General features: G+C 46.9%; 1 protein-coding gene across 1 annotated transcript; it reads right to left on the bottom strand.

The window, feature by feature from the left end:
• Positions 1-40,003: 40,003 nt before the first annotated feature.
• Positions 40,004-71,158, bottom strand: DYTN (dystrotelin). The gene is made up of 10 exons (XM_060257030.1): positions 71,104-71,158; positions 70,542-70,743; positions 68,735-68,857; positions 66,972-67,089; positions 61,889-62,052; positions 59,250-59,361; positions 57,682-57,827; positions 48,158-48,317; positions 42,652-43,084; positions 40,004-40,137 (listed from the first exon to the last, which is right to left on the bottom strand). The coding sequence occupies exons 1-10, from the start codon at positions 71,156-71,158 to the stop codon at positions 40,004-40,006; spliced, it is 1,647 nt and encodes a 548-aa protein (XP_060113013.1).
• Positions 71,159-71,776: the final 618 nt, after the last annotated feature.

Genomic DNA, 71,776 nt, shown 5'->3' with positions numbered 1-71,776 from the left:
TCTAGACAGCCAGGATTAGCTAACACTCACAGACATGAGGGACAAATCCTATTAAAGATAGCAGTAAAGATGTCATTTACCAGCACAAGGGCGGGAAACAGTCTTACTAGTTTGAGCCACTGTCCAGAAAATGTGTATACAGTTGAACACAAGAGATTGGATGCTATGAACAGCAAGTAAAAGGTGCTCACTGTTACAGGCTCTTCTAGTCTTAGTCTCCCTGATGGCCAGCTGTTCTCCACTATTCCGCTGACCGATTCCTCACTAGCCTTGTACTGGTCTCATGCTCCTCTTCTCCATGGGGCTTCTGTACAATTTTGCACAAGCTGCCGCGAGGCTGCAACTCACTCAGCCTCTTTCCTGCAGCAAGCAAGATCCTCTAAAAACTGGTTTCTGCTTGCTGCAGGAAAGAGGCAGTGAGTTGCAGCTTTGAAGCAACTTGTGCAAAATCAGACGGAAACACCACAGAGAAGAGGAGCTTGAGACTGGGACAAGGCTAGTGGGGAATCAGTCATTGTCTCAGCTAAGTTCACCGAGTTGTTCAAACACCAAGGAGGTTAAACATTTTAAAAAATCCTTTCCCTACGTATTCTGTCATGTAGCTTACCAGTAGTGGAGAGGGGAGTTTGTGGACAAGTACCTATGAACTGCCCTCCCCCCCTTTCTGGCTGCTGCTGAAATGCACATGGAAGCAAAAAGGGGTCAGCTTCAGAGCTCCCTCTTGGGCAGAACTGTCCTTTCAGCACTATTTGGTAATTCTGTTGTGAAGGAGATCTTTCCAAGGAACCAGTCCCAATAAATCTAATTAAAGTTTTAAAATATGTTAACAAATATGCATTCTTGATCATAGATACATAGGAGTAATCTATAAGCGGGTAGAACTGAGGCAGCATAACTACTCAAACTTAAAAGATAGTTGTCCACTAATATTTACTTCCAAAAGCTCACATGTCCTTCTCCCTGGAGATGGGTCAAAGATTGGTTTGTTAAAAACCAGACATCCAGCGCTTTCCATCTGCCTGAAAGGAACTGTAGAGGCATCTGGCTTCCACTACCAGAACCTTGACACAGAGCACCCTAGTTTGGGAATTCCCTTTCTGGACCAATCAGAACTTGGGTTAAAGGTTCAAGTTTTCCCTCCAAGAGAGGTCTTCACCTGTTGCTTCAAAAGTATAACTTAAAGGCATTTTATGCAGAGCACCAAAATTCTCCTGTTTGCACCCAACTGGACACAAAAGTAGGAGAGGCTAGTAACAGCTTAAGGCAATTGACAGCCTGGCCCAAAGGGTGGAATTTGACGTGGTGATTTGTGGGTTTTACCAGTTCAACTGAACCTGTAAAATAATAAAATTATAATAATAAAATTTTATTTATATCCCGCCCTCCCTGCCAAGGTGGGCTCAGGGCGGCTATAATTCATAAAATTATACAGAGTTTAAAATCACATTAACTTTAAAACATTCAAGTTAACCAAGTATTATACAGATCTTCTTCGTGGTCTCTGTGCAGTCCCACACATGGGTCTTGCCGCAGGCAACGGATCCATACCTCGGAGCTCCAATAGCTCGTTTATAACGTCTTTTGGCGCGCTTTCCTCCCGCCCTGGGGAGCAGGCAGCGACTGCGCATGCCTGGAGCAGGGGGAGAGCGCCCATTCCACTCAGTTTCTTCCCTTCCGCCGCCCGGACAACACCTACCTCGTTGCGTTCCTCCTCTGGCTCGTCTCTTGGTATCGTACTATCTCTCTTTTTCTTACTACTTGCTTTCCTTCGTCCTAATACTCTATTAAAAAAAAAAAAAAGTAGAACCCGCTTCTGCGCTTTCGCTTTCTTTCTACTTCCCCCCCCCCCCAACCCCGTCTCTCCCTTCCCTCTCTTCCCCTGTCCGGAACGGATGGAAGGGAAAATCACCTTTAAAAGGTGTAGGCAGTGTGCTTCTAAAATTCCGTCCTCTGACGGTCACTCGCTCTGCCTATTTTGCTTGGGGGAATCCCACAGAGTTGATAACTGCCACCACTGCGCTTGCTTCGGTAAGCAGGCGCGCAAGAACAGAGCAGCTCGTCTTCGTAGTTTCCTCATCGAGTCTTCTCTCCGCACGATGTCTACCTCAGATCCGCCGCCTCCCCCATTAAGAGCGGGAGATTCGGCAGCTTCGGCCCTTCCTATCGTACCTAGGAAGCATAAGTCCGACAGAAAGGCTTCTAAGCACTCTGAGGGGCATAAGATGCCGAAACAGGCCCGTCACGGCGAATCGAGCCTGTCGAAACCGCACCACTCGAGTCCGGAAACTTGCAGCCCGACCACTTCGGCGCCTAAGAAGCACCACGACCCGTCGGCTTCTAGCTCCGCCATCGCGCCCGTGCATGAGCGCCGCGACCCGTCGGCTTCCTGCACTTCTGCCCTTGCTACGGCTGCGCAATCGGCTTCGACGGCTACGCAATCGGTTTCTGCGCAGTCGGCTCCTTCCGTGATTTCTCATTCGAATCCGATCTTACCAATCGAACTCTCGGCTCCTTCCGATGTCATCTCGGAAATGCCTCGCCTCACTCAGCCTTCTATTGAGGTGATCCCGATTGGCTCTAGATCGCCCTCGGTACACAGTCTCCCTCCTATCGATATTCTCGACTCTGAGCCTCCACCTCTCAGACCAGAATCCTTCCTCGACATTACAATGCCAGTGCTTAAGGACATCACAACACCATTGCTTAAGGACATTACAACTCCATTGCTTAAGGACGTTACAACTCCATTGCTTAAGGACATTACAACTCCATTGCTTAAGGAGTCTTCTACCCAGGTCTCGTCTCATCGACTCCGATCCCCGCGGCTCCGCTCTCGCTCGCGGTCTCCGCTCCGTCCAAGATCTCCGATCCGAGATCGCCTCAACTCTCCGCATCGAGATGACCACCGTGACCGTCGCCGCGATCGCTCCCGGTCCCGGTATGGTGACTACCATCGCGACTATCGACGGGACCGTTCCCCATCCCGGTCTCCGTCCCCTCCACCTCACTCACGTTACCATCGGTACTTGCGTTCGCCATCGCGCCACAGCTACAAGCATCTCTCCGACTTCGACCCCGAGTCTCTCTCCAGGGATGTCTATATACCTCGACTCAGGGAATATTATTCTCCCGGACCCCGTGACTATTATCGTTCACGGGATCAGCGATCTCCTTACTACCGCCATCTGTCTCCCGGTTGCTATGATGATTATCAGCATCACTACTATTCTCCCCGAGAAGAAGCAACCCCTTGCACCCGAGATGATGCAGCAGCTCCTCGGACCCGAGACGATTTCGACTCCCATACCGCTCCGGGATCCCACAACGTTGTGCAACCTCCTGTTCTTTCTCGGAACCGAGATTCTCCCAGGGCAGCGTCCGCATCGGTTTCCAAACCGCCTACTTCGCCGCTAAAACGTCCTCGGGACCCTTCACCCGTCGAGCCCACGTCACCTCAACGTCCTGTCTCGACTTCAGATAAAGACACCTCTGACCACTCTGACTCCGAGGAGGCTCCAGCCTCGCCTTCATCGGACCAACCTCCTAGGCTTTCACCATCCGATAGCTCTAAGGCTTACCTTAATTTGATCACAACTATGGCTTCCGCACTTAACATCCCCATGTCCTCTGATTCACCAAGGGTCTCGGATGTGGTGCACGACCTGGTTCGCACAGACTTCCCGGATAGCTCTACGCTTCCTATGCTTCCTGTACACCTTGAAGGTCTCCGGGAAGCCTGGGAGAAACCGGCCTCGATCCCTACTCTTTCTCGACGCCTGGATTCTCTTTATAGGGTACACGCAGCTGACTGCAAATTCCTCGCCTCCCACCCGGCACCCAACTCTATTGTTGTCCATTCCGCCACCAAGAACAATCTCGCCACCCCGTTCCCCCGGACCGCGAGGGCCGAAAATTGGACACTCTGGCTAAGAAAATCTATAGCTTCTCTTCAACCAACTCCAAGTTGAACAATTACTTAGCCTATTTTGCGGCTTACTCCTTCAGCTTGGCAAACCAGATTACCCCACACATCACATCCATGCCTGACTCATCTCAAAAAGCTGTCTCGACTCTCGTCTCTGAGCTCTCCCGTGTCACAAAACAACAAATCAACTCTATCCGCCATGCGGTTTCCTGTTCCTCCCGAGTCTTCGCAACCTCGGTGGCTTTACGTCGCCACGCCTGGCTGCGCTCAACGAACTTACAGCCGGACATCAAGCAGCGTATAGAAGACCTTCCTTTCGATGGTCTGGGACTGTTCCATGCGTCCACGGACGAGGTCCTTGCATCGGTCGATGACGGCCGCAAAAGAGCGAAACGCCTTGGGGTCACACAACCAACCTCACTGCCCTCTAATAGGCAAAGACCGTGGAAGCCATCCTTTCAGCGCCGTCAACGGTCTCCTAAATCTCAAGATTTCTGGAAAAGGAAACCTCTCCCAAAGCAGCCTTTTCATCAGAGGCCACGGGCTCAACCTTCTAAGAAGCAATCCCAGACAGGCAAGCAGTCTCTTTGACTCTCCCAACAGGCATACCAGACTATCTCCTTTTTACCCAAGTTGGAGTTCCATCACCACCGACTCTTGGGTCCTTACCATCGTGCGTCTAGGTTACGCAATAGAGTTCGTTTCGCCACCACACCACCACCACTTCATAGCCACCCCTCCATCTGCACTCCTCCAGCAAGAAATTCTGGACTTGCTCCAGAAGAATGCCATAGAACCCGTTCCTCCCCAACATCGAGGGACGGGATTCTACTCAAGATACTTCCTGGTCCCCAAAAGGGATGGAGGAAAGCGCCCTATCCTAGATCTTCGGAAGCTGAACAAGTTCATCGAATACAGGAGGTTCAGAATGATCTCCCTACAGGCCATCCTGCCTCTTATTCCCAGGAATTCCTGGATGGCTTCCCTAGATCTTCAGGACGCTTACTTCCATGTGACAATCCGACCTCATCATCGGAAGTATCTGCGATTCGCCATGGGACAAGACCACTTCCAGTACGTATCCCTGCCCTTTGGGCTCTCCACCGCGCCAAGGGTATTCACCAAGTGTATGGCAGTGGTGGCAGCGGCTCTCAGGCTTCGAGACATCACAGTCTTCCCATATATCGACGACTGGCTTCTCATAGCACCGACCCAGCGTCGTTTGCAGAACAATATCAACACAACGCTCTCTCTTCTCGATTCCCTGGGGCTTCGTGTGAACACATCCAAATCCCATCTCGAGCCTACTCAGGACATCAAGTTTATAGGAGCTCTCCTCCACACTTCTCTCCACCGTGCTTTCCTCCCCGAGGATCGAGCAATTACTATCATCACCTTAGCCAGGTCAATTCAACGACAACCTTGCCAGTCTGCATTCACAATACAACGCTTGCTGGGCCTCATGGCCGCCACGACTTCCGTCATCCACTTTGCCAAGCTACGGATGCGACAACTACAGCTTTGGTTTGTAAGAGCCTACCATCCTCAGTTGCAACCGCAGAGTGTCTTACTCACGGTTCCCCAGAGAGCACTTTCATCCCTCACGTGGTGGACGGTACCCAGCAATCTCCTCGCGGGCATGCCGTTTCTACCGGCGCCTCCAGTGGCTGTTGTGACAACGGACGCCTCAAAGTGGGGATGGGGAGCCCACTTAGAGGACAAGACCGTCAGAGGCCTTTGGACTCCCTCCGAGAGGGCCATGCACATAAACTGCTTAGAACTGATTGCCGTGCACAGGGCCCTCTTATCCTTTCTCCCGCTGATCAACGGAAGTCATGTTCAGATTTCAACGGACAACATGGCAACCGTCTACTATATCAACAAGCAGGGAGGAACCAGGTCTCTCCGGCTTTGCCGTATAGCCGTCTTGCTCTGGGAATGGTGTCTGGAGCACAACATTTACTTGACCGCCGTTCACCTCCCAGGTGTCGACAATGTTCTGGCCGACTCTCTGAGCAGGTTTCGTTTGGACGACCACGAGTGTTCCCTCAATCCGACCTACCTTCGACGCATTTTCAGATGCTTCGGAACACCCAGGGTGGATGCCTTTGCTTCCAGGGACAATGCCAAATGCCCACGCTATTTTTCCAGAAGGGGGAACGACGCCTTCCTACACAGCTGGACGGGCCCTCTTCACTACATCTTCCCACCAACCCCTCTACTGACTCGGGTACTGATGAAGATCACACGAGACGGCACGGACTGCATCCTGGTAGCCCCCTGGTGGCCACGGCAACCATGGTTCACGAGACTTCTCCAGTTATCTCATCGCACTTACCGTCGCCTCCCTCTCGTGAGCGACCTCCTGTCCCAAGCCAACGGTCAGATATTGCACCACAATCCTCAGGTACTGGCCTTAACGGCCTGGAGAATTCGACCTCCTACCTCTCCGCAGAGGTAGCCCACGTTATTCTCAACGCGAGGAAGCCCTCCACAAGGCTTTCGTACCAACGTAAATGGAAACGCTTCTGTTCATTCGCGACTGCTAACCATCTACTTCCAGAGTCAGTACCTCTCAATATGATCCTGGAGTATTTGCTTTCTCTACAGAAATCAGGACTCTGTTACTCATCCCTGAAAGTTCATCTGTCTGCCATCTCTGCGTTCCACAATCCGGTAGACGGCAAAACAGTTTTTTCTCATTCCTTGTCCAAGTCCTTTCTCAAGGGCATGTTGCACCTCAATCCACCCGTTAAACCCCTTGTCCCAACTTGGAGTTTATCCCTAGTTCTTTCCTCGCTTATGAAAGCACCATTTGAACCTATGGCTACCATAGACCTCAGCCTTCTTTCCTGGAAGACAGCATTGCTGATTGCCCTTACCTCTGGAAAACGGGCAAGTGACTTATGCGCCTTCCGCCACGATCCTCCCTACACCATTTTCCACAAGGAAAAGGTTGTCCTGAGACCGGACCCTGCGTTCCTTCCTAAAGTTGTCTCCCAGTTCCACTTATCGACTGCAACCTCTCTACCGACCTTTTTCCCCAACCCAACCGACCATGGACAACGGGCCTTGCATTCTTTGGATGCAAGGAGGGCTTCATCTTTCTACCTTGATCGTACACGGCCCTTCCGTAAGGACCCTAATCTGTTTGTGGCATACGGAAACCCTTGCAAGGGACACAAAATCTCTACCCAGAGACTATCTAAATGGGTAGTCAGTGCCATTAGGCTGTGCTACGAACTGGCTAAACAGCCTCTGCCCGAAGGCCTTAAGGCTCACTCTACTAGAGCGGTCTCGACGTCTTCGGCTTTCTTGCACGGCGTCTCCCTAGAGGACATCTGTGCTGCTGCATCGTGGTCCTCTCCTTCCACGTTCGTCTCCCATTATGCGTTGGACGTTCGTGCGAGACGTGACGCCTCCTTCAGCCAAGCGGTCCTCAGATCCATCTTTCACTGAAATGAGGGGTGAGTGCATCCGCTTATGTTCCTATGTCATACAATCTTTGGTATTGGCCACGTGACTAACTTCTTTCTTTTCCAGCATCCTCCTCCAGGACACTTAGCTGGCTAGTCACCCATGTGTGGGACTGCACAGAGACCACGAAGAAGATAAACAGGTTGCTTACCTGTAACTGATGATCTTCGAGTGGTCATCTGTGCAGTCACACACGCCCACCCAGCCTTCCCCGCTGCTGGCCTTTGGTACTTCTTGCTTAAACCTTTCTAGTCTCACTGCCAGTGGCGGCTGGAAGAAACTGAGTGGAATGGGCGCTCTCCCCCCGCTCCAGGCATGCGCAGTCGCTGCCTGCTCCCCAGGGCGGGAGGAAAGCGCGCCAAAAGACGTTATAAACGAGCTATTGGAGCTCCGAGGTATGGATCCGTTGCCTGCGGCAAGACCCATGTGTGTGACTGCACAGATGACCACTCGAAGATCATCAGTTACAGGTAAGCAACCTGTTTATTTCCAGGTGCTAATTCCATTTATAAATGATAATAGCGAAAGTCACTCAACAGCGGTCTCTCAGCCAGCAAAGGCCATCCTGAAAAGAGTGGTCTTGCAGGCCCTGTGGAACTGGTCACGGCACCGCAGGGCTCGCACTTCTTCCGGGAGCTGGTTCCATAGGTGTGGAGCTGCGATGGAGAAGGCCCGTGTACGGGTGTTTTGGAGTTTGGCCTCCTTTGGTCCAGGGATAGTCAGCTGGTTCTTCCCTGCTGACCTCAGTGCTCTCTGGGGTTCATATGGGGAGAGACTGTCCCTCAGGTAGGCAGGTCCTCGGCCATATAGGGCTTTAAAGGTAATAACCAGCACTTTGTAGGTAACTGGCAACCAGTGCAGTTCGCGTAGCCCCGGCTGTATGTGCTCCCACTTCAGGAGCCCCAATATCAGCCTAGCCACCGCGTTCTGCACCAGCTGCAACCTCCGAGTTTGGCACAGAGGCAGCCCCATGTAGAGGGCATTACAGTAATCCAATCTTGAGGTGACCGTTGCATGGATCACTGTTGCTAGGTCCTGGTGCTCCAGGAAGGGAGCCAACTGCTTTGCCCGCTTCAGATGGAAAAACGCTGACTTAGCAGTGGCTGCTACCTGGGCCTCCATTGATAGTGAAGGCTCCAGTAGAACTCCCAAGCTCTTGACCCGGTGCGCTGCTTTCAGAGGCACACCGTCAAAAACTGGGAGAGGTATTTCTCTCCCCAGGGCGCTGCGACCCACGCAAAGGACCTCTGTCTTCGTTGGGTTCAGCTTTAGCCCACTCAGCCTAAGCCAAGTTGCCACGGCCTGCAATGCCAGGTCCAAATTCCCTGGAACTCAGTCAGGCCGGCCATCCATTAGCAGATAGAGCTGGGTGTCGTCTGCATATTGGTGACACCCAAGCCCATACCTCCGGGCAATCTGGGCAAGGGGGCGCATATAGATATTAAATAGCATCGGGGAGAGAACTGCTCCCTGCGGCACCCCACAATCAAGTGTGTGCCTCTGGGACAGCTCACCCCCAATTGCCACCCTTTGTCCCTGACCCCCGAGGAAGGAGGAAAGCCATTGTAGGGCTAGCCCCCCAACCCCTTTGTCGGCGAGGCGGTGGGTCAGTAGCCGATGGTCGACTGTGTCGAATGCGGCCGACAGATCTAATAACATCAGTGCCGCCTCGGTCCAGATGCCGCTGGAGGTCATCTACCAAGGCGACCAGCACTGTCTCCGTCCCATGACCTGGACGAAAGCCGGACTGGCAAGGGTCTAGGATGGAAGTGTCATCCAGAAAACCCTGCAACTGCAACGCCACTGCCCCCTCAATAATTTTACCAAGAAAAGGTAAATTAGAGACCGGTCGGTAATTTGCCAATTCGGCCGGGTCTGCTGTACTTTTTTTCAGGAGGGGACGGACCAAAGCCTCTTTCAAGGGTGTTGGAAAATGCCCCTCAGAGAGGGATCTATTTATGATGTCCCGTAAAGGACATCTAAGCTCCCTTTGGCAAGATTTAATCAGCCAAGAGGGGCAAGGGTCCAAATCACAAGTTGTTGGGCGTGCAGAAGAGAGAATTCTGTTGACTTCCTCCAGGCTGAGCGGGTTAAAGCGATCCAGAGCGAAATCAGAAGACAGGCACGGAGCCTCAAGTTCCTGTACTGTATGCAATGTGATAGGCAGGTCCTGGCGGAGCGACGTGTTTTTATCTGCAAAATATTTCGCAAAAGCCTCGCAGCCTATCTCTAATTCCCTCACGTTTGGTCTGCTTTGAGGCAGTGTAGTAAGACTTCCAATTATTCTAAACAATTGAGCTGGGCGCGAATTTGCAGACACAATCCTGGCCGCAAAGTAAGCTTTCTTCGCGGCCTTGACTGCCATCTCGTAAGACCTCATAAACGATCTATAGGATGTTCGTGTCGCTTTGTCACGAGTATGCCGCCACTGCCTCTCTAGTCGTCTGAGCGCTTGTTTCAGCTGGCGTAACTCTAAGGTGTACCATGGCGCCAGCCTCACACGAGAGCATAGAGGACGTCGAGGTGCGATCTCATTGATTGCCCTGGACAGCCGGTTTTGCCAGGCCTCCACCAGGTCATCAAGGGAATCGCCAGGGGGCCAGGGATCCTGCAGGGCCATTTGAAACTGTTCCGAGTCCATTAGGCTCCGCGAGCGAGCCAAAATAGGCTCTCCACCCATACAGGGTTGGGGCGGCATCTCCATACGGGCATTGAGGGCTAGGTGATCCGACCATGGTACTGCTTCTACCGCGATATCGTTCACCAGAATCCCAGACGCAAAGATCAGGTCTAACGTGTGCCCAGCCTGATGCTTGGGTGTCATGACTAATTGAGAGAGTCCCAGAGTTGCCATGGACGACACCAGATCCATCACCTGATTGGAGGCCGCATCATCAGCATGGACGTTGAAATCACCCAGGACCATAAGCCCTGGGTACTCCAACGCCCAGCATGCCACCGCCTCCATCAGGGATGGTAAGGCGCTGGCTGATGCGTTAGGCGGACGGTACACCAGCCAGATCGCCGACAGCCCACGCTAGGCTAGCACATTCAATACCCTCGATCCTTGCGCCCGGCAGAGCCCGGAAGGAGTAACCCTCCCGTATGAATAACGCCACCCCTCCTCCCCGCCCACTAGTCCGTGATTGATGGAAGACCGAGTAACCCGGGGGAGTCATCTGGGAGAGAGCCAGATGTCATCCTGTTCCCAAAACGTAGCGTGGGGGGTCTTATTTTTCTTTTCCAGTGAATAAAACTTACTCTTAAAACACCTCCCCCCCCAATATTTATCAATCTATTTAATTCTCTAAAGCTCCACTCACAAAGCTAGACCCAGTTTTACAGCTCCTGGTGGCATTACCGATGGTACAGCATCTTATAAACCAGTTTGGTGCCATGTCCAGCTCAGAGATGGATTTGTTCATCATTGTGTCTTCAGTGCAGTCCCCTGTGTACCTGAACTTCAAATATATTAGAAGCAGGAAACCAGCCAGGGAGGCAGTGGGGCCCTTGGATGACCAAGGAGTAAAAGGATTACTGAAGGAGGATAGGGAAATGGCTGAGAAGCTGAATGCATTTTTCCCTCCGTCTTCACTGTGGAAGATGAGAAGTGTCTGCCCGCTCCAGAACCACTAATTTTGGAAGGGGTGTTGAAAAACCTGAGTCAGATTGAGGTGACAAGAGAGGAGGTCCTACAACTGATTGATGAATTAAAAACTAATAAGTCACCAGGTCCGGATGGCATACATCCAAGAGTTCTGAAAGAACTCAAAGGTGAACTTGTGGATCTCCTGACAAAAATATGTAATCTTTCATTGAAATCTGCCTCTGTTCCTGAGGACTAGAAAATAGCAAATGTCACCCCCATCTTTAAAAAGGGTTCCAGAGGAGATCCGGGAAACTACAGGCCAGTCAGTCTGACTTCAATACCGGGAAAGTTGGTAGAAACCATTATTAAGGACAGAATGAGTAGGCGCATTGATGAACACAAGTTATTGAGGAAGACTCATCATGGGTTCTGTAAGGGAAGATCTTGTCTCACTAACCTGGTACAGTTTTTTGAGGGGGTGAACAAACATGTGGACAAAGGGGACCCAATAGATGCTGTTTACCTTGACTTCCAGAAAGCTTTTGATAAAGTTCCTCGTCAAAGGCTCCTTAGTAAGCTCGAGAGTTATGGAGTAAAAGGACAGGTCATCTTGTGGATCAAAAACTGACTAAATAGGAAGCAGAGAGTGAGTATAAATGGGCAGTCTTTGCAGTGGAGGACGGTAAGCAGTGGGATGCCGCAGGGCTCAGTACTGGGTCCCATGCTCTTTAACGTGTTCATTAATGATCTGGAGTTGGGACTAAGCAATGAAGTGGCCAAGTTTGCAGATGACACTAAATTGTTCAGGGTGCTGAGAACCAGAGAGGATTGTGAGGCACTCCAAAGGGATCTGTTGAGGCTGGGTGAGTGGGCGTCAACGTGGCAGATGAGGTTCAATGTGGCCAAGTGCAAAGTAGTGCACATTGGGGCCAAGAATCCTAGCTACAAATACAAGTTGATGGGGTTTGAACTGGCAGAGACTGACCAAGAGAGAGATCTTGGGGTCATGGTAGATAACTCACTGAAAATGTCAAGACAGTGTGCGATTGCAATAAAAAAAGGCCAACACCATGCTGGAAACTTAGGAAGGGGATTGAAAACAAATCAGCCAGTATCATAATGCCCCTGTATAAATCGATGGTGCGGTCTCATTTGGAATACTGTGTGCAATTCTGGTCACCGTACTTCAAAAAGGATATTATATCATTGGGAAAAGTCCAGAAAAGGGCTACTAGAATGATTAAAGGCTTGGAACACTTTCCCTATGAAGAAAGGTTGAAACGCTTGGGGCTCTTTAGCTTGGAGAAACATCAACTGCGGGGTGACATGATAGAGGTTTACAAGATTATGCATGAGATGGAGAAAGTAGAGAAAGAAGTACTTTTCTCCCTTTCTCACAATACAAGAACTCATGGGCATTCGATGAAATTGCTGAGCAGTCGGGTTAGAACGGATAAAAGGAGGTACTTCTTCACCCAAAGGGTGATTAACATGGTTAATTAACATGGTTAACAGTGTGGAATTCACTGCCACAGGAGGTGGTAGCAGCTACAAGCATAGCCAGCTTCAAGAGGAGATTAGATAAAAATATGGAGCAGAGGTCCATCAGTGGCTATTAGCCACAGTGTGTGTGTATATATATATTAAAAATTTTGGCCACTGTATGACACAGTGTTGGACTGGATGGGCCATTGGCCTGATCCAACATGGTTTCTCTTATGTTCTTATGAACTGAAGACACTTGATGAGCAACAGTTAACAGGTAAGTGCAACCTTGTTTTCATTATTGCCTCTTTAGTGGAGTCCCATCTGGGAGCTGTGCATGCACAGTCCAGCCCTGGAGACTAGTTTCACAAGCTTCCAGAACTTTCTAGAAACTTTGGAGTGCTCCCTCTCTCCGCTGGAGCTGAGAAGCAGGAACTTTCCTTCCCAAAAGGTCCCACTGACTTCCAGCTCTATGAGTTCTTTCTTCATTGATCCTTAGAGCAGGGATATGGTCTGATATGCCATTGATGGTGGCTTAAAAATGGCTCAAAACAATGAGCATGATGAGTGTCTTTTCTGCTGTTCTGCAGGGCCTCCTGGTCAAAGATGGTGTTGTGGGAGAGATTTCTGAATGCAGCGGAGAAACCTGATAAAACCTGCTAAGCAGGCTATGCGCTGTGGCATCAGGCCCCACAGCTTAACCAAAATGCACTTTGCATCCCCCCAGGAGTTATCCATGTAGGAGCCCCGTGGCGCAGAGTGGTAAGCTGCAGTACTGCAGTCCAAACTCTCTGCTCACAACCTGAATTCGATCCCGGCAGAAGCTGTGTTCAGGTAGCTGGCTCATTTTATGACTCAGCCTTCCATTCTTCCGAGGTCGGTAAAATGAGTCCCTGACTTGCTGGGGGGAAGTGTAGGTGACTGGGGAAGGCAATGGCAAACCACCCTGTTAAAAGTCTGCTGTGAAAACATCATGATGCAACGTCACCCCAGAGTTGGAAATGACTGGTGCTTGCACAGGGGACTGACTACCTTTCCCTTTTTAGTTATCCATGCTCTGTGAGTGTGTGAAGTGCCATCAGGTTGTGATTGATCTATGGCAACCCTGCAACAGTGTTCCCTCTAAGCTTAGTGTGAGTTAGCTCACAGATTTTTTTAGCCTTCAGCTCACAGATTTCTGTCTTCGCTCAGGAAGGATGACCCCAGAGCATATTACAGCTCACAACTTTTCTGCCAGGAGCTCACAAAGTAGAATTTTTGCTCACAAGACTCTGCAACTTAGAGGGAACATTGCCCTGCAGGGTTTTCAAGGCGAGAGATGAAGAGAGGTGGTTTTGCCCTGGCCTACCTCTGCATAGCAACCATCCTTCCCATCCAAGCACCAGCTGGGGCTGACACAGCTCACCTTCCCAGATCAGGCTAGCCTGGGCCACATCCGGCTCAGGGGAAGGGTTTCAGCGGTCCAGCTCCCACTTGCTTGTTTCCAGACCCTTTTGATGACCAGCGATTATCTTCTGCCCTCTACCAATCAAGGTTGCACTTCTCTGTCACTGTTGTTCATCAAGTGTCTTCAGTGATGGCCCTCGATGAGCAGCAGTTGCAGGGAAGTGCAACCTTGTTTGCATGGTTGTGACTTCAGTGCAGTCCCACATGGGAACTGTGTATGTGCAGAGAGTAGTTTTGCCATTTATCCGCAGATAATAGTTTTGCAAGCTTCTAGAAACTTCGGAGTGCTCCCCCTTGGTACATCCCAGAGTTGGATCTGGGCACTGAAAACAGGTGCTTGGGCTGAGCATGGGGGCAAATTAATTCCTAACCCTGTTGAAACACTTCAGCTTCCTTCTGTCTGACACTGCTCAGGTGGCAGCTCCAGGGCTGCTGGGTTAGGGAAAGGTTCCATCGGGTGTAAAGCACAGATAAGCTACTATTGGCTCAAGAAGTTATTGTAGTTCCTACTATGCCTCCGGTTCTTGAGACGGCTCCTTTTCATTCTCAGCTTCAAGGCTCAGCTTCTTTAACCACCTTCTCCTTAGTGCAAATAGTAGTCAAGTCAAAAATTTAATGCATATTAGCAATTGGCCATTACAAAACAGAACAGAACCTGAGCAACAAAGTTTCCGATTAACACCTTAAAAGTTCCCCAGAAAGGCCAACCTCAAGAAGTTGCAGCATTTGATATTACTCTTGCTCTTCTTAGCTGCAAGGGCAAACAAAGAGACTCTAGGAGACATGAGCATCATTGTCAGATAACAGAAATTTAATCTTTTCAGTTTCTGAATGTGTTTTTAAGGAGGCTAGTATTCCAGACAGAAATTTAATTCTGGGGGCATTGTAGAGTGGACTGGATAGAATATAATGGGGGAGGTCCTTTATCATAGGTGAACCACAAATGCAGAAACATTGTTCTGTTGGGATGTGGGAATATCAACCAGTTAACAGAGTTGTTTGCATAGTCTGGGCTTTTAATGAGCAAACAGTAATGAGACTGCTGTTCCCCAACCCCCACGGACTTTTTGCCTGCGTTGCACTTGGTCTCTCTGACTGCTGGAGATTTTAGTCTTAAGATTTATACGTCAGCAGAAGGAAAGCCTTTACTGAAAAAAGTTGAACTGTGACTAAGGCTTTTATTTAGAGTCTCAGCACCTAGTGCCAACAGTAAGCAAGATTTAGCCAAGAGTGTCCCTTTATGTGGCCCCTCACTTGGGGGGGAGCATGGGCAGAGTGAAACGCTTTGTTCTCCGTTTTGGACAATGCTCCGGTCGACGTACTCCTGGTTGAGTCTTTTAATAACTTCTGTATCTCCCCTCCCCCAGCCCCCACTAAAACCAACAGATTAGTTGATTTGCTTTGAGAGGAAAAGAAATTGCAACCGGGCACAGAAAACAGATGCTGAGGCTGAACACGGGCAAATGAATTCCCTATTCTAAATCCCAATGTGTTGGTGCAGCGACTGGTGGAATTTGGTCTCAGCTTGACTTGATCTCATCCTAGGCTTCCCGGCACAGGCTCTCTTATGACTTGGTCCCAGTAGACTTGCTCATGGGACAATAATGTGACTAAAGTCTGATGGCTTCCGTTTAGTCCTTCTAGCTTCAGTGGAGGGTTCTGGCTCGATTTGATCTAGAACCCACTTCATTTGTCTTTGGGCAGTCCATAGCATCTGTGAAAGTCCCTGCATCGCATTTCAAATGATTCTGGGGTATATTTTGTTACCTTATATCTACATACATGTATACAAGTAACTATAAGTTAATAAAACTAACAGGACTCTTGTGGCTCCTTACAGAGTAGCAAGATTTCCTTCTAGCACAGACTAGAGGAACACTTCTTCAGAGGCACGGAGCAGGGCCTCACTGAACAGATGTCGATATGAAGGTTAAGAAAAGTTAAAAGATAAAGAGCAGAGTCCAAGGGCTATGGAATGCAGGGTGTGTACGGTGAGCTATAATTGGAAGGGGGAATCAAATGCCCTCAAGAAAAGAACAAGGAGACCTTACACAATAGCAGAGACTGGTCACATTACCCACACAGTAATCAATACTTCTGATATAATTACTTGAATTTGTTCTGAGCCTGCTCCTAAATCTCATATCCTGAATGGATCCATATCCTGAACATCCAAATTGGTTACTACTACTTTTTCTAGTTGCCAGCTTGGTGTAGTGGTTAAGTGTGCAGACCCTTTATCTGGGAGAACTGGGTTTGATTCCCCACTCCTCCACTTGCACCTGCTGGAATGGCTTTGGGTCAGCCATAGCTCTCTTAGGAATTGTCCTTGAAAAGGCAGCTGCTGTGAGAGCCCTCTCAGCCCCACCCACCTCACAGGGTGTCTGTTGTGGGGGAGGAAGATATAGGAGATTGTAAGCTGCTCTGAATCTGATTCAGGGAGAAGGGCGGGGTATAAATCTGCAATTCTTCTTCTGATCACAGTACTTTTGGGGCAGAAATATCTATCATCTGCTTGTCTGTCTATCATGTATCACAATCTACCTACCTACCTATTTATCTATCTTATTTATCTACCTACTATCTATCATCTGTTTATTTTAAACAGGGAAATCAATAAAGGGGAAGTGAACAGATAAGGTGCTTTAAAACTATACTAATGTGGGTGAAGGAAAATCACCATGAAGTCCCTAACACGACTAAACTGTTCCTAGTCTGTTAGGCCCCAGGCCTCGGCCTGCTCACTCTCTCCCCCAGACTGAGGGTCTTCCTCCTAAACAGCAGCCCTCCTTCCTGCTTGGCCTCTCAGGAGGAAGGAACCGAGTTTGTCTCCTGAGAGAGCTTTTAAACAATTCCCCTCAGAGCCTACTTGGACACTGATTGGCTGAAACCAGAGCCAAGCATTCTAGGGATTGTAGGCTGTCTCTTTCTACTGAGACACAGGCCTCATAGGCTCCCTAGGCCCATGAGGCCTCTGTCTCACCACGCAGCACAGATGACATACCCGAACTTGAAAAATACAGGGCGGGTTGCACATCCCTAGTTATGGCCCAGCCTTCCCTGCCCTGACTTAAAATGATGACAGCCCTCCCCAATAGAATAATACTTCCTATTTCACACCCATGATGGATCCCACCTTAGAACCATTTCCTACAAGTTTTTCTCTCACCTAGAGATGGCTTGAAACTCATATCATAAAGGAGTGAATCATTTCTTCCTTCAGGGTGACAGGTTAGGAAATTGCTCTTTTATTACCTGCAAAAGAGAGAGAGAGAAAATAATAGGCCAGCGCAGGAAAGAAACAAAGGACCTAATGGCTTTATTGCCTAGTAAGAAATTATAAGCCCATTGCCCCAGTCCTAAAGCCTGGCTCCTTCATTTGCCTTGCAGTTTGTGGAATGCAAACGACACCTATAAAGGCTCCTGATGTCATTAAGCTTAATCACAAAAAATGTCTCTTGTCCAAATTGCTCTGAATGGCTGAAATAAGGGAACTCACCTGCGGGACGCAAGCTGTTAATTGCAACCACCTTTGTGGCTCTGTTTTTCCCCAGGGATCTCCTGAAGATGCAATGGGGCAGTGTGAGACACTAAGAAGTTATATAACAGAGGTGGCCAAACTTAACATAGGAACCACATAGAATAAATATCAGATGTTTGAGAGCCACACGACATGAACATCAGATGTTTGAGAGCAGGTAGGCAGGCAGGCAGGAAGGCAAATAGATGGTGGAGGGAGAGGTGGAAAGAAAGCAACTTTAAATTCATTCTCCAAGCCTTCTCTGAGTTGGTCAACAGCTTTGAGAGCCGCACTATGTGTGAAAGAGCCACATGTGGCTCCTGAGCTACAGTTTGGCCACCCCTGTTATATAACAATTGGGCATCTGTATCCTGAGTTTGATCCTGGTGGAAGCTGGGTTCAGGTAGCCGGCTCAAGGTTGACTCAGCCTTCTCTCATTCCAAGGTTGATAAAATGAGTACCCAGCTTGCTGGGAGGAAAGTGGATGACTGGGGAAGGCAATGGCAAACCACCCCCATAAAAAGTCTGCTGCAAAAACATCATGATGTGACTTAACCCCAGAGTCAGACATGATGGGTGCTTGCACAGGGGACTACCTTTACCTTTTTATTCTACAGTCACAAAAGAACATTCCTTTCCTTATGCTTGACTGAAGAACGATATACTCCTTCTGTCTGGGATGGTTGTCCTCTTCTACTGAGTGTGCAGCTTTGGGAGGGATGTACATGGAGTGGTGAGGGAGTTAGGGAACACCTGCCTAGCCAGCCAGATCAGCCGAATCAACCCTAGTGACAGATATTGCAGCTGGATTGCCCTCGCATAGAAAAGGACACTGTAGAGGAAGAAGAGCAAGGCTTCATGTGGACTGATGTGCTGTGATGAGATAAGTGTGAAAGCTAGTGTGGCATAGTGCTTACAGCATCAGACTAGAAAATGGGAAACCTGGGTTCGAATCCTCACTCATGCCATGGAAGCTTGCTGGGGTGACCTTGGGCCAGTCCCACACTCTCAACCTAACCTATCCAATGGCTGTGATGAAAATAAAATGGAGGAGACCAGAATGAAGTACGCTGTTTTGGGTTCCCAGTGGAGAGAAAGGCAGGGTATAATGGAAGTAAATGGATACATCAATTTTCCTTTTAAAATCAATGGGACTTAAAAATACTTAATTTTGACTCAGCTGTCAAAGTGAACAAGCAGAGGCTTGCTGTGAGATGTCCATGGAGATTAAGGTTTTGATTCTGACCTTTAAGATTCTGACCTTTTTGGTTCTGACCTTGAGCTGTCTGGGACCAACGTATCTGCAGGACCATCTCTTCCCTTATGTCCCTGGTAGAGCATTGCACTCTGCTGATAGTCACCTACTGGGTGATCCCCAGCCTTAAAGAGGTCTGGCTGTCCTCCACAAGGACCAGTGCCTTTTCAGCCCTGGCTCCAACCTGGTGGAACTCTCTGCCAGGTGACACCTGGGCTCTGCAGGACCTTATGCAATTCCGCAGGGCCTGCATGGCAGGGATGTTCAGCCAGGCTTTTGATTGAGGACAGTGACAGCTGGCACTTTCCAGAGCATTTCTGGGAAAACGCTCTGGTAGATCCAAGCCAATGACTACACATAGAGTGCTGAAGTGTGTACATGTAGTGATTTGTGGCCATGTCAGAGGGGGGACCCTAAAGGAAAGGGCTCAAGAGAGCAAACAGCTGGCATGGCTCAATGTGGGGTGGAATGCAGAGTGTTTCCCTTGCCCAGGTCTATTGCTTCTATAGCTCTTTACTTGGGCTTCACGTGAAGGTAAGAGAATGAAAGAACACAGCTGTGAGTTCCAAACCAAAGTGCCTTCCATACACCAGCTAGCCTTCCCTCTTCATATAGGGGTACAATTCTCGAACCCGCTACAGGAAGGCAGCTTTCTGAGATGGCTTCATTCCAACCCTTGGACCCCAAACTCTGACAGCCAGTGCAGTGGAGAGGTTAGGAGCATCCAACTAGTACCTGGGAGACTCAGGTTCGAATCCTCGCTCTGCTATGGAAGTTTACTGGGTGATCTGGGACCAGCCCCCCCCCCCACTCTTTGCCTAACCTACCTCTCAGGGTTGTTGTAGGGACAAAATAGAGGAGAGAAGAATGATGTAAGCTGCCTTGGGTCTCCATTGGGGAAAAAGGAGGGGAATATAAATGAATGAAATAAATACTAATAATTCCAGGGTCTCAGGGCACCTGCCAGGAAATGCGGCACCCTGCCATTTTTAAAAGAAGTTCTGTGAACGGAAGGGAGTGGAAAAGCTGGCATCCCTCCAACCCAGTTGGAAATGTATGACAGGTTTAACATCTCTGCTTTCTTAATTCCATCCCACTCACAGCTGGTTTGGCACACTGTCCATTATTATTTGTACTACTTTGCATTCTTAACCACTGCCCACCATTCTCAACCACTGCCCACTAAGAAAGAGAGCCAGTTTGGTGTAGTGGTTAAGTGTGTGAACTCTTATCTGGGAGAACTGGGTTTGATTCCCCCACTCCTCTGCTTGCAGCTGCTGGAATGACCTTGGGTTAGCCATAGCTCTGGCAGAGGTTGTCCTTGAAAGGGCAGCTTCCATGAGAGCTCTCTCAGCCCCACCCACCTCACAGGGTGTCTGTTGTGGGGGAGGAAGGTAAAGGAGATTGTGAGCCACTCTGAGATTCAGAGTATAGGGTGGGATAGACATCCAGTATCATCATATGTAGCATTGCTCACTGTACCCCATTCTGTTATCTGCTGAAGTCTGCATGCATATGAAAGCTGACAGTCTGAATAAAACTTCATTGTCTTAAAGGTGCTACTGCTCCTATTTTGTTTGATGATGATGATGATGATGAAAAGCAGGGGAATTTGGAGATGAAAGATTATCAGTGGTTGGAATGGTATAAACCAGGGGTGGCTAAGTTTGCTTAATGTAAGAGCCACATAGAATAGACATCAGATGTTTGAGAGCTGCAAGACATGAAGGAAGATTTTGAGAGCTGCAAGAGACAAGGAAGAAAGGAAGGAAGGAAAATAGATGGGGGAGGGGGGGAGAGAGAGGTGGAAAGAAAGGAACTTTGATTTTAAATGCACTGTCCCAGCCACCCGCTGGCTTGGCTTAGAGAAGTGATTTAAAGAGAGAAATGCCTTCTCCAAACTGACTGATGGTGCCGTGGGGGCTTCAAGAGCCACACAATATGTGTGAAAGAGCCACATGTGGCTCCTACGCCACAGTTTGGCCACCCCAGGTTTAAACCAAGACTTTGAAATATTTCTCTGTGCAGGGACTGCATCAAGTTTCTTTTGGAGTGCCTAGAAAAAAAACGTAAACCATAGGAGGGCTATAAAACAATCTGCTTCGGGGACTGGACCCAGAAGGGATGGGGGATTTTGCACGGAGCTTTGACGTAAGACAAAGAGAAGCCGTTCACTCCCACGGCTTCATAGGAGAGGAAAAAAGCAGGAGTAGCTTTTGGATTTCCAGGAGAAAGTTAGGAGAGAGATGATTGAACTTATCCATTCTGGAGACTGACAGATTGGTCCGCTCTGGATCCAGAGAGAGGTAAGTGGATCTCTTATCAATATTTATTCCTCCCCAGCAGGGAAGCAAAACACCTTCTTCAGCACCAAGGACAGAGAGAGAGGGCACTCTCAGACAAGGTTAAAAAAAGCTCTTGAGCTGCTGTAATTTGCAAAATAGGAGTGGATTGCACCTTTAAGACCAACTTAGTTTTATTCAGAACGTAAGCTTTCTGCATGCTTCTTCAGACAAGGAATGAGGTACAGTAAGCAGAGCCACATATAGCTGGTGGGGTTTGGAATAGCAGTACAAAGTTAAAATCCAATAGCAGAATAGTAAAATTAACAAATTCAGAAAACCTTTGATCTGGGTTGCCTTAGCGTGGGAAACCATAAAACAGTAACATGTCAGAATGTGAGAATGCCTGTTAATTATTCTATTGCTAATAAACCTGGGTCAAAATGAGGGCATTTCTTTCCCAGAAGTTTTTTCTGTCCAACTAATTTACCTTTTAACATGTAACATAAATATATACATCATTCTAGGTTGCCATTAGGAACAAATACATTAAAATATAGTGGAAGATGGGTTTAGTATATGTAATGAGATAAACAGCCAATATCCCTTGTTTGAGTATGTCAACACAAAAGCATTATTCTGATTCACTATCCTAAAAGAGAATTACATTGGAATACTGTGAATATATCGCCACACTTGCTGAAAGTGGGTTTAGCATATGTAATGAGATTAAAAAACCCCCAACATCTCTGTTCAGTCCTGGGGAGGTGTTTGTTCCAAGTTTCGTAATAGTTTGTGATTCAGCAATTCCCCTCTCCATTCTGTTCTTGAAATTCTGGGTTTAGCATCTGTAATGAGATAAAAAACCAATATCCCTGTTCAGTCCTGGGGAGGTGTTTGTTCCAAGTTTCATAATAATTTGTAATTCAGCAGTTTCTCTCTCCATTCTGTTCTTGAAGTTCCTGTGCAGTAAAACAGCTACTTTGAGGTCACCCATTGAATGCTTTGGAAGGTTCTTGTGAGGGGTAGAGCTCTAAGCATGTGGCTTCTCTTCCCCTAAAATGCAACCACATTCTGGCAACGACAACATTCAGCAACAGTGGACTTTGGAGAAGTGGAATTTCAAACATGGGAGACAGTGGGAAATGGGGAGGGAGGGAGAATGCACGCCCTGCATGCAAGGAGAGCAAGGAAAGAAAGGGAAATGGGAAGATTAAAGTTGTTCTGCATGCATAGAAATGAAACACTTCAGCACCCTGGTCAGATCTCTTAGCCCTTTCACGGGCTTTAGAAACTCACTTTTTCTCAAGATGTTATCTGAGAATTTTGGGGTTTGTGTTCTGTTTTGTAATGGCCAAGGGCTATGCACAATAAAATTTTTGATTGACACTTTTTCTCTTGGAGGAAGAGGATTTTTGGCATGCGCTTGCACAAACAACAGTGTGCACACAGATTTCTTCCTTGAAGTGTCACTTAGGTCCTGAATAACAAAAGCAGGGAGAGGCGAAGGTATAGTCATGAAAAGGGTTCAAGAACATGGACAGGTGCAGTTGTTACTCCATGTTTTTCTCCGCACTCATTGTCCTGTTAAGAGTAACACATCTGGCAAATTCTAACACTTGTTCTGCATTCAGGATATGCCATGACAGAGACCCTCTCAAGCACGGGTTATATATCTGTCTTCGCTCTTTAAAGTCACTTTGCTCCTGAGCAGCATCAGTGTCTAGGAGAGCCAGTTTGGTGTAGTGGTTAAATATGTGGACTTTTATCTGGGAGAACCGGGTTTGATTCCCCACTCCTCCACTTGCAGCTGCTGGAATGGCCTTGGGTCAGCCACAAGTTCTCTCAGGGGTGTTCCGCTCAAGAGCAATTCTGGGAGAGCTCTCTCAGTGCCACCTTCCTCACAGAGTGTCTGTTGTGACGAGAGGAAGGGAAATGAGATTTGTAAGCTACTCTGTGACTACTTTGGCTAGTGAAGGGTGGGGTATAAATCCAATCTCTGGGTTTGATTCCCCACTCCTCCACTTGCAGCTGCTGAAATGGCCTTGGGTCAGCCATAGCTCTTGCAGGAGTTGTCCTTGAAAGGGCAGCTGGTATGAGAGCCCTCTCAGCCCCACCCACCTCACAGGGTGTCTGTTGTGGGGGGAAGTAAAGGAGATTGTGACTGCTCTGAGATTCAGAGTATAGGAAAGGAGAGATCCCCTGTGCAAGCACCAGTCGTTTCCAACTCTGGGGTGATGTTGCTTTCACAACATTTTCACGGCAGACTTTTTACAGGGTGGTTTGCCATTGCCTTCCTCAGTCATCTACACTTCCCCCCCAGCAAGCTGGGTACTCATTTTACTGACCTCGGAAGAATGGAAGGCTGTGTCATAAATTGAGCCGGCTACCTGAAAACCCAGCTTCTGCCAGGGATCGAATTCAGGTCGTGAGCAGAGCTTAGACTGCAGTACTGCAGCTTTAACACTCTGCGCCACGGGGCTCTTTATAGAGTATAGCGCAGGATATAAATCCAATATCTTCTTCCAATAGGGTAGAGGCCAATGAGCTGGATGTAGTGAAAAGGGGAAGAGCAGGTCCCTTGGATCTGCCAAAAGGCTATGCTGGAGTCTAGTGCTCATGGTACTTGGATAGCCGAAAGGCTTATGGGATGCAGGTGTAATAGGGAGGGGAATCGGCCTGCATGATGTGAAAAAGTTGGCTGGATCCAGCTTATGTCTAACCCGAGAGCCAGCATGGTGTAGTGGTTAAGAGCAGAGGACTCTGAAAACTGGGTTTGATTCTATCCCACTCACAGCTGGTTCCTCTACATAAAGCCAGCTGGGTGACCCTGGGTCAGTCACAGTTCTCTTAGCTGTTCTCTTAAGAACAGTTTTCTCAGAGCTCTCTCAGCCCCACCTACCTCACAAGGCATCTGTTGTGGAGAAGAAGATGATGATATTGGATTTATGTCCTGCCCTCCACTCCGAATCTCAGAGTGGCTCACAATCTCCTTTACCTTCCTCCCCCACAACAGTCACCCTGTGAGGTGGGTGGGGCTGGAGAGGGCTCTCCCAGCAGCTGCCCTTTCAAGGACAACCTCTGCCAGAGCTATGGCTGACCCAAGGCCATTCCAGCAGGTGCAAGTAGAGGAGTGGGGAATCAAACCAGGTTCTCCCAGATAACAGTCAGCACACTTAACCACTATACCAAACTGAAAGGAAGGAAAGGCAATTGTAAGCCACTCTGAGATTCTTTTGGGTAGTGAAATGCAGGGTATAAAAACCACCTCCTCCTCCGGGGTATAAATCCAATCTCCTCCTCATTATAGCCAATTTTGTCTCCAATTCCTTCAAAGTTGAGTCTGTCCTTAGTGGCACAGCTACTTTATGTATCCACTTCTTGGCTTTGTTAAGATACAAACTAAGACCGAGAATCTTATAACTTCCCCCCCTCCAACACCTATGATTCAAGTGTGACCCATTTAGCTTTAAGAAGACTAGGTTGGTGGTCACAGCATCATGGATTACTCCATTGAGAACCATGAAGTTTTGCTCAAACACAGGGTTTATTTATGGGTGGGGAAAAAACAAGGTGTGTAGTACGGAGAGTTCTGAACACATCGTGCTAACGATATACTATAGATTCTCTCTGTACCTTCTCTGTACTCCTTCAGCAATGTACATTTCAGATGGTTTAATGGTAATTGATTCCACTTCAACAAAGCCCAGTTCTTAGGCTGCCCCTGATAGGAATCAATAGCACTTACATACCAACAAAAACCAACATCAAGAAGAACACCTATTTAGTCAAGCTCACAGTTTAGCCCATCTGCTAAACACAATTCAAAGTGCTGGTTCTTAACCCCTAAACGGCTTGGCTCCAGATAGATCCCAGTAGGACACTAACAAACACAGATCCTTATTTGTGATTCTTTCAATCTGCTAAAAACATTCCCATGATTCCACACTGCCCACTTATATTAAGAATTGCTGCTTGCCATTCCCATTTTGTCTGATGAAGTCTGCTTAAGAGCATACGAAAGCGTACATTCTGAATAGAACTTAGTTGGTCTTAAAGGTGCACTTGTCTACGGCTTTGTTCTGTTGGCTTGGATCCAGGGTGCTTGAAGACCTGCCTCCTCTCATATTGCCTATTTAAGATGTGACTCATGAGACCTGCTCTTTAAGCCTCTGCCTTCAGAAAACCAGTTTGGTATAGTTGTTCAGAGCACAGGCTCTAATCTGGGAGAGTTGGGGTTGATTCCCCACTCCTCAGGTTTGATTCCCCACTGCAGCTGCTGGTGAACTTTGGGTCAGCCACAAGTTCTCAGCAGAGCTGTTCCTCTCAAGAACAGTATCTCTCAGAGCTCTCTCAGCCCCACTTACCTCAAAGGGTGTCTGTTGTAGGAAGGGGAAGGGAAAGGAGATTGTAAAACCAGTTTGGCATAGTGGGTCAGAGTACAGGCTGTAATCTGGAAGAACTGGGTTTGAGTCTCCACTCCTCCTCAAAAGAGCTCTCTCAGTCCCACCTACCTCACAGGGTGTCTGTTGTGGGGAGAGGAAGGGAAAGGAGATTATAAACCACTCTGAGACTCTGAGTGAAGGGCAAAGAATAAAACCAATCTCCTCCTCCTCCACCTCCTCTTCCAGGCTGAGGAACAGAGGCAGGGCATTATCCTTGATGGCCCTTCTCCTGTGGAATGCCTTTCACCTTGAGGCTCACCTGTTGCTGGCTCTACTTGCTTTTAAATGCAAGGCTTTTGATATTGAACATCATTCCTCAGGATGGGCATGAACTAAAGTTCCTGGCATTAAAGTTGTGAGCTACTGCATAAATTAATTTCCTATGGGGCCATCCTTCCTGAGCTAAGGGAAAAACGTGTGAGCCAGAGACTAAGAAACTGTGGGCTAGCTTATGCTAACTCAGCTTAGAGGGAACACTGCATGGAAGGGCAGGGAACTGCAACTGGAAATGGTGGGAACTCGACTAAAATATTAATTAGAAAGAAAAGAGTTGTATATTTCTGTGTGCTGCTCAGTTTTCTGTGGTGGATTGTTACACTATTTCTGTTCTTAGCATCCACTTTTTTTTTTGTTCACAGCACCTACGACAGCAGTCTGCTTTTTATCACTCCAATGTTTTTTTAACCCTGTTTTGTCCTACACTAACAAACACAGATCCCTATTGGTGATTCTTTAAATCTGCTAAAAACATTCTCATGATTCCACACTGCCCACTTATATTAAGTATTGCTGCTTGCCATTCCCATTTTGTCTGATGAAGTCTGCTTAAGAGCGTACGGAAGCTTACATTCTAAATAAAACTTAGTTGGTCTTCAAGGTGCACTTGTCTACTGCTTTGTTCTATTTTTGTTCTTGTCAGGTTCCAGAAACCCAATGGATTCTGGGATCTCGAGGAAGGCGGGCTACAACATGAGATTCACCTGCTCTCTTTTTGTTATGGGGGTGTTGTGTGTGATGCCGTTCTTCTGCCATAGCCAGGTCGATCCCCTGGCACTTGGCCGAGCTGACCCCCAGTGCTGGGAATCCTCGTCGACCACCTTGCTGGAGATGAGGGAACCTCCCATTTCTGACTCTGTCAGCAGCTTTTGGGATTTCATGCTCTTCTTGAAATCCTCTGACAATCTGAAGCACGGGGCCCTCTTCTGGGATCTGGCACAGCTCTTCTGGGATATCTATGTGGAATGCGTGCTCTCTAGGACCCACGGCCTAGGGAAAAGGCAACTGGATGAAGGTCGGCCACAAACTGCAGTTCTTCCATCTTGGATCACAAAGAGTAAGCGAGGCTATTACTCTCTAGCCGCTCTGTTTTTATTGTGCTTTTATTGTGGACAGGAAGTCCAGGATTGTGTGGATGGAGTCCATGACAACCCTCCTTCCAGGGAGGGACTGACAATTAGGCCAAGTAGGCACTGGCCTACAGGCCCCCATGCCTTTAGGGGTCCCAGGCCAGCTTCCCCCCCCCCAATTTCCCTCCTGCTTGCAGCCCTCCCAGCCTGCACGTGCAGCCAGCAACTGAGCCACTCTTTGCCTGACTTGCCTGGTGTGGCTGCTGGGGTCGTTGGCAAGTTTGCCTCTTTCTGCCTCTCCCCCACAGTTTTGTCAACGGAGCTTTTGAGAAGGTGCCTGCAGGCTGCAGTGGGGGCTGTGGGTGGCAGGACAGGTGCTCAGATTCAGGGATAATTTGTAAGGAGGCCCCTGAGATTTCGACTGCCTAGGGGCCTCTGCAGGGTTTAATCTGGCACTGCCTCCTTCCCACGTCAGAATTTCTCTTATTTCCAGAAATGGTGATGCTGCCATGGAAAGGAGCTCGGTCGTAGGAGGAAGTCTGCCCCATGTGGATGTGAGTGGAAAGGCACAGGAGGACCAGATATTACAGTTGATCCATTGGTCATGTCAGAAAGGGTCCCCACGTTGGCAATTCTAAGCACACTTTCCTGGAAGCAAACACAACTCAAATCAGTGTGAGTCAAGTCCAGGTTAGGATTGGGGTTGTAGGCAGGGGTGGAATTCCAGCAGGAGCTTCTTTGCATATTAGGCCACACACCCCTGATGTAGCCAATCCTCCAAGAGCTTACAAGGCTCTTTTTTGTAAGTTCTTGGCTACATCAGGGGTGTGTGGCCTAATATGCAAAGCAGCTCCTGCTAGAATTCTACCACTGGTTGTAGGTCCCATAAAAATCAACTGACCACACACTTGGCCGCCCCATTGAAGCCTATTCCACAGCTTTGGGGGGGAACTCTGGCTTCAGATTGTGGTTTAAGAGAAATCAGGATTAGACATTAACCAGGAGTCCTACGAGTGGGACATAAACTGCTGATCTCTCTTTATTTCGTCAGAGTTGCATACTTGATTTCTGTTTTGCAAAAATGAAAAAAAGGACTGATTTGTCAGTTTTCTTAAATGTGGAACTGAGAGCTAAACTAGATGTTATACTGTCCACATATCACATTCATCAAAGCTGGCACCACTATTTTAGAACTAAATTCAGGCATTTAAAAATACCACACAGTCTGCCTTTGTCTGAGTCCACAGCACAGTACGACCAGGTGATCGTGCCCCCTGCACCTTTTCATGTGCCAAAGCAACTGTGAACATAAGAGAAGCCATATTGGATCAGGCCAATGGCCCATCTAGTCCAACATTATGTGTCACACAGTGGCCAAAAAACAAGGTGCCATCAGGAGGTCCATCAGTGTGTGGGGGGAGCCTGTGTATGTGTGGAGCCTGTCCTGGCACTTTAAAAAGTACTGTGGGATACAATAGCGGCTGGTCCCACAGCGCCACAGCCCCCATACAAATTGGATCCTTGCAGTATTTTGATATGGTCTAGTTCACCTCTAAAGAGGAGAGCCAGTTTGGTGTGGTGGTGAAGAGCATGGACTCTAATCTGGGAGAACTGGGTTTGATTCCCCACTCCTCCACATACACCTGCTGGTGTGACCTTGGGTCAGTCACAAGTTCTCTCAGAGCTGTTCTCTCACTCGGCCTGACCTCTTTCCCAGGGTGTCTGTTGTGGACAGGGGAGGGGAAGGGAAGGAGATTGTAAGCTGCTCTGAGACACCAAGGGAAGGGTGGGGTTATAAATCCAATCTCCTCCTTTTCTTCTTCTGCATTCACAGTAGATGCATTTATAGACTTGTGGATGCTGTAATGTCGAGTTTGGTTCTAAGGCATGAGAATAAAAAAAGAACACTTAGGGCCCCACTGAAGCAGAGTGAAAGAGTGGACTGTCACTGAGGTCTGTCAGAGAGCAACTTTCAATCTTGATTGTTTTCCAGGCCCAGGGGTGGAATTCTAGCAGGAGCTCATTTGTATATTAGGCCACACACCCCGATGTAGCCAATTCTCCAAGAGCTTACAAAAAAGAGCCTTGTAAGCTCTTGGAGGATTGGCTACATTAGGGGTGTGTGGCCTAATATGCAAAGGAGCTCCTGCTAGAATTCCACCCCTGTTCAGGCCCTTGTGCATCCATGCTTACCATGCCTGCATCTGTTGCTCAACAAAGAGGTTACTGAAGGGGGACTATAGTGGTGCTTTGAGTGATCACACTTCAGTGTATCCCAATGGCACAGATCCAGATCAGTTTAGGAGAGAGCCAGTCTGGTGTAGTGGTTAAGTGTGCGGACTCTTATCTGGGAGAACCTGGTTTGATTCCCCACTCCTCCACTTGCACCTGCTGGAATGGCCTTGGGTCAGCCATAGCTCTGGCAGAGGTTGTCCTTGAAAGGGCAGCTTCTGGGAGAGCTCTCTCAGCCCCACCTACCTCACAGAGTGAATGTTGCGGGGGAAGAAGATAAAGGAGATTGTAAGCCGCTCTGAGACTCTGATTCAGAGAGAAGGGTGGGATATAAATCTACAGTCTTCTTCGTCTGTGTTTCTCAAAAGCTTATGTTACAACAAAATTTGTTAGAGCAAAGTTTGAGTCCAGTGGCAGCTTTCAGACCAACAAACTTGCAGCTGCTGGAATGGGCTTGGGTCAGCCATAGCTCCTGCAGAGTTGTCCTTGAAAGGGCAGCTTTCATGAGAGCTCTCTCAGCTCCACATACCTCACAGGGTGTCTGTTGTGGGGGAGGAAGGAAAAGGATATTGTAAGCTGCTCTGAGACTCTGAGATTCAGAGTGAAGAGTGGGGTATAAATCCAATAACATCTTCTTCTACGAGGCAGTCTTAAAGTCACTTTAATGTAGATTTAGCAGTGGCTGTTTCTACACTTGACAGAAGATCCTTTCTGGGTGCACATTTAAAATGTTCATCTACATTGAATGCCTCCGTCACTTCCGTCTTGCTTCGGCTTATCTTGTCTATACTTGTTTTCTTGCATTGGCACCAAAAGCGGTTTCACCCTGGAGTTGCTCCTCACTTTACAAGAGTACATTTGAATAGGAGATTTCTGCAGGTGGATCTAATGCTCATAAAATCAGAATCAACCCTGAGTGTAGAAACAGCCAGTGTGATTTTGCAAAAGTGGCAAGAACCAAGTAGGGAACCCTTGCACACCCTATGAACTTGTAGGTGAGCAGTAGCATTTCCATGCACGCACTTACAGGCTCCATCTGATCACTTGTTTGGAAACAGGCCCATTGGCTTGATTATTTAGATGTCCTGGGAATCTATTCAGATTTGTTTTAAATACCAAGTGAACTCAGAAACAAAACTGATAATGTTAGAAACATTAAATACCCAGGTACATCAGAAATACATTGTCATGTTGCTTTTCCTCCCAACTTCTAGGGATTTTTTCACAAATTCAAGTGGTTCCTGTAGCAAAGAAGAGAGAACTGAACGAAGATCTAATAAGCATCCAAGTACACAGGAGCGAGTCTGTTTTATTCAGAAGAAGTACTGGGCAGTCAAAAATGAAGAAGAAGCAAGTCTAGAATTATCTGGTTGTTTTCTGACTTTTTAAAAATGCTATTCCCAGTGATTTTTTTTTTTTTACTTTTCCTCGCGTTTATAGTTTTGAGAAGAGAATGCCTGTACTCTTTGGATCTAACAACAACAGAAAAATCAAACCCCACAGAAATTAACAAGACTGATGTTTTTGCCAACTTCCATTCCTTTCAATGGGACTTAGCTGGAGCTACTTGTTGCTGGATTACAACCTTGGGTAATTTTACAAACTACAGAGTGGCGTCAGTGGTAAATGAGTTTGACTGCTTCTTGCTTTAAGTCCAGGAATCCTGTTCAATAAAGTGCGTGGTTCATAAGCAGCCGGTCCGGTTCTTTCTGCATCTGTAAATTCTATTAGATGAATGGAATGAAGGTTGCCCCCTCACTGGGGGCATGCCCTGTTCAGGCCTTGTTGCCACTGTATAAGAATGTAAGAAGCACCCTTCAGGATCTAACCAGTGGTCCATCTAGTCCAGCATCCTGTCTCACACAATGGCCAGCCAGTTCCTCTGGACGGCCAACAACAGGGCAGAGAGGCTGAGGCCTTCCTAAGAATATAATAAGAGCCCTTCATGATCAGAGCAGTAGTCCATCTGGTCCAGCATCCTGTCATACACAGTGGCCAACCAGTTCCTCTGGAGGGTGAAGAGCAGGGCACAGAGACTGAGGCCTTCCTAAGAATGATCAGACCAGTGGTCCATCTGGTCCAGCATCCTGTTTCACACAGTGGCCAACCAATTCCTCTGGAGGGCCCAACAATAGGGCAGAGAGACTGAGGCCTTCCCCTTATGTTGCCTCCAAGGGACTGTATGCAGAGTTTTATTGCCTCTGAATGTGAAGCTTCCCTTTAGTCACCATGGCTAGTTGCCACTTCTCCTCCATGAATATGTCTAGTCCCTCTTCTAAAGCGATCTATACCTGCGGCTATCATTGCATCCTTTGGCAGTATTTGCCATATTTTAATCACTCATTGTTTGTCACAGAAAATGCCTCTGTACCACACAGTTCACACAGGGCAATTCTCCAGTTTCCCCTCACCATTCCCTGGTGCCCTCCATTTCCACAGAGGCCTTTTTTTGACCATCGGTTGCTGATCCACCGTCTCGCCGACATAGGGGTTGAGGGGCTGGCCTTACAATGGCTCTCCTCCTTCCTCATGGGTCGGGGACAGAGGGTGGCGATTGGGGGTGAGCGATCCCAGAGGCGCACACTAGACTGTGGGGTGCCCCAGGGAGCAGTTCTCTCCCCGATGTTATTCAACATCTATATGCGCCCCCTCGCCCAGATTGCCCGGAGATTTGGGCTGGGTTGCCATCAATATGCAGATGACACCCAGCTCTATCTACTAATGGACGGCCGGCCCGCCTCCGCCCCGGGGAACCTGGACCGGGCTTTGCAGGCAGTTGCAACGTGGCTTAGACTGAGTGGGCTGAAGTTAAATCCAGCGAAGACAGAGGTTCTCCATGTGGGTCGTGGCACTCTGGGGAAGGAAATATCTCTCCCGGCCTTTGACGAGGCGCCGCTGAAGACGGCGCAGCGGGTGAAGAGCCTGGGCGTCTTACTAGAGCCTTCATTATCAATGGAGGCCCAGATAACAGCCACTGCCAAATCAGCATTCTTCCACCTGAGGCGGGTGAGGCAGCTGGCCCCTTTCCTAGAGCGTCGGGACCTAGCAATGGTGATCCACGCGACGGTCACCTCAAGATTGGACTACTGTAACGCTCTCTACATGGGGCTGCCTCTGTACCGGACCCGGGAGCTGCAGCTAGTGCAGAACGCGGCGGCCAGGCTGTTACTTGGTCTCCCAAGATGGGAGCATATACGGCCGGGGCTGCGCGGACTGCACTGGCTGCCAATCGTATACCGGATCCAGTACAAAGTGCTGGTCATAACCTGTAAAGCCCTATATGGCCAAGGACCGACCTACCTGAGGGACCGTCTCTCCCCATATGAGCCCCAGAGAGCACTGAGGTCAGTGGGGAAAAGCAGACTGAATATCCCTGGGCCAAAAGAAGTTAAACTTCAAAGCACCCGCACTCGGGCCTTTTCCGTTGCGGCCCCACAACTCTGGAACCAACTCCCAGAGGAGGTGCGGGCCCTGCGGAACTTAGACCAGTTCCGCAGGGCCTGCAAGACCGCCCTCTTCAAACAGGCGTTCACCAATAACTGAATTTAATGTTTACCGCCAGATTAATAACGTTTACCGCCAGTGTTAATTTAGGAATGTTTTAATTAATTATTGACTATTGACTGGTTTTAATGTGAATTTTAATGTGAATTTAATGTTTTTATTATTGTATTGTTTACTTGAAATGCTGTTAGCCGCCCTGAGCCTGCTTCGGCGGGGGAGGGCGGGATATAAATAAAATTTTACATTACATTACATTTTTGGGAAGTCTTTTTAAAATAGCACAATACTCCACCAGGGCCAGCCCTGCCATTAGGCAAACTAGGCGATCATCTAGAGTGCTGGCCTTTGGGGGGCACTGAATTGGGTGCCCCACCATGTGACTTGGTGATGTTATCAGTGCGGGGGGTGGCACCAGAAATTAGCCTTGCCTTGGGTGCCAGACAGAAAAACAGGTTGCTTACCTGTAACTTATGATCTTCGAGTGGTCATCTGTGCAGTCACACACATGGGTCTTGCTGCAGGCAACGGATCCATACCTCGGAGCTCCAATAGCTCGTCTATAACGTCTTTTGGCGCGTTTTCCTCCCGCCCTGGGGAGCAGGCAGCGACTGCGCATGCCTGGAGCGGGGGGAGAGCGCCCATTCCACTCAGTTTCTTCCAGCCGCCACTGGCACTGAGACTACAGAAATTTAAACGAGAAGTACCAAAGGTCAGCAGCGGGGAAGGCTGGGTGGGCGTGTGTGACTGCACAGATGACCACTCGAAGATCATAAGTTACAGGTAAGCAACCTGTTTATCTTCTTCGTGGTCTCTGTGCAGTCCCACACATGGGTGATTAGCCAGCTAAATGTTCTGGAGGGGGGTGCTGGTGAAAGAAAGCAAAGATTAGTCACATGGCCAATAACCAAAGCGGATGCACTCACCATTACTCTCAGTGAAAGATGGATCTGAGGACCGCTTGGCCGAAGGAGGCGTTACGTCTCGCACGAACGTCCAGCGCATAATGGGAGACGAACGTGGAAGGAGAGGACCACGATGCAGCAGCACAAATGTCCTCTAGGGAGATGCCCTGTAGGAAAGCCGAAGACGTCGAGACCGCTCTAGTAGAGTGAGCCTTAAGGCCTTCGGGCAGAGGCTGTTTAGCCAGTTCGTAACACAACCTGATGGCACTAGCTACCCATTTAGATAGTCTCTGGGTAGAAATTTTGCATCCTTTGTGAGGTTCCCCGTAAGCCACAAACAGGTTAGGGTCCTTACGGAAAGGCTGTGTACGATCAAGGTAGAAAGATAAAGCCCTTCTGACGTCCAGAGAATGCAGGGCTCGTTGCCCTTGGTCAGTTGGGTTAGAGAAAAAGGTCGGCAGAGAAGTTGAAGTCGATAAGTGAAACTGGGAGACGACCTTGGGAAGGAATGCAGGGTCTGGTCTCATAACAACCTTTTCCTTGTGGAAAATGGTATATGGAGGATCGTGGCGAAAGGCGCATAAATCACTCGCCCGTTTGCCCGAGGTAAGGGCCACCAGCAATGCTGTCTTCCAGGAGAGAAGATTGAGGCCAACTGTAGCCATGGGTTCAAAGGGTGCTTTCATCAAGCAGGCAAGAACTAGGGATAAACTCCAGGTTGGGACAAGGGGTTTAGCAGGTGGATTCAGGTGCAACATGCCCTTGAGAAAAGACTTAGACAAGGCATGAGAGAAAACAGTTTTGCCGTCTACCGGATTATGGAACGCAGAGATGGCAGATAGATGAACTTTTAAGGATGAGTAGCAGAGTCCTGATTTTTGAAGGGAAAGTAAATAATCCAGGATCATAGTAAGAGGTGCGGACTCTGGATGTAGATGGTTAGCAGTCGCGAATGAACAGAAGCGCTTCCATTTATGTTGGTACGAAAGTCTTGTGGAAGGCTTTCTTGCGTTGAGAATGATGTGAGCTACCCCTGCGGAGAGGCAGGAGGGTGTATTCTCCAGGCCGTCAAAGCCAGCACCTGAGGGTTGTGATGTAATATCTGGCCACTGGCTTGGGACAGGAGGTCGCTCACAAGAGGGAGACGACGGTAAGTGCGGTTGGAGAGCTGTAGGAGTCTCGTGAACCACGGCTGCCGTGGCCACCATGGAGCCACAAGGATGCAGTCCGTGCCGTCTCGTATGATCTTTATCAGTACCCGAGTCAAGAGAGGGGTTGGTGGGAAGAGATAGTGGAGAGGGCCTGTCCAGCAGTGTAGGAAGGCATCGTTTCCCCTCCTGGAATAATAGCGGGGACATTTGGCATTGTCTCGGGAAGCAAAGGCGTCCACCTGGGGTGTCCCGAAACACCTGAAGATGCGCCGAAGGTAGGTCGGATTGATGGACCACTCGTGATCGTCCAGGCGAAACCTGCTCAGGGAGTCGGCCAGAACATTCTCGACACCTGGGAGGTGGACTGCAGTCAGGTAAATGTCGTGTTGCAGACACCATTCCCAGAGCCGAATGGCTATACGGCACAGCCGGAGGGACCTGGTTCCCCCCTGCTTGTTTATGTAGTAGACGGTTGCCATGTTGTCCGTTGAAACCTGAATATGCCATCCGTGGACCAGTGGGAGAAAGGATAGGAGGGCCCTGTGCACAGCAATCAGTTCTAAGCAGTTTATGTGCATGGACCTCTTGGAAGGAGACCAAAGGCCCCTGGCAGTCTTGTCCTCTAAGTGGGCTCCCCATCCCCACTTTGAGGCGTCGGTTGTCACAACAGTCACAACAGTCACAGGAGGAGTTGGGAGAAATGGTCTTCCTGCGAGGAGATTGTCGGGTATAGTCCACCATGTGAGAGAAGAGAGTGCTCTCTGGGGAACAGTGAGTAAGACTCTCTGTGATTGCAGTTGAGGATGGTAGGCTCGGACGAACCAGAGCTGTAGCTGTCGCATTCGTAGTTTGGCAAGGTAGATGACAGAAGTCGTGGCGGCCATGAGGCCCAGCAAACGTTGGATTGTGAATGCAGACTGACGAGGCTGCCGTTGAATTGCCCTGGCTAAGGTAATGATGGTTGTTGCTCGATCCTCGGGGAGGAAAGCCCGATGGAGAGAAGTGCGAAGGAGAGCCCCTATAAACTTGATGTCCTGGGTAGGCTCGAGATGGGATTTGGATGTGTTCACACAAAGGCCCAGGGAATTGAGAAGAGAGAGCGCTGTGTTGATATTGCTCTGTAATAGGCGTTGAGTCGGTGCTATGAAAAGCCAGTCGTCGATATATGGGAAGACTGTAATGTCCCGAACTCTGAGAGCGGCTGCCACCACCGCCATGCACTTGGTGAACACCCTTGGTGCAGTGGAGAGGCCAAACGGCAGGGCTACATATTGGAAGTGGTCCTGCCCCATGGCGAATCGCAGATACTTTCGATGTTGAGGCTGAATTGTCACATGGAAGTAAGCGTCCTGAAGATCTAGGGAAGCCATCCAGGAATTCCTGGGAATAAGAGGCAGGATAGCCTGCAGGGAGATCATTCTGAACTTTTTGTATTCGATGTACTTGTTTAGCTTCCGAAGATCTAGGATAGGGCGCTTTCCTCCATCCCTCTTGGGGACCAGAAAGTATCTCGAGTAGAATCCCGTCCCTCGATGTAGGGGAGGAACGGGTTCTATGGCCTTCTTCTGGAGCAAGTCCAGAATTTCTTGATGGAGGAGTGCAGATGGAGGGGTAGGTATAAAGTAGTGGTGGCGAGGTGGCGAAACGAACTCTATTGCGTAACCGATACGCACGATGGTAAGAACCCAAGAGTCGGTCGTGATAGAGGTCCAGCCTGGGTAAAAAGGACATGGGAATGTTCAGTGCGGAAGCCATTGTGGTGATCAGGTTTAGATAGGCCTTGGAGCTGTCAGATGGTGAGAGCCTAGGAGGTTGGTCAGATGAAGGCGAGGCTGGAGCCTCCTCAGAATCAGAGTGGTCAGATGAATCCCTGTCTGAAACCGAGACCGGGTGCTGAGGTGACTTGGGGTCGACCGGTGAGGGGTCTCGAGGACGTTTGGCCGGCGAAGTTGGTGGTTTCGGTACTGTTGCGGGCGGTGTCTTGGAAATGTCTCGGTTCCCAGAGAAGCCAGGAGAGTGGACAACCTCACGGGACCGATGGGGAAGTGCGAGGGAGTCGAGATCCTGCGAGTCGAAATCATCTCGGGTCCGAGGAGCTGCTCTGTCCCGAGAACTATAGTAGTAGTGCTGATAGTCACTGTAGGCGCTGGGAGATGGGCGGCGGTAGTAGGGAGATCGCTGGTCGCGTGAACGGTAGTAGTCACGGGGTCCCGGAGAATAACAGCCTCGGAGTCGAGGCAAGTAGACATCTCTAGAGCGAGGTTCGGAGCGAGGCTCGGGTTCGAAGTCTGAGAAGTGCTTGTAGCTGTGCATCGAGGGCGAACGCAGGTACCGATGGTATCGCGAGCGCGGCCGAGGGGACGGGGATCGGGATGGAGAGCGGTCCCGTCGGTAGAGCCCATGGTAGTCGCGGTACGGAGACCGGTCGCGTCGATGGTCCCGATGGTAATCCCGATGCGGAGACGGAGAGATGAAGCGGTCACGGACCGGGGATCGTAGATGGAGCGGGGACCGCGAGCGAGAGCGTAGCCGTGGAGATCGAGAGCGGAGCTGCTGAGACGAGACCTGGTCGGAGGGCTCCTGAGGTACTGGATTGGTTGGAGTGGTAATGTCGAGGAAGGACTCGGGTCGGAGAGTTGGAGGATCCGACTCGAGAATTTCCTCAGGAGGGAGGCTATGCACCGAGGGCGATCTGGAGCCAATCGGGATAACTTCGATGGAATGCTTAGTGATGCGAGGCATGTCCGAGATAACATCGGACGGAGCCGAGAGTTCAGGTGGTACGATGGGATTCAAGTGAGAAGTCGCCGCAGAACTCGATTGCACAGGAGCCGATTGCGCAGAAGCCGATTGCGCAAATACGGAAGTGCTGGAAGCTGACGGATCGCGGCGCTCATGCAGAGGCGCGATGGCGGAGCCCGAAGCTGACGGGTCCTGGTGTTTCAAATCCTGGTGCTTCTTAGGCGCCGAGGTGGTCGGACTGGAGGTTCCCGGACTCGAGCGGTGCGACTTAGACAGATTCGAGTCCTCGTGATGTGCCTTTTTAGGCGTCCTATGCCCCTCAGAATGTTTCAAAGTCTTTTTATCGGACTTATGCTTCCTGGGTGCGACAGGAAGGGCCGAAGCAGCCGAATCTCCCGCTCTTAGTGGGGGAGGCGGCGGAGCTGAGGTGGACATCGCGCGGAGAGAGGACTCGATGAGGGAACTCCGAAGACGTGCTGCTCTGTTTTTCCGTGCCTGCTTACCGAAGCAAGCGCAGTGAGGGCAGGCGTCGACTTTGTGAGATTCTCCCAAACAGAAAAGGCAGAGCGCGTGGCCGTCAGAAGACGGGAATTTAGCAGCACACTGCCTACACCTTTTAAAGGAAATTTTCCCTTCCATCCGTTCCAGACTGGGGGAGGGTGGAAGGGAGAGACGGGGGGGGGGGGGTAGGGGAAGGTAGAAAGAAGCAAAAGCGCAGGAGCGGTTCTTTTTTTTATATATATATTCTAAGGACGAAAGAAAGCAAGCGACGAAGTAGAAGAAATAGGAAAATACGATACCAAGAGACGAGTTAAAGGAGGAACGCAACGAAGGTAGGTGCTGTCCGGGCGGCGGAAGGGAAGAAACTGAGTGGAATGGGCGCTCTCCCCCCGCTCCAGGCATGCGCAGTCGCTGCCTGCTCCCCAGGGCGGGAGGAAAGCGCGCCAAAAGACGTTATAGACGAGCTATTGGAGCTCCGAGGTATGGATCCGTTGCCTGCGGCAAGACCCATGTGTGGGACTGCACAGAGACCACGAAGAAGATTAGGGAGTTTCTGAAACAAGAGTTGAACACAGGTGGTTGGTCATTGCCTTCTGCAGCAGGGTTCCCTGGGGGTCTTCCCTACAAATACTATCCAGGATTGACCCTGTTTTACTTTTGAGATCTGATAAGTTTGGGCTAGCCTGGGCCACCCAGGTCTGGGTGTTGTGACTGCAGGCAAATGTATTTGTTTAACATGAGTGAATTGGAGAGTATTATTTAATTCACTGTATACTATTTTTAAAAAACAAATAGATTGAGTAACCAGTTAATCTGTGCAATATTCTAAATGTTTCATATGTACAACTCTTAAGCACTTAAGTGCTTGTGTTGAGGGAAGAGAGCCAATTTGGTGTAGTAGTTAAGTGTTCGGACTCTTGTCTGGGAGAACCGGGTTTGATTCCCCACTCCTCCACTTGCACCTACTGGAATGGCCTTGGGTCAGCCATAGCTCTCACAGAGTTGTCCTTGAAAGGGCAGCTTCTGTGAGAGCTCTCTCAGCCTCACCCACCTCACAGGGTGTCTGTTGTGGGGGAAGAAGATATAGGAGATTGTAAAGCCACTCTGAGTCTCTGATTCAGAGAGAAGGGTGGGGTATAAATCTGCAGTCTTTTTCTTCTTAAAAAATTTAAAATCAACAACTCCAACAACAGTAAATATTCAGTTTATAATCAATCGAATAAATTGTTTGGGGAAATCATTCTTACTACTCTGCTATCTTATGTAGATTGTGAGCTGCCCCAAGTCCTTTACTGAGGAGAGGGCATGGATCACAAATTGGATAAGTAAATAAATAACACGATAGCATGACTTAAAAAAGGTTTGCAAAGGTTTATTTAAGAACTACAAACATGTTCAAGACAGACTTAAGCACACTGCAGTGATTTTGGGAGCAAACATTTAAGTGTGTGCTTCATTCCATTTATACAGAATGGTGGGGCACAGCCAGAAAATGGTTGACACAAAATGGCAGCCATAAGGGATGAGGGGAAAAGGAAAGGTCCCCTGTGCAAGTTGTTTCCGACTCTTGGGTGATGTTGCTTTCACAATTTTTTCACGGCACACTTTTTATGGGGTGGTTTGCCATTGCCTTCCCCAGTCCTCTACACTTTCCCCCCAGCAAGCTGGGTACTCATTTTATCGACCTTGGAAGGATGGAAGGCTGAGTCAACCTCGAGCCGGCTACCTGAAAACCCAGCTTCCAACGGGGATCGAACTCAGGTTGTGAGCAGAGCTTAGGACTGCAGTACTGCAGCTTTAACACTCTGTGCCACAGCCACAAGATGGCCACTGTGGCATTCCTTCAGTCACACACTGAAGATATTTCTGCTGTGGTGGCAGCTGCTGCCAAAGCAGTGCTTTTAACAACCTGCAGAGCCAATCAAATATCCAATGGCCAATCAGAAGCCTTGCTGTGAAAAAGCCCTACCTGGGCCCACCCACTTTCTAAAAATTATTGGCAGGTTCCAGGAAAGGTGTCTGGGGCACCATGGCACCCACTAGCAGAACATTGGGGATGACTGGATTAATGAACTGAGGGAGCTGTCTCTAAGGCACTGCAATACTCTGGAAGTCAACTTAATGGCAGAGACCTCTCTTGGCTAATTCTAGATGCATACATGAACTACATGAATGTTATATGGCTTCTTTACCATGGTTGATTAGGCAGGGAAGTACGCTGCAGCATACTGACATTTCCTAGCAGGCAAACTTACTCGGCTGATGAGACTGGAGAAAGACTTGGAAACGTGTTCAGCTGCTGAAAGCAATTCCTCCTGGAGGGCAGAACGCTGGTCTGAAAGTAAAGGGGAAAGAATCTGTTGAGTCAATGGACATTCAAGTAGACTGGCCATCTTCCAACTGCAGTTTCAGTTCCATACCAAACTGAGCTAGTGCTAAGAGGCAGTGACTATAACATTATTTGCTGCGATGTGGACATCAAATAAATTAGAGGGTTTCACAAGCTTGGGCAGTAGATTCAGGATGGATAAAAGGAAACACTTCTTTACATAAGTGATTAAAATGAGGAATTTACTTCCAGAGGACGTAGCGATGGCTGCAGGCATAGATGGCTTTAAAAGACAGACTGATGGAGGAATGGTCTATCAGTGGCTGCTGGTGATGGTGACTAAAGGGAACATCTTCATTCAGAGGCAGTCAGCTTCTGAATCCCAGTGTCAGGAGGCAACATCAGGGGAAGGCCTCATACTCTATGCTGTTTGTTGGCCCTTCAGAGGAACTGGTTGGCCACTGAGTAGAAACAATGGTGAAATTGGGGTGTGTGGCCTAATATGCAAATGAGTTCCTGCTGGGCTTTTTCTAAAAAAAAGTCCTGGATAGGATGCTGGACTAGATGGACCACTGGTCTGATTCACCAGGGTTCTTATTATGTTCTTAGGAAGGCCTCAGCCTCTATGCCCTGTTGTTGGCGCTCCAGAGGAACTGGTTGGCCACTGTGTGAGACAGGATGCTGGGCTAGATGGACCACTGGTCTGATCCAGCAGGGCTCTTCTTATGTTCTTATGAAGGCCTCAGCCTCTATGCCCTGTTGTTGGCCCTCCAGAGGAACTGGCTGGCCACTGTGTGAGACAGGATGCTGGATTAGATGGACCACTGGTCTGATCCAGCATGGCTCTTGTGTTCTTAGAAAGGCCTCGGCCTCGATGCCCTGTTGTTGGCTGTCCAGAGGAACTGGCTGGCCTCTGTGCGAGACAGGATGCTGGACTAGATGGAACACTGCTCTGATTCAGCAGAGCTCTTCTTACATTCTTATGTTTCATTAGATAATTTATTGCTTCTAAGCAAATGGCCAGTATCCCAGCACTATCCTTGACAAGTCTGAGCACATTAACAGTCTACTCGTTATGATACCGAGATATGGAGTTCAACTTTTGCCCTCTTCTATCAACAGTCCATATGAGAGCTTTAGAGCTGGTGTCAGTGTGTGCTCTTACAGACAAAATTGCGGTGCCTCCCAAATGATGCAACTTATCTATTGAATAATTTCATCAGCAAAGTGCATTCAAATAAATGATGATGAGTCCAAGAAATACCAGATGCTGTGATTAGGCACTTTAAAAAAAAGGGAGGATGAATACAAAAGAGTGCTGCGGCTCCCTGTGGCATCAGGAAGTTTGTGACACCTTCAGGTGCCTTTCAAAAGTAATTTGGACATCAGAGAAAGCAATGACATTTGCACCTTTTAAATTAATTGAGAGCCGTGCGTCAACGAGAAAATTCTGAACAGAAGATGACCCACGGTGCCCAGAAATGCATCAAGTTACTTATGTGCCAGCGAAATGAGCCTCCCCTAGATATTTGAGTTACTTAAACTTTAATGGATTCTAGGCTAAATTCCTGGTTCAAGTAATGAGAATTTGGGAAGCCTGTGACTTCTCTAATACGGTATCACCTGCCCTCTCCAGTGTGAATTTTTCCTATTTTCCTCTTACTCCTCATTGGGATTTATTGATACTACTCAAGACCTGTAGTTCAGAAGAGCAGAAATAGAGGAAGAGATGGAATGAGGAAAGGAGAGAAGGAGGGAAGGAAGGGAGGGAGGGAGAGAAGGAGGAAGGGAAGGAAGGCCTATAGTGCCCATTATGCGGGTCCCATAAAGTGAAAAACAATAACAAAAACAGACTCTGGAATACAGCAGAGTTCAAGGGAAATACCTTCAGTTCTGTAACACAAGCTCCCAGTTGAAATACCCAGTTGAGTGCAAACATATGCAATGACTATTGTATTAATACCTTTTTTAAAAAAAAATAGGACCAACCAAAATGTCACAACGTACTGAGTACGTCCTTTTGAGTTCCTCATTAGTCTTCATTGCGCTGGATGGTGAGCGCCAAAAGGAGAGGGGAATCTTTTTGGAGCATGTTGGAAGAGCCTGCAACTGGCAGCATGGTTAAATTAGAGGGGATCACCAGAAGGGTTGCAAATTCTAGTTCAGGAAATTCCCAGAGATTTGGGGGTGAAGTCTGACAGAGGGTGGGGTCTGAGGGAGGGAGGGATCTTGGTGGGGAATAACGCCACAGAGGGAACCCTCCAAAGCAACCGTTTTCTCCAGGGAACCTGATCTCAGTACTCTAGAAACTGCAGGCTTTTGGGGTGAATCCAATATGCTTCAAAATAGGGCTTTTTTGGAGCAGAAACACACAGGAATTCAGTTCCAGCTGGCTTGGCTTCAGAAGGTGTGGCCTAATATGCAAATGAGTTCCTGCTGGGCCCTTTCTAAAAAAAAGACTTGCTGTGAAACAACTTTTATCCCTCCCTCCCTCCTCCTCCTGTCTGTGGGGACACTCACCTGGTTGCACCTGGAGGGAGAGGGCATCTTTTAACTTCAGCATCAACTGTTGCAGTTCTTCCTCTTCCTCCTCCCTAAGAGGTGGCTCTTGTGCAGCAGAAGAACGAGGGCTTGTGATTTGACTTTGGTTGGGGTGGCTCATTTCAGGCATTAGAGGAACACTTCTCGCCCCAGGTCTTTGACGGTGGTCTTCTTCTTCAGGCTTGGCACTTTGGAAGGGCTCTGTCCTTGGTGGGACCATCAGTGATTCCAAGTTCCTGCTGAACAGACCAGTATGTGGGTCTACCGGCCAATTCCTTTTCAGACAAGCAGAGGTGGGATCCAAAGACTTGTCACTGGAGTACCCTGAGCGAGAGGGTATTAACAGAGAGCAACCAGGTCCATTCGGGAATCTTCTTGCTTTCAAGGGCTCCTCCTTACATTTAGTAATATTCTGGCATGATGTTAAAGAAAGACAACACGCTATGTAAAATGTTGCCTACATGTTCACAAGCCCACCAAGGAAAATATTATTCTACATACATAACAGAGAAGGGTGGTGACCAGATTTGGACCTTTGCAAAGACATAAATAATCTGTGTATTAGGCCACGCCCCCCTGATGCAGCCAATCTTCCTGGAGGCCCTGTACTAAGAACCTTGTAAGCTCCAGGAAGGATTGGCTACATCAGGGGTGTGTGGCCTAATATGCAAAGGAGTTCCTGCTACAAAAAAAGCCCTGAATATAAATATAAACACTTAACTGTGGTACTGAGAGGTAAGTTCTCAATAACAATTAACAATACTTTTAAAAAAGCATTCATTTAAAGATTTAAGAATTATCCACTTCCATTTAGCTTTGTGCTGTATCTTGTTGTAATTGCCATGGTTTATTCCAGGATGAGAGATTTTGAAGAAAATAAAGATGTTGTAGAGAACATTAACGCTGAATTGTAACAAGAGGCTGATAACCCTGAAGGAAATAGGAATACTCCTGAGGAAGTTTTTTTTGACGAAATAAGCCTATATCTGGGTGCTATAACTGGGTGAGCCAGTTTGGTGTAGTGGTTATAAGTGCAGACTCTTATCTGGGAGAACCAGGTTTGATTCCCTTCCTCCACTTGCAGCTGCTTGAAGCCATAGCTAGCTCTTGCAGGAATTGTCCTTGAAAGAGCAGCTGTTGGATCTAGAGAGCCCTCTCAGCCCCACCCAGCTCACAGGGTGTCTGTTGTGGGGGGAGAAGATACAGGAGATTGTAAACCGCTCTGAGTCTCTGATTCAGAGAGAAGGGTAGGGTATAAATCTGCAGTCTTCTTATTATTATTGGATGGACCTGTCTTGTAATATTGTAACGTTCTACTTCTTTATAATGTGTACAAACAGATATGACGCTTGAAAAGGTTTTACGAAATGTTAGCCAGTACATATTTATTTATTTATTTATTTATTTATTTGATTTATATCCCGCCCTCCCCGCCAAGGCAGGCTCAGGGCAGCTCACAAATTTGAGGTCACACAGTTACATTGTGTGACCAAATAAAATAAAACAACAATAAAAACATAAAAACAATTTCTAAAAACATCTACTTATACTGGTTTCAGACAGTGATCTGAATGGCGGTTAGCCATTCTAAGAGCTCCTAGGATCACGATAACATAAAGAGGTAGACCGTCGGTGATGTTTCTATGGGCCAATCCCACTGCTGCAGATGTTATTATAAAAATGCCTGGCGGAAGAGTTCCATTTTGCAGGCCCTACGGAACTGCAGAAGCTCTCGCAGGGCCCTGATCTCTTCCTGCAGCTCATTCCACCAGCTAGGGGCAGCAACGGAAAAGGCCCTGGTTCTTGTTGATTTGTGCCTCGCTTCTCTGATGCTGGGGACTGTCAGCAGGTTTTGACACCCGGGCCGAAGTGCTCACTGGGGCATATGCAGGGAAAGGCAGCCCCTAAGGTATGCAGGACCCTGGCCATATAGGGCTTTAACCAGCACCTTGAAACAAATCCGGTACATTATCGGTAGACAGTGCAGCACTTTCAGCACAGGCTGAATGTGCTTCCGTAAAGGAACTCCCATTAACAGCCTGGCTGCAGCATTCTGCACTAGCTGGAGTTGCTGGATTTGGGACAAGGGCAGCCCCATGTAGAGGGCATTACACTAATCCAGTCTTGAGGTGACCGTAGCATGGATCACTGTTGCCAAGTTGTTGCGTTCGAGAAAGGGGACCAACTGCCTTGCCATCTGCGGATAGTAAAAAGCTGACTTCGCTGTGGCAGCTACTTGGGCCTCCATTGTTAAAGAGGAATCCAAGAGCACCACTAAGCTTTTAAGCTCGGGCACCAGCATGAGCTGCGCTCCATCAAAGGTCAGTAAGCGGACCTCCGGTCCCAAACCACAACAGCTCAGATACAGGACCTCCGTCTTTGTCGGATTTAATTTCAGTCCATTCAGCCTGAGCCACCCCGCCACAGCTTGCAATGCTGTGGACAGATCTTCCGGGGTGAGTCGGACTGGCCACCGATCAACAGATAGAGCTGGGTGTCATCAGCATACTGGTGGCAACCCAGCCCATACCTCTGGGCAATCTGGGTGAGGGGACACATGTAGATGTTGAATAACATCGGAGAAAGAACCGCTCCCTGCAACACATCACAGATAAGTGGGTGTCGTCAGGACAGCTCATCTCCTAGCGCCACCCTCTGTCACCGACCCTGGAGAAAGGAGGAAAGCCACTTCAAGACCAACTCCTGAATCCCAGCATCGGCGAGGCGACAGGTCAGTAGCTGATGGTCGACTGTGTTGAACACCACTGCCAGGTCTAGCAACATCAGCACTGTCGAGCCACCTCTATCCAGGTGCCTCTGGAGGCCATCTGTGAAGGCAACCAGAACAGTCTCCGTCCTGTGACCCGGATGAAAACCAGATTGATGTGAGTTAAGCACAGAAGCATCATCCAGAAAACTCTGAAGCTGCACCACCACAGCCCTTTCAATAATCTTGCCTAAAAATGGCAAGTTAGACACCGGCCAGTAATTTGCCAATTCAGCCAGGTCTAAAGATGACTTTTTTTAGGAGAGGGCAAACCACGGCCTCTTTAAGAGGCTGGGAGAAGGTTCCTTCCAGAAGGGACCTGTTGACAATTTCCCTTAGGGGACCCGTAGCTCCTCTCGGCTGGCTTTTATTAGCCAGGAGGGGCATGGGTCCAACCTACAGGTGGTTGGGTGCACAGTGGAGAGAATTCTGTCAACTTCATCCAGGCTGAGTGGAGTGAAAGAATCCAAAACTTGACTAGAAGATGTGCGTGGAGTCTCGAGTTCACTTACCGTTTCCAAGGTGGCAGGGAGGTCATGGCGGAGTGACAGAACTTTATCTGCGAAAAAGCTCGCAAATGCCTCACAGCCTATATCCAATTCCCTAACATTTGGAATATCCTGTGGTAGGGTAGTTAAAGACCGAGTTGTTCTAAATAATTGTGCTGGGCGTGAGTTCTCAGATGCAATCATGGTCATAAGATATATTTTCTTAGCGGCCCTGACTGCCACCTTATAGGTTCTCATTTATGACCTATAAGCTGTTCTTGTCACTTCGTCGCGGGCTTGCCGCCACTGCCTCTCTAGCCGTCTGAGCCTCCGTTTCATGTGCTGTAGTCCCGGTGTGTACGAGGGCGCAGAGGGCATCACAGTGTTTGTTTTCTATATTGCCAGTAATATGAACTGCGATCCCAGATTGTTAATTAATCAGATAGAAAAGCAAGAGACAAAACTCTAAAAACTAGAGTTTTTCCCACCCCTGGTATTTTGTATATTTTAGGTGCGTGTGTGTGCGTGAACCTGGAAGTCATGTCAGCCTCTGGTGACTGACCCGTAATGGGGGCCTGGAGGATAGTCAGAGAAGTGACTGAATAAAGCCTGCCCGTCCTCTCGACTGGGTATTTCAAGGAAGTCTCTCATCCAAGTACTAACCACAGTCAACCCTGCTTATTCTGAGATCTGACGAGATCCGGCTTGCCTGAGCTATCGACGTCATTTTCAGGAGCTTTTGAGTCAGGTCAATAAATGAGATCAAGGCTTGGAGTTTTGTTGCTGATTCAAAGGAAGGCTTCTGTAGCCCTTTGCTTGCTTCTTTCGATGGTCTTGAAGGATAACATCCCGCCCTTAAATCTTTTATCTAATTTCCAGAATTAATTTTCATTAATTCTTGCAATTTGACCTTCAGCACATGACTCCCACGAAGTCCATAAAATCCCCCAAAGACGATAATAGCTCAAGATGTAATTGACTCAGAAATGATTCTCAGCCTCCTTAGCGATGAAAATTACATGGTAGATACAAAACTGCACGATGGCCAGAAAGGCTGACTCATGTTGTCAAGCAGCACGGGCTAGCCTGCTTTCCCACCCCACACATCCAATTTGCTGATTGCTGATAAAAGGGACTATAATAAATATCATTTTAAAAATTAAAAAAAGGTGGGAGGTCGGCCGTAATTTCACAACTTGAATTTATTATGCAAACTGATCAAGTCAGCTGTATGCATAAAATGGATTGTCTTATTTCAAAAACTGCTTTGGAGGCAGGATTTGGAAGTTCTTTTTGTCACAGACCAGGAATAGTGTGGTTCCTTTTATGGAGTCAGTCTGTCGTGTACTTTTTGTATTATCTCCTTGGACCGATAGTAGATCTCCAGGTTCTTAGTTATGAGAAACCGGCTGCAAATTTTCAACAGCAAATCACTTGACACCCTATACCAGGGATGTCGAACTCATTTGTTATGAGGGCTGGATCTGATATAAATGAGGCTTTGTGTGACATAAAATGTAATGCCAGGTAACAGAGATATAAACTTTATAAAGGACATAGACAAACACAATTAAAGCATGCTTAAAAATTAGCACTCTTGCAATATTTTGTTTATTTAACAGTCCCTGATAACTGGCATCTCTTGCTCTGAATTACTGCATCAAAATCTAGAGACAATGTCTGTGCTGTAGCAACCTTGAGTATGCTATTCAGGTATTGTTCAGGTGTGTATCTGTAAGTTACAAACCTACATTTGATTTACTGACATTCATTACAGAAATCTCACAGTCAGTGCTTTGAGCCTAAGACCCAGAGGAAAATAAGAAATGGCTGGGCATTAGAAACTTTTATACATAAGTTGCTTCGTGTGCTGATCTGTAGCTGCTGTGCAACTGAGAAAGCCTGGCAAAGCATGCTGTGATGCAGAAGGAAGCAAGAGAGGGAGAAGGGAGAAGGTGACAGTGAGTTGCTCACAGTCCTGATAAGAGCCCTATGGGGGGGGTCTGATCCGGCCTATAGGCTTTATGTTTGACACCCTTGCCCTAGATCAAGCACTAGGGTTAGATCAGGAACATGCAATTAACTTTTCATTCTTAAGTGTGGAGCTATTCTAAGCCATTCTAACATGATTCCTCACCTGATGCTGGTGACTATTCTTTTTGGGGTTGACTTCCCCTCCACATCCAGGCAAAAACCGTGCCGCCCCACAAAAGATGTGCCCATTCTTTACCTTAATTTCTTGCTTCACTTTTTGCAGCTCCACTATTAGACATTCCTGGCTCGCTATTAGGTCCTGGATCTTTGCTTGCAGCCTGTGGTTGCTGTCTTCTTGGCCAGAGTGAAGCAGCTGTGCTTTGCCCTTCCACCTGTTCAGCTGTTTCCTCAGGTACCTGCGGGGCAACAACATGGCATGGGGGGGAGGGGGAAGCTATCAGAGAGCTTTCATACATATAGTCAGGGGTGGAATTTGAGCAGGAGCTCCTCTGCATATCAGGCCACACACCCCTGATGTAGCCAATCCTCCAAGAGCTGACAAAAAAGAGCCCTGTAAGCTCTTGGAGGATTGGCTACATCAGGGTACATGGCCTAATATGCAAAGGAGCTACTGCATATAGCTGAATAACTGCCCATTCCCACAGGCACCTGCTTGACAGTTCTGCTTCTCCACCTTTGCTCCATGTGCTCAGAGTTGCCAGCTCTGGATTGGGAAATTCCTGGAGGTTTTTTTTAGGGGGTGGAGTCTTGGGAAGGCTGGGTTTGGAGGGATGGGAGGGACTTCAGCAGGGTACAATGACATGGAGTTCACTTTCCAAGACAGCCATTTTCTCCAGAGGAACTGATCTGTGTTGCCTGGAAATCAGTTCAAATGCCAGATCTCCAGCCATCACCTGGAGGTTGGCTACCCTAATTTGTTTATTTTATTGGATTTATAACCTGTTCTCCCTGGAACCGGTTCAGAGCGGGTAACATCAATTTATAGAACATACAGCATTTTAAAACATTAAGAAATACAATAAATACCCTAAAGATTATAATAATAACAATAAATAGAACAATAACAATAAATACAATAAATGCAATAATAGCAATAAATACAATACGATCCATAAAATACATCTACTATACAGCTAAAAGATGGCTTAAAATCCTATGGTGGGCCAGGGCTATTTTAGTAGCAGGAACTCTTTTGCATATTAGGCCACACACCCCTGATGTAGCCAATCCTCCTGGAGCTTACAGTAGGCCCTGTAGTAAGAGCCCTGTAAGTTCCAGGAGGATTGGCTACATCAAGGCAGGGCTGTCTTAACGCATGGGCCTGATGGGCACTTGCCCGTGGGCCCCATGAGCACAGGGGCCCCATACTAATCTGTGTATGATGCTGAGTACCATCAGAAAGGAGTTAACTTCAGAGAGAAGACAGGCAGCTAACAGAGATGGGGATTGCTCTGTTACGGTTCCTTGTCTATAGAATCCCTTCCTTGTAGCTATTTATCCTGCACCAAGGCTGGTGAACCCACTATTTTCTCCAGGTTTTACAGACCATCAACAGCTGATTTTACACTAACCATCTTGGTTGTTTATATGCCTGTTCTGCTCTTTTATCTATTTTTATTGCTCTTCTCCTACTCCAAGATTTATTACTTTCCTAGCTTTATTGTTCTGCTGCGGACTTCATGGCTTTCAGGGGCCTTCCCTTTTGGATGACAATCTCAACTTCCAAGGTGAAGGACAGAATAAAGCAGAACCCTGATGAGGGGGCATAGAAATCTCCTTGAGGAAGGAAGGGAGGGAGGGAGGACACACTGGAAGCTGAAACACACACAAAGCTGCCTCACATTGAATCATGCTGTTGCTGCGTCCAGGTCAGTATTGTCTACTCAGACTGGTAGCAGCTCTCCAGGGTCTTGAGTGGAGATCTTCCACATCACCAACTGCCTGGTCCTTTTAAATGCAGGCATTGGGTATTGAACCTGGGACTTTCTGCATGCCAAGCTCTTCCACTGACCCACAGCTCCTCCTCCACACAGCCTCTCATCTCATCCAACTGTCTCTACAGTAAACACACACATACAATGGTAAAACCTGATTTCTTTACTCAGAGGGAGGGCTTTTTTGTAGCAGGAACTCCTTTGCATATTAGGCCACACACCCCTGATGTAGCCAATCCTCCTGGAGCTTACAGTAAGCCCTGTACTGAGAGCCCTGTAAGCTCTTGGAAGATTGGCTACATCATGGGGTATGTGGCCTAATATGCAAATGCGTTCCTGCTACGAAAAAAGCCCTGTTCACGGCAGGATGCATATGGCCAATGTCCCACGTAGTTTTCTTTCCAGCTAAAGGACTTTTGTGTCCCTGTTATGTGGCCACACAATTTCTTCTAATCATTTCTCTGATTGTGATCAAAGCATCACCCCTACACAGGAGGGGGGACTGAGAAATTTATGTTCATCTTAGCTATGCAAGGCAGACAACTACTGAAAGTGTCACCCACTTCTTTAGTCTAGCAGACGAATCTGACTGATAAGTACAATGCTCCCTCACTCCCAAGCTGGTTTCTACCCCACTTTCTCTCACACACCACTGAGACAGAGAAGCCGAGATAAATACAAGTGTTAGAGAAACAGTGCACTGGTTGAGCAAACAAGTGTTCTGGAGTGTTTTTCGGCATTGGAGAACTCATCAAGTGCATGCAGCGCAACTCAACAAGGTGACAACTGTGTGCTTGTGCATACCTACTCTCGCTGCGCAGGGTGTTGACGGATTCCTGGGTTTTAATCAATTCAGCCTTGAGAGATGCAAGTTCCTGTAGGGGGAGAGGAAAGGAGAAGGAAATCACGGTCGGCACTTGCAACATGACGAACTCAGCAGAGACACAAAATGAGCGAAAGGATATATTTGGATGCTCAGGATGGCAACAATTAAAAGAAAGGTCTGTGAACAGAGGAAGAGAAAAAACAACACTATGGGTTGGATTCAGACTACATTGGCCGTTTCCACCAATTCCCCCTTCCCACAGCCAACCTTTCTCATATAATTCCTCTGGGACCCCTATGCCTGAAGAGTCACATTTTGTGGAGCTCAGCAGGCTGCAGGAGACGGTGGGGAGGCAGGAAGCTTCCAGACAGTCATTGGGAAATGTAGTTTGGATCCAGCCCAGCAGGCTTTACTACTGAGAATGGCACACTGTGTGCCATTTGGTGACTCCTTCCAATAAAAGCTGCACTAACAGTTGAGTCATGGTTTGATTGCTCCAGGACTGGCCCTAGGCTGTCTGGCACCCTAGGCTAGGCTAACTTCTGGTGCTCTCCTGCACTGATAACATTACCGAGACACATGGGGGGGGTGCCCAATTTGGCGCCCCCAGACAATTGCCTAGGTTGCCTAGGGGCTGGCTCGACCCTGAATTGTTCACAGGGGACATGCAGGAAGTCAAAGAAAAGAAAAACACTTTGGGTTGGATCCCACCAGCTTTTCTCCTCTATCTCATCCCATCTCCCTCCTTATCACAGCCCTGTCCTGTATGGCTTTTGTCAATACACAGCCCGTGACCTCCAGCATAGAGCCTTTTTGATGGTCAAGGGAAATCTGTCCTCCTTTTTCACCAGTGGGAAAGCTGGTTGGAGCCAACTCTTCATTTGCACACACAGAGGTTAAGATGCAACTGAGTAAATATGAACAGGGCTTTTTTGAGCAGGAATGCACAGGAATGCAGTCCCAGCTGGCTTGGCACCATACAGGTGTGTCCTAATATGTAAATAAGTTCCTGCTGGGGGTTTTCTACAAAAAAGTCCTGTGTGAAACGATGGTGATGTCAGGGTGTGTGGCCTAATATGCAGATGAGTTTTTTCCTACAAAAAAGCCCTGCATATGCATCTTCTTATTAATCTCCTATCAAGTGCCCTGCATCCAGCATTCTCTTCTTTGGTTGTTTTTCTCTTCCTCTGTTTCATAGATCTTTCTTTTTAAAAGTGTGTTTTTCCCAGGACTTTTCTTTTGTAGAAAAAGCCCAGCGGGAACTCATTTGCATATTAGGCCACACACCCCAACATCACCATTGTTTCACACAGGGCTTTTTTGTAGAAAACCCCCAGCAGGAATTCATCTGCATTTTAAGTCACACTCCCTGGCACCAAGCCAGATGGAACTAAGTTCCTGTGTGTCGCTGCTCAAAAAAAAGCTCTGGGTTTTCCTATACTGAAAAAAAAATTAGATAGAAGTACACTATAACATTCACATAACTGGAATGGACCTCAAAGCTATTGCAAACTAATTAATTAATTAAATGCAGTACCCCACCATTTTAAAATGTTCGGTGGAACCTGCTTTTTAAAATGCCTGGCAATATAGGGTACCTGAAGGTAAAGATAAAGGTAGTCCCCTGTGCAAGCACCAGTCGTTTTCGCCTCTGGAGTGATGTTGCTTCCACAACATTTTCACAGCAGACTTTTTACGGGGTGGTTTGCCATTGCCTTCCCCAGTCATCTACACTTTCCACCCAGCAAGCTGGGTACTCATTTTACCAACCTCAGAAGGATGGAAGGCTGAGTCAACCTGGAGCTGGCTACCTGAACCAGCTTCTGCCGGGATTGAACTCAGGTCGTGAACAGAGGCCTCTGACTGCAGTACTGCAACTTTACCACTCTGCACCATGGGGCTCTTATAGGGAACCTACTATCATTCAAAATATCCTATAATTATATTAACTGGATTGAATTTCTCCAGGCATCCATCTTGTGATATGCCATATCAACCCCCAACTTTATAACTGCAGGGTACTTTGAGGACTCCTATGTATAAAAAATCCTTTTCTTCTTTATTATGTGTCTCTCACCCCTCTGATAACATTGATCTTCGTAGTAATCTATAGTCAAGGACAAAGGTGCTACATTTAACTTTCTACCTATATTTCTAAACTACACACTCTTTAATATTCTTTTAACTTTCCCCAGGACTTTTTTGTTACCAGGAACTCCTTTGCATATTAGGCCACATACCCCTGATGTAGCCAATCAACCTGGAGCTTACAGTAGGTCCTGTACACAGAGCCCTGTAAGCTCGCAGAGGATTGGGTACACCAGGGGTGTGGCCTAATATGCAAAGGAGTCCCTGCTACAAAAAAAAGCCCTGGGTGGTGCTAGACAGCATGTTTGCCCAGCCAGGCTTCTGATTGGCTGTGCTGATTAAAAGGCATCCTGTTAAATGGACGTTCTGCCTGATATGTAGAATTTTACTATTAGAGTTATGTATAACTTCACTCAGGGCTTTTTTTGTAGCAGGAACTCTTGTTTGATCCCAGCAGAAGCTGGGTTCAGGTAGCTGGCTCCAGGTTGACTCAGCCTTCCATCCTTCCGAGGTCAGTAAAATGAGCACCCAGATTGCTGGGGGGAAAGTGTAGATGGCTGGGGAAGGCAATGGCAAACCACCCCGTAAAAAGTCTGCCATGAAAACACTGTGACAGCAATGTCACCCCAGAGTCGGAAACGACTGGTGCTTTCACAGGGGACTACTTTTACCTTTTTAAATCTAGGAAGGGACCAGTGTTCCCTCTAAGCTGCGTTAGTGTGAGCTAGCTTTTTTAGCTTCTGGCTCACACCTTAGCTCAGAAAAAATGACTCCAGATCAAACTAATTTATGTAGTAGCTCACAGCTTTAATGCCAGTAGCTAATGAAGTAAAATTTTTGCTCACACGACTCCACAGCTTAAATGGAGTATTGAAAGGGACTCAGGTGGCATTACTGTATAATGGAGGTCCACCATTGTGTTCATTACCTGTCTGGATGTGTCTTCTTGACCCCAAAGTTTGCTGTGGTTTTTCATCTGGTGTGTCTCGAATACTTCATTGCCCAAAGGTCTGTTTGATGGCAGGCCTAAACTAGGCACGGAGGGAGAGGGATTAGAGCATGCCAGCTGTTCTGAAGAGACGAGTGGAACAGAAGAGGGGCTGTTGGGAAAAAAAAAGACAAAGGGGGGAGCAATAAGGGGTTGTGTAACAGTGCACTCCTCCATTCATCCCTTCTCAGACAGGATCATGCTAAGTAAGTTCAAAAATAGCACGGTCGGGATTCAAATTAAAAGCGTGGCTGGTTGAGAGCCAGTGTGGGGTAGAAGTTACAGTGTGGGACAAGAGTCTGGGAAACCCAGGTTCAAATTCCTGATCCACCATGTAAATTCGTTGGACAACCTTGAGCCAGCCTCACTCTCCCAGCCTAACCTACCTCACAGGGCTGTTGTGAGAGTAAAATAGAAGAGAGGAGAATGATGTCAGTTGCTTCAGGTCTCCATTGGAGAGAAAGGTGGGGTATAAATGCAGTAAATAAAAATAAGTAAATAGTTTGGGAAGTTCCCACTTGGTGATTCTTTAATAGCAGCCTGCCCCCACTGCTCAGTGCAGCGTAACAGGTTTCTTTTTAACAAAGGGAACTTAATAAAAAGCAAGGAAATTGAAGGGAGGGAACATCAAAATTTATGCTAGGCACACCTGAGACCTTGCGCACATCTAAAGTAGTGTTGTGTGTGAAAGGGAGTACAGGGAACAAGAAGGGTGGGAGGGAACAGAAAGTTCTCTAGAACAGGGGTGTCAAACTTTTGGGTGTCAAATTTTGGGGGCCAAATCAGGCCCCCAGAGGGCTCCCATCAGGCCCCCAAGCAACTGGCTGTCATCTGCTTCCTTCTCCCTATATCTTGCTTCCTTCTGTATAACAGCTTGCTTTGCAAGACTTGTTCAATTGCACAGGAACTACAGAGCAAAACCTCTCTTCCTTCTATTGGCTGAGGCTCCCCCTCACTGGAGAGGGAAGGAAAGAGCCAGAGCTTCCTTTGCCCAGTTCCCTGGATCCCCTGGGAGAAATACAGAGAAAGCATCTTTAAGACCAATGACTGCTAATGTCTTAAGCATGTTTTAATTTTTAAAATATATATATTTGTGTTTGTCTGTATAAAATTTATATCTCTGCTACCTAATCTTAAATAGACAAACACATGGCCTGGCCTGACATGGCTCGGCCCAACAAGGTCTCATTTATGTCAGATCTGGCCCTCATAACAAATGAGTTCGACACCACTCTAGAAGAAAAGGAAAGAGGAAGGGTTTTTCTGCATTCCCATTTCCCTCACATATAACTTCTTGTTTCTTTGGGGAGGGGTTTTTTCTCCACATGAGTTTTTGCTCCCTCTAGTGGTGAATTCAATGCCACAAAGGTTTGTGTACAGCATAAAAACCTGCAGTTTAAATCTGCAAGGAGATATGCCGGACATAAACCTGTGGGATGCTGAATCAACATATGTACAACAGAACCCTCTCCACCCCCTCAAACGAAACAGGAAATTACGATTAAGCAATATGTTAATGTAGAAAAGCTCAAAGAAAGGATAATAGAATAAGTGAAGTAAAATGTATAAAACCTTTACCCAAAGGCAGGGGTGGCCAAACTGCAGTTTGAGAGTGACATGTGGCTCTTCATACATATTGTTTGGTCATCAAAGCCCCGCTGCCCCATTGGCTGGTTTGGAGAAGGCATTTGTCTCTTTAAACCACTTCTCCAAGTCAAGCCAGCTGGCAGCTTGGAGAATGCATTTAAAGTTAAAGTTGCTTTCTTTCCACCTCTCCTTCACCCCATCTATTTGCCTGCCTTCCTTCCTGTCTTGCAGCTCACAAACCTCTAATATTCATATCTTGTGGTTCTCAGACATCTGGGGTTTATTCTATGCGGCTCTTACATTAAGCAAGTTTGGCCACCCCTGCCCTAGGGGAAAAGAAATGGGGAAGAAACCCTCACCCATAAACAAATAGTCAACACAACATATAAATTTCTTAAGAAGTATAATATTGTCCTGCGAAGTCCCAACTGAAGGCAACCTAATACTTCAGCACTGGTGTGGGTCTTTGGGGGGCGTTCTCGGAGGTGGACGGGGACACAAATGATGTTTTGGAGTAGACCCGAACAGGAAATGGCTGGTAGTAGGGTTGTCAATCCCCAGGTGGGGGCAGAGGTTCCCCAGTTTGGAGGCTTTCTCCCGCTGCTTCAGAGTCATGGGGGGGGGGGGAGGGAAATGACTGCTGGGCACTCCATTATTCCCTATGGAGACCGATTCCCATAGGGTATAATGGAGAATTAATCTATGGGTATCTGGGGCTGGGAGGGGGCTGTTTTTTGAGGTAGAGGCATAATCTGAACTCCACTGGAGAACCAAAATGGAACCAACAAGCAACATTAAGAGCCGTGCTGACCCTCTGCGGAGGAGAATTTCACCCTTGTAAAGTCTGAGCACTTGTTTTGTTAATGGCCTTGTTTGGGTTCATAAACTTAATTGTCAACAATGGGGGAATGCAGGACGGGGTTGAGCAAAGGGCAAGCGATTCAAGTTGCTAAAAGACCTCACCACGGAACTATAGATCACAAGGCTGCAAGTCTGAAATTGAGGCTAAATTGGAGTCTTCCTCCCGCTCTGAAAATTCAGAGGATTACTTCAGTTTTTGTCATTAGTAAACTCACAGAGTTCCTAGAGAGATCTAAAGTCCACTTTACCCTCTCTTCTTACCTGAGGCCATAAAAGAATGTTAGATGCACAGTGAGGCAGTTAGATGCTCCATAAACAGGTAGTCAATTTTTATTGTTATGGCGAAAGCTATCCTGAAATTACCAATGCAATCAGAGTTTCTTTCGCCCTAAGGGGAACCACTGTATTTCCTATCTGCTGCTACCCTCTTTCACTACTGGCCTTTATTTCTGCCTGTCTTCTTTTATTACTTCATTTTGATAGGGCATTTCTAATGATTTACAAGGAATTCAGTGCCATTTTAAATTACAAGAGATTATTTAAAAACACATAACCTATATATCAGAGCCCTGTAGCGCAGAGCGGTAAGCTGCAGTACTGCAATCGAAGCTCTGCTCACCACCTGAGTTCGATCCTGGTGGAAGCTGGGTTCAGATAGCCAGCTCCAGGTTGACTCAGCCTTCCATCCTTCCGAGATCGGTAAAATGAGTACCCAGCTTGCTGGGGGGAAAGTGTAGATGAATGGCTTCCAAACCAGGGGATCACGCCCTTGGAAGGTTTTGAGAGCTTGTTTAAGTTGTGATGTAAAAATCTGAAAGGACTTTGGACACCCCTCTTTGAGAAAGAGATTGGAAATGGTGCAATAAGCTACAAGCCAGCTCCAGGCTCCGTCAGAGGTAGATATTTTATTTTATATATTTATGACCTTGGATTATTATCCCGCCCTCTCTGCAAGTGGACTCAGGGCAGCTAACAATCTGTTCAAATGACTTCAACAATAAATACAATTAAAACATTTAAAAACGTTTTATGGATACTGTGGAGTCTTCATGAAATGGAAGATCAACTCTGGCACTTGATTATACAAGCGCTTTTCTGCACTAAACACTTTTTTTATAAAATCAAATTTTGTGAAGTATATTCTATAGGTGCTTAGGCGCATTGCATTATGAAATTCAACTGATTGTTGCACCCAGTTAAGTCATTCATGAATATAGTGTGCGTAAACCACATGCTATAAAAGGCTTTGTGAAAAGTTTTTTTTTTAAATTCTGTTATATTATTTTTGTTATTATATCACAGTTTTTTCCTGCCTCCCACCTGGGGATTGGCAACTCTAGCCAGGGGTGAGCAAAGAGCTCTCTGCACCAGACTAATCTAGCATTCTAGAATCCCAACGGTCAGGTCCCAGTAAAGTCACCAGCCGGGGAAAGAGCAATGAGGCTTCAACAGGCAGTGCGTCATGATCTGCTCACAGTGCTGCATTGTGGGAAGGGACGTCTCCTTCTCCCGTCACCATCAAGGCCTTCCTCCTCCGAGCTTCCTTCCTTTTGCAGCGTCCTTGAAACAGATTGTTTCGAATGGTGCGGAAGAACAGCTTTGTGTTTTTCTTTGCCGACACCTGCCAGAAGGAGACATTAATCGAGAAGGGTGCTGGGTCAATGCAGGAAGCTGCCTTGGTGCCGAGCCAGGCCCCATGGTCTACGTAGCTTGGTATTCCCCAACCTGACTGGCAACAATTTTCTAGGGCAGGGGTGGCCAAACTGCAGCTCTTTCAGACATATTGGATGGCTCTTGAAACCCCCACTGCCCCATTTGCTGGCTTGGAAAAGGCATTTCTCTCTTTAAATCACTTCTCCAAGTCAAGCCAACCAGTGGCTTGGAGAACACATTAAAAGTTTAAAGTTGCTTTATTTCTACCTCTTCTTCCCTCCTCCCATCTATTTCCCTGCCTTCCTGCCTGCCTTCCTAGGGTCTGCACTGGAAAATACGTGGAGACATTGAGTGTGGATCCAGGAGAGGGTGGGGTTTGGGAAGGGGAGAGACCTCAGCATGGAACAGTGCCCTAGAGTCCACCCTTCAAAGCAGCCATTGTCTCCAGGGGAGTTGATCTCCACCAGCTGGAGATCAGTTGTAAAAGTGGGAGATCTCCAGGCCCCACCTGGAGGCTAGCAACTTTATGCCTGCCTGCCTTGCAGCTCTCAAACATCTGATGTTCATGTCTTGTGGCTCTCAAACATCTGGCATTTATTCTATGTGGCTCTTACATTAAGCAAGTTGGTCACCCCTCTTCTAGGGTCTCAGGCAGAGAAGTAGGCTGGGAAGGCTGCAAGCAAGGGTAAAACTGGGGATGGGGGGAAGCCGGCCTGGGGATGAGGGGAAGCCTGCCTGATTTGCAGCTCTCAAACATCTGATGTTCATGTCTTGTGGCTCTCAAACATCTGACATTTATTCTGTGTGGCTCTTACGTTAAGCAAGTTGGTCACCCCTCTTCTAGGGTCTCAGGCAAAGTAGTCTTTCTCAGTTCCTGCTCCCTAAAGTCCTTCCACTGGAGAGCCTCGGAATTCAATATGCCAACTTCTGCTCTCCCAGCTGAGTTCGCTGTCCCCCTTAAACACTAGATCATAAGTGTTAAAGAATCAGCAGGCGACTCTTCATTGCCCTGTCTTCTCTTCAAGAAGACAGAGAATCTATGCACTTAAACAACTGATGCCTAGTCCAGATTGCACTGAGCTAATGATGGCTCTTTCTCATTTCCCTGCTGTTTGCAAAATTGCAGAGAGAGGCAAACTTGGCGATGATGCCAGCAGCAGCCAAACCAGGCAAGTCTGACAAAGAGCAGCTGAGGTGCAGGCTGGGAGGGCTGCAAGCAGGGGGGAAACCGGGGATGGGGGGAAGCCGGCCCGGGGCCCCTAAAGGTGTGGGGGCCCATAGGCCAGGGCCTACTTGGCCTAGTTGTTAATCCAGCTCTGCCCAGCTGGAAGCAAATTCATGGATTCCCTCCATCAAAAGCGAAACCAACAAACCCAAAGCCATGATTTACCGGCATGCAGTGCTCCATCACAGGGTGAGACATCTTGTGGGGCTTGCTCATCTGCCCAGTGAAGAAACAGACCTGGCAAATGTCAAAGTTCAGGCACTTCAAACACTGATACCTGGCCAGAACAACAACAAAAAAAATCCAACAAAGATCAAATTCACTAGTAAGAGTTCAAAACTGCCGAAATTTTGTCTCCAACGTACAAGGCCCGTGGGGTCTCAGAGTGGCTTAACCCAAAATGGAGGAAAGGGACTGTAGTAATTAACCTAAATGGAGGGGAATTGGCTTTGGTAACAGCTTGTGGGCTGAATCCCAGGACATATTTGAAGAAGATGATGATACTGGATTAATACTCCGCCCTTCTCTCTGAATCAAGAGTGGCTTACAACTCCAGGTGGACTTGTGAAAGGGCTAAAATGTTTTGGCAGATGATTCAGCAAGAGATTTCTAAGATTTTGGGATATGAATTCAACAAAGTGGCAGAGATTTTTCTGCTGGGATTACAAATGGAAAAATTTCCAAAAGAAGATAGAACTTTAATATGGTACTTGCTCTCAGCTGCTAGGACATTGTATGCGCAGCTGTGGAAGCAAGAAAAAATACCAGAGAAGTGGGATTGGATTACAAAAGTTATGTCATGGAGTGAAATGGACAAATTAACAAGAAAACTAAGAGACTATGATTTGGAACTTTTTAAGTTGGAGTGGAAGAAATTCAGAAGATATGTAGAAAAAGAGTGGAAAATAAAAGGACATTGGACAATCTTTGATGATTAAGATTTTTAAAATAAGAATATAACTTTTGGGTTTTTTTGTTTTTTCTTAATAGTTAAGGGTACCTTTAATACTTGTTTTTTTTTAAGAAACACTGGCGGGGGTCAAGTAACGGAGGGAGGGGTGGGGGGAAAGTAAGATATGGGGTAGAAAGGTTTTTCTTTTACTTTAAGCTTTTATAAGTTGTAGATATAGTTCTGCTACCATATGTTATTAATAAAATTGTCTATACATAAAAAAAAGAGTGGCTTACAACTCCTTCACCTTCCTTCCCCACAACAGGCACCCTGTGAGGCAGGTGGGGCTCAGAGAGTTCTTACAGCAGCTGCTCTTTCAAGGACAACTCCTACGAGAGTTGTGGCTAACCCAAGGCCATTCCAGCAGCTGCAAGTGGAGGAGTGGGGAATCAAACCTGGTTCTCCCATATAAGAGTCTGTGCACTTAACCACTACACCAAACCAGCTCTCTTTGCAACTTTTAATGTGTGTGAGGTCTTTTTTTGAGAGGGTTTAGGTGAAGGAATAAATGCTTGTGTGCTGTTTTTGTGGGGGGTGGGGGGTTTGGCCACTGTGTAACACAGAGTGTTGGACTGGATGGACCATTGGCCTGATCCAACATGGCTTCTCTTATGTTCTTATGCTTTAAAGAAAATAAAGGGCAAACTGCACAATGCCTGCAGGGAGGGAGGGCTCTTTCAGCATCTGATCTGTTGGTATGTCTGGCTTTTGGCATATGTGGCTGTGAGTTCCCCTTGGCAAGCCCATTGAGACTTTTCTTAGCATCTTCCATTTGTCTTTACTCGGGCTGGACATATCCCTTCATTCCCAGCTACTGTGCCTTCTCAGAAACTCCAGCGCAACAGTGTCCGAGTCTACAGAGTTGTTGTAAAGTTGAATGATGTTAGGAGATGGAAGTCTCCCACATGTAATATGTGAAATAAGGTAAAATACCATTGTTGTGATAAAGAACTAATTCCAGGAGGGTTAGTGCAGTGGAAGGCTTAGTGCAGAAGCTGAAGATGCAGCTTGGATGGGGATATATATGGGAATCTACAGAATGCAGAGCCTGTGACTGGACAGGGAATGCAAAGACCTGCATTAATTTCTCCTCTCTCATGATGTTCATTGAGTATCTTTAGGAAAGTCGCTCTAAAGACAGAAGAGTTACCAATATTCCAGTCTTATCTATAACAGAAACATACCTTGCCTTATGCCTTACTGCATTTCTACTGTGTTTCTAAGTAACAATATGGGATTCTTAGAGCCCAAACCAGATTTGACTGGTCAAGGCACCTGCAAAGCAGAATTTCTTTCTGTGTTATAAATCCTGACCAATGAACTGATGCCAACCTGGGAAGATGTATCCGTAGTGTGTAGCTGGTTCTCACAATGAAATTATGCAGGATGTTGCAGCCAATGAGTATGTGTATACGCCAACATGTGCAGCTTAGTATGCAGGCTTTGGCTTAGCTCTGCTCTCCATTTATTGCAATAAACTCCCCCCTCCTTCCTCCTCCATTGCACTTTGCTGAGTGTTTCTATTAGTTAAGAACACTTAAAGGCACAGATTTGTACAGTTAGATACCTACAATACTGGTTGACCATTACAGTTTTTCCCAAAGAATCCTGGGAACTGTAGTTTGGTGAGAAATTTCTAGCCTCCCCTCCTGGAATTACAGGTCCCACTCCCAACCTTACCTGGGAAAGATGGATGACAAAACAACTTAATTGGATGCTCTTAGCCTGTGAATAATTAGAAACAGGGGTTCCAACTTATTGTGCATAACAGGGTCCAGCTCTGAGTTGTGGCCTCTACATATTGCTGTAATACACATAAAATCATTAATACTGTAATGATAATACAATGCACCTTAGTCCAATGATGGGAAAGGTCTTGCAAATGTTACATTTGACCTGGTGTGCAACCATTTCTGTTACTGACAGTCTGTAGCAGGCGGGGAGCCAAAGTAGGATGGCGGGTTGTGTTTGGAGCCAAGACAGGAATCTCTCTTCCCCAATTGCTGCCGTGAGAACCTGGAAGGCAATTCCAGCCATTAACTTAGGCCTATTACTCACAAGTGTTTTCCCCTGTTTTCACTGTACATGTCCATAAGGTTTGTTTTTCATTCAACATTTATTTTTTCCCCTTCTGCTCTCAGTTTGCTTTCTGGTTGCTGTTTCTCCAGGTTTTCTGAGAATGCTTTTGTGTGATTTTCCCCTTCTTTTGCTTCCAAGCTGAAAGTCATTCAAAAGTGTACAGATTCCCTTGGACACCTTTTTGCTGGCCCTCAAAGGTCACTCCCTCATCCACACTGAGGTCATTCCACCCACACTGCACCTTCCGCCATCCTCCACCCTTCATTGGTGTACAAACTCTATTGATTCTTTTTTCCCTTGTTTTATTTATTCATTTATTTATTTTGACAAGCGGCATGAGTCTAGCGATATAAGGCTGTTGCTAGTCTTGGATCGCTGAATTAAAAAATTACCATGACAGTAGGAGTTTAAAAGGAGTTGCACGAGGTTTAGTTAGACCATTTTGGCTGCCTCCACATTAAAATGGTGGCTGAGCCAAATGAACCTTCTGCAAACTGACAGTCTTAAGAATCACTTAGGACCGATCCATTTGGAAGAAAGAGTGCAAACTGGCACACAAGAGGCTTTAAAAATGCCAAGATTATGACCAGTGTGCAGGATCAAATTAGATTAAACCATGTAGAGAAAACCACACAAATTTGCAAGGGAGGGCAAGAAATTAGTATTACTGCAAGCTTGTAATGCCTATCATTGGATTCTACTGTGCAATTTGTGTGCTCAATGTATTCCCCCCATATTTTGAGAGCCTGTTTTTGGTCACTAGTGCTGTACTGCTGGAGAAGTACCTTTTCTGCCAGCAAAGAGTAACATGGAATACAAAAACAACTGTATGGATTCCAAATAAAACTTCAATTACAAATAGTAAGTCATTTTCATTCATATACAAACACGACTACAGAACATGGAATGCTCAACATTGTACAATACGATATACACAAAAATGAATAGGTTCAAGGTAAATGGCAGAACCAATAGTCCACAGAAACCAGAATCCAAATTCTACTAGTGGATGGAACTTCAAAGGCCAAATTCCCTTTCAAGCATTCAGTGCTTCCATTTCTGTTGGATCTAATTCTCATCCAAAAAAGGTTGGTTCAGAGATGTATATGTTCTCTCAATGCATTGCTAGCTAATATTGACCGCGTTCAGGGCTTTTTTTGGAGCAGGAACTCCTTTGCATATTAGGCCACCCACCCCTGATATAGCCAATCTTCCTGGAGCTTACAGTAGGCCCTGTACTAAGAGCCCTATAACAGGCATGTCCAACTTTGAACAGGTCGTGATCTATTTTTTCCGGACAAAAGTGCTTGTGATCTACCACCATGAAAATTAAGTTTCAAATTAGATTTTAACCCACCAAAGTTGGGTTCCACTCTCCCATTTACAATGCACCTTCTGTCATTTACTGGTAAGCAAAATAAGCAAAAACAAAACAGAGAGACAAAGATTCAGAAAGAACTGCGAACAGTTTTTCTTCAATTTTTATTGTTATAACTTTCTTTAACTGTCTTAATAACTTTCTTTAACTTTTATTGAGTAATTTGTGTTAAATGTAGGTAAAGTATTGATCCAGGCTGATCTTGCACAATCTTTAAAACTTCGCTCTTGCTAATTAGTGAGACGTCTTTGCAAAAATTTGTGCCTACTTAGCCACCTTACACCTGTGTGAAAAATGATTTCCCCTGCCCCTTCATCAAGAGTAAGACTGAAAAGCTGTCTTTGAAGTGATCTTCCACGAACTGAATTTACAATTTTGAAAATGATGTCCATGACAGTCTTTGTATTGAGTCTCTTGCTTGCCAAAACTTGCTGGTGGATGATGCAGTGGTAAGAAAGGAAATTTGGAAAGTCGTCATGCTGTCTACAGAGGCCTATGAAACTGTTAACCTCACCTGTCATTGCTCTTGTTCCATCAGTAGTGATGGAAACAAGTTTATGCAATGGAATATTACACTTTGTCACAAAAGAATGGAAAGAGCTGAATATTTCCTGACCAGTAGTTCTCCCTTTTAAAGAAATCATTCCAAGTAATTCTTCTTTAACACTTGAAGTCTTCAAAAACCATCCAGATAAAGACAAGTAACTGGGCTATGTCTCTTATATATCTGTAGATTCATCCAGTTGGAGTGAGAAAGCAACACAAATTGAAACATCCTCCAACAATTGTTTAGTTGTGTCTCCACACATCTTTTCTATTCGCCACACGATGGTGTTTCTTGACAATTGTACATCTTGAACAGCAGCTATGATCTCTTTCTTATTCTTAAATCCTTCAAAAAGATTGTCTGCTGCGTCAAGAAAACAATCTTTTACAAATTCTTCATTGAAAGGTTTGCATTTATTTGCGATCAGGTTGCTGACCTTGAAGGATGCCATGGTTGCACTGATCGAATGTGACCTTGGCTTCGCCATCAACTGTTGCTGCGCAGGCAATTTAGATTTAAGTTCTTTGAGCTTCAGTTTACAAATTTCACTTTTGGGTGGAAAATCAGCATCAAACATTGCTATGTGTCAGGCTCTGTAACTCTATCATATTAAAATTATAAAATACTAACCAAATGGACTCTTCATACTAACCTAAAGCCTTTTGTTGTACTGTAGCTAGCATGCATATCAAAGGGGGACGTTTGAAGTGTTAACTTTGTTTAGGTTGTAAAAGGAGCAAAGGAATGCGACCGTTAGTAGATACCGTGGCAAAAAAGATAAGCGGCAAAGATAAAAGATAAGAGGCAAAAAGATAAGCGTAAGCTCTCGTGTGAAAGTTTGCACCTTCACTCCCTGTTGTTTTGAGAATAGTGGCTTTGTTTAGATATTGTTTTGATGTAGATTCCTTAAGACTAAGAGACACCCAGTCCCAGGTATTAGTCTCAACTTTTGTATCCAGCTATGCGTTTCCAATAAAGTATACATTGTTTCAATGAATACTGCCTTGAGTCTCCATGAATACTGCCTGACACTATGCAGAGCCTGACACTATGCAGAGCCTTATAATGATGCTCCAGATTACCCTTTTTGGGCAAGGATACAGCAGCGTTACAAAGTAGACAACAACACTTTTCTTTCACCGTGATGAAGAAGTGGATGTGAGTGGATTTTGAATTTTTTGTCAGGTCGTTCACAAAGGGTTAAAATGGATGGATATATTTCCTCCGTGAAGATCTTAAATACTGGCACCCCTCAGGGATGTGTCTTGAGTCCACTTCTTTTCACTATTTACACGTCTGATTGTGTTTCTAGCAGTCTGAGTAACAAAATCATTAAGTATGCAGATGATACAACGTTGGTAGGGCTCATCTCTGAGGATGATGAGTCTGCATATAGGAGGGAAGTTCAACAGCTGTCCCTTTGGTGTAAAGTAAATAATCTTATTTTTAATATAAGTAAGACGAAGGAAATTATAGTGGATTACAGGAAGAACAGTTTGGACATCCAGCCGCTGTTTATTGATGGTGTTATGGTAGAACAGGTGACAGAATGGAAGTTTCTGGGAATTACCATGAAACAGGATCTAACATGGGGGGGAAATACTTTAGCTCTAGAGAAAAAGGCCCAGCAACGACTATACTACTTAAGACTCTTAAGATCACTACAACTGTCAGGGAGTCTGCTGGTTGCCTTTTATCGTAGTTCCATTGAGAGCATTTTATCTTATTGCCTCTGCGTGTGGTTTGGGAGCTGCACGGAAGCAGAGAGAAGGGTGCTCCAAAGAGTGACGAGAAGAGCACAAAAGATTTGTGGATGTTCTCTCCCCTCATTGGTGGATCTGTATAATATGGGATGTAAAAGGAAGATAAAAATGATCCTAAGGGACCCTTCACATCTGGGCCATTTGCTATTTGAGATCTTACCGTCAGGTAGACGATATAGAGTGTTGAAGGCTAGGACAAACAGATTTAAGGACAGTTTCTATCCAAGTGCTGTGGTTAGGCTAAATGCAGGGTTATGAAGGATTATCTGTTTTAGATATATTTAAATGGTTTAAATGGTTTTAATGGTTTTATGAATGTTTATCTGTTTTAGATGTATTTAAATGGTTTTAATGGTTTTAATGGTTTAAATGGTTTTAGATGTATTTAAATGGTATGAATATGAATATGTGTGTTTGATGTGTCGGTATGTTTTGTGGAAGAGCACCTCATTTCGTTGCTCTCTTTTTGTTGAGAACAATGACAATAAATTTATCTATCTATCTATCTATCTATCTATCTATCTATCTATCTATCTATCTATCTATCTATCTATCTATCTATCTATCTAAGTAGTCCATTAACCATTCATCATGAAAGTTGTAGGTTTTGCTCTTTGGAACACTCATCTTCGTTATACTGGGGTGCTAAGTTAACACTGGCTGAATCTGGTCCAAAACTGTCACTGTCTCAAAGTATTAAAGATCAACAGGAACTGAAGATCTCTGGATGATGCCAAAACCACACATGCAGTTCTAAAAGTAAAAATAAGAATTCATCATATGAATTCATCATACCAATAATAAAATACCACCATACCAAACAATCATAAAAAAACCCAAACACCTGTCCAGCAAACCATGAGACCAAGTGGGGCTGGTGATCTACCTCTGACCCCTCCGTGATCTACTGGTAGATTGCGATCTACCTGTTGGACATACCTGCCCTATAAGCTCTTGGAGGATTGGCTACATCAGGGGCAGGTGGCTTAATATGCAAAGGAGTTCCTGCTACAAAAAAAGCTCTGGCTGCATTTCACAATAAATTCCTTTCTCATGGGCTGACAATGCAAAGACTTGCTGTGGTGTCCAAAGACTACACAAAATCATTTGTGTATCTTTCCAGGCAAAGGGTGCCAGTGAAATAAAATTAAAGCTAAATTCCGCTTACCCCACTGAAACAACCAAGTGTTGCCGTTTCCACATAGTTTAGATTACAGTTTTCTCCCACTGCTGCCAAGATCTGGAATGAAGGGGAAAACGCAGCATTACTGCAGTCCCTGCACAAAAGTCAGCTGTGATGTACAAGAGAATGGTAATTGAGTAAAACTGATTCAAATTGGCAGCTGTGTTGGTTTGAAGGAAAAGAACAAAGTTTGAGTCCAGTGGCATGTTTAAGACCAACAAAGTTTAATTCTGGGTAGATTCAGATGGGCAGCTGTGTCGGTCTGAAGCAGGGGTGGCCAAACTGTGGCTTGGGGGCCACATGTGGCTCGTTCGCACACATTGTATGGCTCTCGAAGCCCCCACTGCCCCATTGGCTGGCTTGGAAAAGGTATTCCTTTCTTGAAATGACTTCTCCATGCCAAGCTAGCAAGGGGCATGGAGAATGTATTAAAAGCTAAAGTTGCTTTCTTTCCACTTCTGCCTCCTTCCTCCCTCTGCCATATTCCTTCCTTCCTTCTGGCTCTCAAACATCTGACATTCATTTCTTGCAGCTCTCAAACATCTGACATTTATTCTATGTGGCTCCTACATTAAGCAAGTTTGGCCAGCCCTGGTCTGAAGCAATAAAACAAAGTTTGAGACCAATGGCACCATTAAGACCAACAAAGTTAATTCTGAATTGATTCACATTGGAGCCATGTTGGACTGAAGCAGTAGAATAGAGTTAGACCGATTTTGCACTCACCCTTATGCTGCTCTCACATCCATCTTCTCAGCGTGGCATCCTCCCGATTTCCCACTAACTGTGTCGGGGCTGTAGCAAACATTGCGGTTTTCACGCGGCAAACGGAAACTGGTTTTTAGCAGTTTCCATATGCTGTGCGAAAACCACGATGTTTGCTGCAGCCCTGGTGCAAATAGTGGGAAATTGAGAGGATGCAGCGCTGAGAAAATGGAGGTGAGAGCGGCTTAAGGGTGAGTGCGAAATCAGTCTTAGAGTCCAGAGGCACCTTTAAGACCAGCAAAGTTAAGCCCTGAATATAAGCTTTGGTGTGCCTGCACACTTCTTCAGATACCATGCATATGAAAGCATACACCCAGAATTAAAATTTGTTGGTCTTAAAGGTGCCACTGGACTCAAACTGGGTAAAATGAATAACAACGATAGAAATTGGAATGACAGATGTTAATTTAAATGGAGGCTTGCAAGCTGCTCATAGGCCTGTGACTCTTGAAGCCCCCACCGTCCCAACAGCAAGCTTGGAGAAGGCGTTTCTCTCTTTAAATAATTTCTCCAAGCCAAGCCAGCCAGTGGCTTTGAGAATGCATTTACAGTTAAACTCACTTTCTTTCCACCTCTCCCACCCTCCCCCATCTGTTTGTTTCTCTTCCTTTCTTGCAGCTCTCAAACATCTGACATTTATTCTATGTGGCTGTTACATTAAGCAAGTTTGGCCACCCCTGCTATAGAGAGACAATCAGCCTGGGAGATACTCATCATCTGTCCCACCCTGCAAAGCACACAAGCTGTGTTACCTGTAGCAAGTCTGTCAGCAGGTTCCTCACACCATTTCGAGTAATATGAACACTCTGGCTGGACTCCCTTCCTGAAGAGGTTGCATAAAGCCGAAAGAGTGCTGCCGACATCAGAGAATACCCGTTAGATTCAGTCAGCATTCACTTCATCAGATGCACAGTGTTCATTGGACAGGAAAAAGTATCTATGCTCAAAGGTGTAGATCTCTATTTTTTGGTGCTTTGTATAACCCTCCAGGCAGAAGGCAGAGAAATAATGTCCCCTGACCTCTGTATTTGGTGACCAGGCTGTCTCCCGATAGAACGATCAAAGCCGTTGCAGCTGATCGAGGCTGGATCAAACCCCTTCCATTCCTACAATGCAATGGAAATATCGTGACCCGGGGACAAGAACAAGGACAATGGCTGCCACACGGGCTAAATCATTATTTTTTTCTTAAAAAGCACACACCATGCTATCTCTGAGATGAGGATATCACAAAATAGCAACAAAGCAATGTATGCAAAAAAAAGAAGCTTTTGTAACCACAGCAGATTAGCTGTATATTATCCTGGGAGAATGAATGCAACAGGGGCACACAGTGTGAGATCCTGTAAATCTAGGATTGCCAGGTCTGTGTTGGAAAACACCTGGAGACTTTGGGAGGTGGATCCAGGAGAGGGTGGGGTTTAGTGAGGGGAGGGGCCTCAGCATGGTACCAGGGCTGGATCTGGGGGGGCAAATGGGGGTGCTTGCCCCAGGTGCCAAAGGAGGAGGGGTGCCATATTGGATATGGAGTCCATTGTATTCTATGGGACCATAAGATAGAATGGCCCATAAGGGGGCGCCATTTTTAATTTCCCTCCCCCTCAAAAAATATGTAGATTCGGTCCTGCATGGTACAATGCCATAGAAACTGTGGCTTGGGAGCCACATGCAGCTCTTTCAAACATACTTTGTGGCTCTCAAAGCCTCCACTGGCTTGGAGAAGGCATTGGTCTCTTTATTTTATTTATTTATTTTTTTTGCATTGGTCTCTTTAAATCACTTCTCCAAGCCAAGCCAGCCAGGGGCTTGGAGAACACATTCAAAATTAAAGTTGCTTTCTTTCCACCTCTCCTTCCCTCCACCATTTCCTTCCTTCCTTCTCTCAAACACCTGACATTCATGTCTTGTGGCTCTCTGACATCTGGCATTTATTCTATGTGGCTCTTACATTAAACAAGCTTGGCCACCCCTGCCATAGTAGCTACCCTTCCAAGCAGCTATTTTCTCCAGGGAAGCTGATCTCTGCCAGCTCGAGATCAGTTGTAAAAGCGAGAGATCTCCAGGCCCCACCTGGAGACCGGAAAAAAATTATACAAGCGCTGTGTACAATATAAAGAATTCTCTATAAACTCTCCAGAAAATTTGCTATAACATGAATTATTTTTGTGCACTCAGTACAGAATTTCACTTAATGCTGTTTACAAACACTGAAGTAATCCAAACATTCCATAAGCACAGTATCCAATCAATCCACAATTATACAAATACAGAATCCACAAACAAGTTCAACATAGTCTGGAGCAATGAAGGTAATGAAGGAGAACTGCGAGCCAACATGAGATACTGATGGTGATTTGTAGCTGTAGCTCTGAGCAATGGTTCCAGATAAGCAGGGGTGGAATTCTAGCAGGAGCTCCTTTACATATTAGGCCACACACCCCTGATGTAACCAATCCTCCAAGAGCTCACAAAAAAAAAGCCCTGCAAGCTCTTGGAGGATTGGCTACATCAGGGGTGTGTGGCCTAATATGCAAAGGAGCTCTTGCTAGAATTCCACCCCTGTAGATAAGTAAATATGCAGTCAGACGAAGGTGCATAGAGGCACATGAAATGTGAACCCACATGATTGTGAAATTGAACTGGAATTCATGATTTATTCTACGTAATAGCAGTGCTTGTCAACACGTCAGACTGGTGATTAATTAGTATCTTGGAAGAAATTACCTTCACTGCTCTGGACTGCCAGTAGAGAGCAAAGTGTTCATTGCTTCCCCCTCCCCGCCCCCTCACCTGTCATATGCGGCAGTTAGGAGGCTCAGAGTCAGCTCAGGGGCCTTTGGCTCCAACTGGCCTGGTGTCTCCAACCGGACTCTCTCAAAAAGCTCCTTTAGCAGCACCAAGAGCCGCTGCGGTGGAAGAGAGCTTTGTGTCTCAGTCTGGCATTGGCGGATTGGCAGGACGCGGTGAATCAGAGAAACATTTGACAAATGCACTGTGAAAAGTCAAATGAAGGGTTACATTCTAAACTCCCACCTGGGGTTGCCAGGCCCGCTCGCCTGTCTGGCTGAGGGATTTGGGGGGTGTTCCAGGGGTGGTCAGGGACATCATGCAACGTCCCCAACACGATAAGATCACCTGGAAGTTACATCATCATTTGGGAGACATTGCATGGCAGTGTTCCTGTTTAGGGGAGGCCTTTCCCCCACTGGCCAGCTGGCCCGTAGCAGAGAGGAGCCCCCCAAAACTGGGGAATCCTCAGTTGGGACCTGGGGGCTGGCAACCCTATTTCCACCATTGTTCTTAGGAACAATTTCCAAAGTCTGCCATAACTCTCAACGAACAACAGTTGTACCTCGGCTTCCCACACTAGATGCTTCAAAGATCTCCCCGAACTCAACACCGGTCATAACCAGGAGTGGAATTCTAGCAGGAGCTCCTTTGCATATTAGGCCGCACACCCCTGATGTAGCCAATCCTCCAAGAGCTTAAAAAAAGAGCCTTCTAAGCTCTTGGAGGATTGGCTACATCAGGGGTGTGCGGCCTAATATGCAAAGGAGCCCCTGGTAGAATTTCACCCCTGATCATAACTTTTATTTTGAAGCTCTTCAAACAGTCATGGGCCAGCTGAAGCTTGGGGGAGAAGGTTTTCCTACTTCTCCCACTTAAAGGTTTGAAGGCCAAGGGGGAAAAGGGGGGCGGGGAGGTGTTTGGGTTTTTTTGCTTGTTTTCATAGGATTGGGGGGGGGATGCGAAATTTGGGGGAGCATTTAAAAAATTCCTATGAAATATTTTATCTTAGAGAATGAGTAAAATGCATCTTAAGGGAAAGTTTTTGGCATTCTAAAGGTATACTATGAAAAAGTTTCAAATTTCACAAACATGACAAAGGACACAATTTTACATGATAGCTATGATAAAGGATGCTTTTTGTGTTGTTCGACAGAGAAAAAGAATTTTCAGCCCAAATGCAACCTCATTCTGTTCCACTACTCACACTGGCATAGAATTTGTACAGCACGTAGCTT

The sequence above is a fragment of the Heteronotia binoei genome, chromosome 16, assembly GCF_032191835.1.
Source record: "Heteronotia binoei isolate CCM8104 ecotype False Entrance Well chromosome 16, APGP_CSIRO_Hbin_v1, whole genome shotgun sequence".
In the NCBI taxonomy this organism is placed as follows: Eukaryota; Metazoa; Chordata; class Lepidosauria; order Squamata; family Gekkonidae; genus Heteronotia; species Heteronotia binoei.
This window is presented reverse-complemented; position numbering and strand designations above follow the sequence as displayed.

Bases quoted from the DNA above. Each gene is read 5' to 3' on its own strand.
- DYTN (XM_060257030.1), bottom strand. From the start codon at position 71,158: ATGACCGGTGTTGAGTTCGGGGAGATCTTTGAAGCATCTAGTGTGGGA. The intron at 59,362-61,888 runs GTGCATTGTATT...TGTTCTGGCCAG, and splicing joins TTTCCCATCATTGGACTAAG to GTATCAGTGTTTGAAGTGCC. The intron at 43,085-48,157 runs GTAAAGAATGGG...ACATCATGCCAG, and splicing joins AAGTGAAGCAAGAAATTAAG to AATATTACTAAATGTAAGGA.